Source organism: Nuphar pumila, chromosome 11 (assembly GCF_984573655.1).
Source record: "Nuphar pumila chromosome 11, dmNupPumi1.hap1.1, whole genome shotgun sequence".
NCBI lineage: Eukaryota > Viridiplantae > Streptophyta > Magnoliopsida > Nymphaeales > Nymphaeaceae > Nuphar > Nuphar pumila.
Window position 1 is genome coordinate 874,626 of NC_143259.1, and position 72,089 is coordinate 946,714.

Consider the following 72,089-nt stretch of genomic DNA (forward strand, 5'->3'; position numbering starts at 1 on the left):
GATCCAGGTTCAAGTGCAACTATTGCAAGAAGCTTGGACATACCCGCGATAGGTGTTGGGAGCTCACGGGAAGACCCGCACGTGATAATATGCAAAGCACAAAGCGTGAGATAGCCCAAACCGTTACTATGGAAGAACTTGCAAAAGTTTTCCAACAAATGAGCAAAGCTCACTTAGCCACTACGCAACTGCCAACCGTTGATAAGGATGCACCTAAAGGTAACTATCTTGCCTTTCTCACTGGAAAAGAACACCAGGGATGGATAGTTGACACAGAAGCCACCAATCACATGACGGGCAAACTTGAACATGCTACTAATATCCAATTATCCCTTAATAGACCTGTGTTTATAGTCGATGGCACGTCAGTTCCTGTTCAAGGAATCAGAACTTCACATTTTTTGGATCATGACAAACCATTCGGCGTTTTATATGTGCCACGTTTTCCTTCAAGTTTAATGTCTGTCAGCAAGATTACTAAAGAGCTAAATTGTATTGCTATTTTCTCTTCTAAAGGTGTTATTTTCCAGGACACCCTGACGAAGAAGGAGATTGGTAGAGGATATGAATGTAATGGACTATACATTCTTGACTCACATGACAGAGGAATGACTGCTTGCCAAGAAAACATGGTTGATTTATGGCACTTTAGACTTGGGCACCCATCTAACTGTGTGGTGCATAGTTTATTTCCTGATTTACCTTTGATGATGCATGCTTGTGATGCTTGTGAGTTTGCTAAATCTACTAGATTGCCTTTTCAATTATCAGAAAATAGAAGTGACATATTTTTTGATTTGGTTCATACCGACGTTTGGGGCCCAGCACCCGTTGACTCTTACATGGGTTACAAATACTATATCACGTTTATTGATGATAAGTCTCGGGTGACATGGATCTATTTTTTAAAGGGGAAGGATGAAGTTCCTAAAGTTTTCAAAACCTTCTATCGTATGATCCAAGTACAGTATGGTGGCAAAATTAAAAGGGTGCGCTCAGATAATGGTGGTGAGTTCATCAACCTCACTATGAAAAATTTTATGGATGAGCATGGTATTGTTCCTCAAAATTCTTGTGCTGGGACGCCCCAGCAGAATGGAGTGGCAGAGCGAAAAAATAGGCACCTCCTTAACGTAGCCCGGTCATTGATGTTTCACATGAATATGCCCCCTATTTATTGGACAGAGGCCATTGCCACGGCTTGTTATATGATAAATCGCCTACCCAGCAGCAATATTCAGGATGAGATTCCCATGAAAATGCTTCTTAACAAGCCTATATCCTTATCTCATACTCGCGTCTTTGGATGTAAGTGTTGTGTACACGTTCAAGCAGGACTGAGAAACAAATTTAAAAAGTGGGCCCTTAAGTGCATATTTTTAGGATATTCCAACATCAAAAAGGGCTACAAGTGTCTTGAACCTGAAAGTTCCAAAATATACATATCTAGAGATGTGAAATTCTTTGAAAGAGAAGCCTTCTTTGAACCCGATCGTGGTAAGATAGTGTAGATTAGATTGGAATCAATACAGTCTAACACTACCCAACATTCAGTCGGTTGATAACACCCTCAACTTCCTTAAGTCGCCTAATACCAGTGGTCATCCTAAACTTGATCCCCACAATGTCGACACTCATAGTGCTACTGGCGTCATTCCCAATAGTGAGACCCCCTAATACCGATACCTCATACTCCACTTCACAATCAGACCAAATCGAGCCCAGACGAAGTACTCGTGTATCCATACCTTCCACTCGACTCAAGGATTTTTACACCTATAGTGCTTCAACATCCACTCCTTATCCAATTGAAAAATACCTCAACCTTGATCATTTATCACCAAGCTATGTCGCCACTCTTGCCAAAATATATTCTCTTCATGAACCCAACTCCTACCAAGAAGCCAAAACCGACACCCGTTGGAGAAAAGTCATGACAGAGGAGCTCGAAGCCCTTAAAAAGAATAAGACTTGGGAAGTTGTGCCATTGCCAGAAGGAAAAAAACCTGTTGGATGTCATTGGGTCTATAAAATTAAACACCATAGTGATGGGACAGTTGAGAGATATAAAGCCAGACTCGTTGCTAAGGGTTATACCCAAACTGAGGGAATCGATTATAACGAAACTTTTGCCCCAGTTGCCAAGATGAATTCTATACGAATTCTTCTTTCTGTTGCTGCCAACAAAAATTGGCAAATTCATCAACTTGATGTCAAAAAGCGCCTTCTTACATGGTGAGTTAGAAGAAGAAGTTTTCATGGAGTTGCCTCCTGGCTATAGACGGGAATAAGGTATGGTCTGTAAATTAAAAAAAGCCATTTATGGTCTCAAACAATCCTCGCATGCTTGGTTCTTCAAGCTTAGACAAGCTCTCAGAGAAATTGGTTTTAAAAAAAGCACTGCCAATTACTCAATCTTTATTGCTCATAAGGATACCGGTACTACCATTTTGCTGGCTTATGTTGATGATATTATTCTCACAGAAGATGATGAATTGTTCATTAGACAGGTTAAAGAGTTTCTTCATCGAAGGTTCGAGATAAAGGACTTAGGTAAGCTTCGTTACTTCTTAGGAATTGAAGTTGCGCACTCTAAGGAAGGGATATTTATTTGTCAGAGAAAGTACGCTCTTGACCTCCTCAAAGAAACCAATATGCTTGATTCTAAGCCTGCCGACACTCCTATGGATCAAAACCACAAGATTCGAAAAGAAGAAGGGCAACCTCTTAAGGATAAGACGAGTTTTCAAAGACTGATTGGGCGCCTCATCTATCTGACTGTGACCAGACCTGATATTACTTTCGCAGTCGGTACCATTAGCTAATTCATGCACCAGCCTTACACTGTTCACCTTGAAGTTGCTCATAGAATCTAGGGACTCCTGGAAAGGGTATTCTGTTAAAAAGGAATCAATCATTCGTCGTGGTTGGAAACGCTGATGCAGACTGGGCAGGAGATCCGAATGATCGAAGATCCACTTCAGGTTTTTGTATCATGGTCGGCGGCAACCTTGTCATATGGAAAAGTAAAAAACAGCATGTTGTTGCATGATCCAGTGCGGAGGCCGAATATAGAGCAATGACATTATGTGCCTGTGAACTTATCTGGGTAAAAGCATTATTAATGGATATGGGATTTGAAGTCAACTCGCCCATGGAGCTGCGATGTGATAATCAAGCAGCCATATATATAGGTGCCAATCCCGTTTTTCATGAAAGAACAAAACATATAGAAGTTGATTGCCACTTCATTCGTGAAAAGATTCAAAAGAAGAAAATCTGGACTCCTCATGTTCGAAGTGAAGACCAAGTTGCTGACATCTTCACTAAAGCTCTTGCTCGGGAAAAACATTGGTTGAACGTTAGCAAGTTGGGGCAAATAGATATCTGTCGCCCAACTTGAGAGGGAGTATTAGAAAACCGCACGTATTTATCCATCAACCGTTTCATATCCACTGTTTCCCTCATCCATGAACCATTTTTTCCTTTTATTTATTATCCTTTTTCTACAATTACCTTTTGTTGAATCGTTTCCACTTCTCCATCCGTTTTTTCCTGAGCACAAGTATTTATACTTGTTACATGGGTTCTGTAAAAGATATAAAAGAAAGAAGACCTTTGTTTTGCCCTGTGGACGTAGGCCAATTGGCCGAACCACGTACCTCTTGTTTCATTGTTTGGCATCTTTCTTTTTTTCCTTGTTCGCTGATTTCTTAACAAGGTTGTATTAAGTTGGTATCAGATAGTGGTTTCTCTTTCATCGTTGATTGAGGTGTCAGACAATCTTGAGAGAGAGCTGCATGGATCATCTCGAGAGCAAGGTAGACTTGGAATTTGCCAGAATAGATCGAGCGACTGAAAAGATGGACTTGATTGATGTATTCATCGAATCAAAGGAAAGGAAAGGAAAAGAAAGATGGGTAACAGGGGTCGAATTGTTGAGTCGTGCGGCACACAATTCTGATATGACTCCTGAAACCCTAAACATGGTGGATTAGACTCAAACTTATCACAACCAGACATCAACGGAGTTGGAGCTTTCAACGACCAACATTGTCACTTTTTCGGCTAACCAAATCAATCAAGGTCTGGTGCCCCTGCACATCATGTGCCGCTCCTCATGAGGCGCAGTCTCACCGGTAGCCAACACAACCTGGTCATTGGACGCTGGCTGGCTACGTACCGGACGGGGGGTGACCTTTGCTCTTCTGGGCGTTTCCTGCAACCATGGGACCCTTTCCAAACCGTAGGGTGTCCTAGTTTGTTCCTCTTAATTATACCCAACAGGTCCACAAACAATACATCCAGCTTCGTCAAGGGGTAAAGCTAGTCAGAGAATATACAACAAAATTCCATCGACTTGTATATAGGAGTGACCGAGACCAAAAGCGCATAAGGTAGCAAGTTATATTTCTGAACTCAAGGGCTTATATTTCAGAGAGATTTGATTGTGTTACCATACATACCTATCACCACACTGTTAATGTGGAACAAACACACAAAAAAGAGCGTGTTCGTCGACGTAGCACATTGGATTCACAGTCTTGGTCTAAAGACGCTCCTCCAACCCGGGGAGAAACTTCTGGTGATGAGAAGATTACGGGTCAAATGAATCAAAAGCCACCATGAGTTGACGACTTGGGTCATGCATGCTTTCAACACCCTAGGCCGAGCGAAGGCAGGGCAACGTTGTTTCTGTTGCGATGGGATGAGATGGGACACCTTGCTGCACAGTGCCCAACTATAACCAAGTGTATCCATTTCCATCGAGCAGGACGGAAACGTGGACGCAGACGGGGAGTAGGAGAAGGCTGAACAAGAAGATGTTATTTGCATTGGTCCAGAAGATATATGAAACCTCATGCATTGCTGGATTATCCCTTAGTTTATTGGAACCGAACTCTTCCTAACTCAAGGAGAATGATGCAGTAGGACCAATCCCCAAAGAATAAGAAGGCAAGAAGAAGGTGGAGGGCTATTAAGGATCTGTGGTCCATTCGGTTCCAAGTTATCAAGTTATTATATTTTAGTTTATTATTTATTTATTTATTTTTTGTTTGGGACTATCATTGAACTTTGGATCTATCTAAGGTCCGTCTTAGTTTAGGGTTTGTTGGTGGTTTCTTATATAAATAGGTCTTGTAGGGATCTTGTACCGTTGTACGTTTGGTTGCTGAAGAATTATTATTATTTTATTTAATTGAATTTATTTTCCTTAGTTTTCATGGTAGCTTAGAATTAGCGAGTAGTAGTAGTAGTCGTCGTAACTTAGTTTGATCCTCGTCGAGAGGTTACATCACTACGGTAGGGAGAGAAAGAGTAGCTAGTAAGTAAGACTAACTCACTCGTTTGACGAGGTCGAAGCAGAGGTGGCGCTTGATGTCGCGACGCAGGTCGACGGGGAGGCCCTTGAGGATGGCCTCCTCGTCCACCCCTCGCGTGGCCACCCACTTGTACTGGTCGTATTTGCGCACGCTCTGCTTCAGCTCCGGTGGCAGCTGCCTGTGCTGCATCCACTCCTCCGTGTCCGTCCTCTTGATCCTCCACTCCTCCAGCCTCACCGTCGTCGACTGCAGGTACGTCTGCACACATTTCCGTAGATCCCAATGTACATAAACAGAGGAATGAAACGAGTAAGATTACTTACTAACAAGATGGTCTCTTAATTTCATCTTTCCCTCAAAAAAAAAGACATGGACTTACTTGCATGTCCCCGATCAACAAAGCAAAGAGCACAAGGCCGAGAACCGCAATCAGAATTGCGAAGCTTATCTCTCCCACGTAAGTGCTTGTCTGAAGGTTCTGTCCCAAACAGCTGCATGGTTTATGAACCCTTTCCTCTTGTCAGAAGAATTGCATGAGGAATATTATACAGAGTGAAATACATGAAAATTTGTCTGTGTCCAATGGTTGGAATTTGACCTGAGGTTCTGGAGGCCCCACCAGAGGCAGTAGAAGTACTTGTTGAAGAACTTGGAAGATGTTGCTCCCGAGTCCAACGCATTTCCGTAGATCCCATACTCGTAAAAACCATTGCTTGGATTGCATAACTGTGTGACGTTACTGGATTGAACCCAGAACTGTCTGGAAGCTTCCATGCTTTTGCCCATCCTTCGGCAGTCCAAGAATCTGTATTGGCATGGACCTTGAGTATTGCATACCCTTTCCCAGCATGACACGTCGCGCTCGATTGCGAGGAGGTACCAAGAGGCTCCTAGCACCTGTGAGATTCAGCATTCATATGTAAAACCAAACATGAATCCACATAACAATCCAATGACTAATTTACTAATGTTGAAGATGCATTATATCTGGAAACAGTGTATCCAAAGATATCCAATTCAGGGAAGATCTGAAAACTGCCCTATGAAAATTACCAGTATTGAAGTTCACAATGTAATAGCATGGATTTTTTCTGTAATCTAACGTAATATAGAACAGATATTGCCTATTCTCAAATCATGGTGAATGCCCTAGTGTCAAGCACTGACCAAATAAAGCACCATATATTTACATTTAGTGGTTCAAGAGTGACCATCAAAACTGCTTCGGTATTCCGATCTGAAGTGTTATCAAGTTATTAATCAACATAAATTACGGTAAGCATTTCTAGCTTAACTACTTTAAGAAAAAGGTTTTATGCACTCATGGAAGCTATGATATGAGATGCAGGTTAACAATTGCTTTCGCAAGTGGCTTAGCAGGAAAGAAATTGTAAAAGAAAAAGGAGAAAATTCATTGATGTTTATGTAAAGACTTCGGAAGCTATAAGAAATTGTAGTTGAATTTCTTACATGGCTTGCCAGCATGTACAGCATCAAATTATAAGCGGCACCAGCCCATGCTGTCTCCGTTACAACACCAGTTGCCTTCACGATTTGAGATGACAGTGGGACAATCAAAAATAGCCTAGGGAGATATTGAAATAAGACAATGAAGCGAAGTGCATTTTTTGTATTAATCAGCGTGGAGCCATCCGAGTTGGTTATTACAACCCATATCAAAACCTGAAAGATAAGACAAAGATTTGAAGGGTTGGTATAAGTGACCACGCAAACAATTATTTAAATGGTTGATGCAAGAGATTAAGGCATATGGCAATTGGTTTACTCACAAAAATAGCCAAGTAGGAGCAACTAATGTTATCAACATTTGAGGTGCAATGTGATCTCTCTATGATCATATTAACTAGGAATTCATTTATATGACTATGATAGAGTGCACCTCTTATGGCAAGCTATGAGTTACCAGAAACCTTTCTTAGGTGGAACCAGGGTCTGTGGTGTCTAGCTTGAAAACATGTGATTTAAAAGTTAACCACCACTAGGTGCTGCAACCAAGATCTTTTGCACGGGTTTATGTAATCATTTTATTGAGGATTCATATTTATCTAACAATGCCCTCATGATCACCAGGGCTATGGGTCAAGGGCAGCGATTCCAGGTTATTAGCCACGGTCTCTGATATGCAGGATCAGTGCTGCATTCTCTGCTTGATTTCTAATCATTCTAACCAGCTGATGATGACAGACACAGGGGCGTAGCTAGGGGGGGGGGGGGGCAGGACTGGGCTGTAGCCCAGTCCTGCCTCCCCAAACAGTTAAAAAATAAATAAATTTAAAAGCCCAGTCCTAGCCCTGCCCTGATTCCATATGAAATAGATTTTTATCCATTTTCTAGCCCAGCCCAGTCCTAGCGCAGCCCTGACTGCAGCAAATAGTTTGATTTGTCCATATGAAATAGATTTTTATTAATAATTGTAGCCATTTTTTATTTTATCTCAAAAAAAAAATTTTTTGGGGGCGCTGCCCCCCAACCCCCGACTATCACACAAATAAATTTTTTTTTCCTACACCCCTGTTTGCCCCCCCCCCCCCCCCCCTCACATGAATCCTAGCTACGCCCCTGGACAGACACTTCACTCAATGCTCTGATTCCTCGACCATTTTCATGAACTTTCAATTGCTTAGTAATTTGTAGGTCTGTAGTTGTTTCTCAACGAATGAAAGTTTGTATTTCATATTTTCTCATATTGCAAACCTACGCAAACCCTATTAGACTAGGATGAAAATCAAATATTTCAACAGCTGCATTCTGTGCCAGCTAAATTACCTCTGAGTTTGTAAATTCAGTTAACTTCTTTAGTTTTTTGTGTCCAACCATTTTTACTCCAAATTTTGTACTGAGTGATCCTTACAGATCATGCCTATCATCTACTGTCAAACAATGCCAGTGAAATCTGCTACTGTGATAATATAGCAAGCATTAGCATCACCTATGAAAGACTTCCTTTGAAATTAACATCAAAAACTTTTTTGCATATGATGACGCAAAACAGAGGATGGCTGTGACATGCTGGAGATGCTTCATGTTTTTAACAAACTTTCTGTCAAGCAGATAACTTCCAAGGGGAAAAAAATCTTGCACTTTTCATAAAAGAGAAAATGTAATTGTCCTATTGCCTACCTGCGGGAGTGGTAATGCAGCAATAAGGTCAATCCAGAATTCCCTTTGTAGATACCTTGAGGAAATTTTGGAAGGTTCGATGACAAGTTCACCTCTGCCAAATACACGAGATGAAGGGGCAACATATGCTGTTCGGAAGCGAATAAAAATTTGAATCACATAAAAGACATCTGCTATTGTGCGCACCACTGTGAGGGCAACCTCAAGGGGGTAATCTATTTCTACACATACTCCAGCAGCACCTGGCAAGTAGAAGAACAGGGGATCCACAAACAGAGAAACTAAACAGGCTACTAGAAAAACCTTGTTCCAACGTTGCACTAGAGTGCCTCTAGGATCCAATATCTTTCTTCTCACCCTTTCATAATCCTCAGAAAACACCCTGGACAGTACTTTAGATTTCAATGACTTTCCTGTGCTTTTGAGACCTTGCTGATCAACCTTCTTAGAACTCGATGCTGGTATTTGTGTCCCATCTATTCTGAATGTGAGCTTAACCATGCTATCTGACTTGCATCTTGTCAAATCTGCAGCTTCAGGATCATCTTGAAATCTGGAAAGAGTGTAATTCTTCAAAAGTATGATAATGCAATTTGAAAACTATGATCGCATATGAAACTTGCAATTATCAGTTATGTGCATTGCCAAAAGAATTTGCATATAGTTCCTAGGCTTGCTAAGTCACATATGCCATGTATTTCATTGACTTAAATGCTTTCTAATTCATGATGGTCCAAGGAAATACCACTGAACTTTGCTCCTTATTTGGAATAGAAGGCTTATGGACTATTCTTTAGAAATTTTTAATTGTCAGACAAGCAGAGGTAGCTTTTTCTTTTTCCTTTTAATACAGATAAAGCATGTATTTTTCTTCAGATGCAGGTAAATTTTCTACAAGAGAAACAGCACAACTATTCTGAAATTGAAAATGACTGATAAATAGAGACCAGTAAACAGCATAAACTGAATTATATCGCCAGGTTAATTAATCCACAAACATCATAACTTTCTTCTGAGAATATTTTATAGTTGCAATATTTTGAACTTATATATGATAATCAGTGTTACTAGGAAATGAAAAACCAACTTCCTAGAAAGCCAACAACAGATCCAGAATTCCAATTTCCACTGGAATACATTGTTAATGTACCTAAGATGCAAGTTTCTTTTCCTTGTGCAATGCCCTTCTTTGTCGTACAAAGGTTTAATAGAAATTTTTATCTATTTAACACGCATTGGTTTTATTTCCTTTTTGAAAGTTTTCTTGTCAGATACATCCCTGCTACCTTGATATGAAATATTACAACTATGAGCAGCAAACAACTGGAAACGTATCCCATCACACGACACTGCTTTCCTCAGGATCATGATCACAATGCTTACAAATTTCTCACGCAAGTTATCAATTATGAACTAAAGGTGAATCGAGCCAGAGGCTAATTTGCAGCCCATAATAACCAACTGCACATCGTAAAACTAAAAGGAATGTCACAGCCATGAATACTATCCTAACTCGTGTTGGATTAGAAGTCTGATACAGGGGAGAGGAAGAAAACCAACCTCACAGATTTGGAATTGGCCAGGGTCATGTTGTTCTACCCAGGATTAATTTCTGCAATTACAGAACCCCAAATCGGCAGCTCCCCAACGCAAAACCAGCAGCTTGGTGTGAACCGACTAGTTCCTCTGCTTCATGAACAAATTCATGGAGTGGCTAGGAATCCTTCTCCAAGATGAATGGGTGATGTTCGACGTTGCCAACCTGTGTTTGATGTCCGAACTACTTTCAGCGTGTATCCTGTGGAAGAAAAAATATTCGATGGCACTCATTGGTCAAAAAGGTTTGCATCTTCATTAACTTCAAAAAGAAAACGGTGGGGAGCACGGGATTCATTACCTTAGTCGCTTCCCTGCTTTTTGGCATCAATGCAGCCGAGAGAGAGAGAGAGAGAGAGAGAGAGAGAAAGAGAGAGAGAGAGAGAGAGAGCTCACGCCCAAGTAAAAAATGACCCGTTCCCTGTGAACTCCTTCTTTATGCATCTGCAGGCACTTCGGTCCACCATCACTGAAAACCTTCCATTGGAGACCATGAATCTATCCGTCATATTCTCAGACGCTTTCTCATTTAATTTTCCTTTCTTAAAGAAAGGTGGTCATGGGGAATCGAACCCCGAGATCCTTTTGGTGAAGATTAACCAACTCACTCACTCTCCAACTGTCAGCTGGGGTCTAAAAGCAGAATCACGGCACTCCTACCGAAGAAAATCACGCTCTCCCTCCGCTTTCCCTGCGAAATTGACAACTTAGATGCTCTCTCTGATGCTTAAACACCCCGAACCCACCTTGGGAGCACGGACTCTGTTTGGGTTTTCCACCCACCAAACAGAAGAAAAGATTTTTCATGGATTTGGATCCATTTCAAACGGCTGAGACAGCACTTTCTGTTTGCTCTTCATACAGAAGGATGTGACACTCTTTAGAGCCATTCACGAGATCACCATGAGAATGAATTTGAATTTGCTTTCTGGTTCTTTGTTGTATCCAGGGAAAATGATGTGAGGAGATGGAATGCAGCGGTTGGGATTTTTGCACTCTTTGGAAACTGTTATCACATCACAGAGAAGATGTGGGTTTGGTTGGGCACTGACCCTGCTGTGATCGTCCTAATCACTTTGTTTCCTTGGTTGGTCATGTTTGGTGAAAGGGAGGGTGACGTTTCTTTGCTTGGGAAAACCAAAAAGGGAAGGTTGGGAAAATGACTGTGAGAAAAGTGATCATCAATATAAGGAGAGAGTTGGGGAGATGATTGAAGCTGTACTACAGCTACAAGCCCGCCCAAAGGAACATGGTTGCTGGACAGAGCAGTGTGGAGGTGTGGGAGGGTGAGGACACAGGGGATAGGATGGGGTTCATAGTTGACTCTCTTTCACTTGATTTTAGGTATGACCATGCTTTTGGAAAAACGAGGTGCAGCAGAACCACCGACCTCCTTAAATCTTTGTAAGCGTAGAATTACCAAATTGGGACCAATCTTTGATGACCCAAATGGGTCTTATGTCCTCTGCTTCTTTGTGGTTAAATACCATAAATAAAAACAAAGGGACTTTGTGTTGTTCTGAATTTGGTTCTTAGTAGAAAACAGAAAGAATTTTACTGCTATTATTGTCTTCACTCTTCATCTATTCTTAGCTATTGGTTGTTTCCATATGGAACCTTGCCAATGTAGTGGATCCATATGCAGCTATTTAAAGCTTGGAGTTGGTTTCTGCATACTTGACCCCGATCTATATGGACCCTGGGTGGTAGGACCAGGCAACAGGTCGGACACCCGGCCTGGAAGAGACTGGATATCGGACTGGCCTACCATCCCGACAACAGGCCGCAGTCCGGTAAAATAGATCCGGGCGGGTGGGTAAAGTGATTAGAAGGACTTATTAGACCAAGGTGGACATGTAGACGTAATCCAGCAAAGTCCATTCTGGCTGGACTGGACTGGACTTCGGATGTGTAGTTTGATCCCCCCCCAAAAAAAAAAAGAAAAGAAAAGTAAATTTGAGAATTCTTGGGGAAGTTTTGGTAAAAGCGTAATGTCAAAACGAGTCCATCCCGGCGAAATAAAAGCCGGGAGCAGGCAGCCAACTGCGAGAACCGTGGGTCCCGCCATTCTTACCAATTAAATCTCGACGCTTTCTCAGATCTCGTCCCTATCCCTTTTTTCTACTTTTTTTTTTTCTTTATTTTTTTTGTTTCCATTGCTTTCTTTATGTGGTTTTTGTCCCTGCTCCCTTGTGAGATGGAACCTTTGGCTGATGGCTTACCACGTGTTGTGGCCCCCACGGATGTCCAACTAGGATCTCAGCTGGCCTTTTGTTTCCAAGATTCCAGGGTTACTGGCAAGGACACAGCAAAGACGCCTCTGAACGAAAATGCCCTCCATCTTTACCCAATTTTTTTTTGCTGCCCTTCTTCTTTATTTTGCTTTTTTTTTTTTTGTGAGAGCAATGAAACTCTTAGCTGGTGGTTTGACAGCGCTTGCTTATCCAAAAACTTTATTGCATTTTGGAACACAGTGATATATCCGAGTTTATCCCGTTTATCATGATAAGCAGGTGCACAATTTTGAGTGTCTCAATTCTCATATTTGTGCATTAAATCTGGTGTGGAGGCAGCTCCAAACACCTGGCTAGGCGGGTCAGCTTAAGGCATTTAAGTTGAAGGGGATGTGGGTGTGTGCCATTTGCCGTAAGGCCAAAGCAATGCGGAAACCTTTCTGCTGGGCAAAATAAGAGTGCCTGGAGGTGGGTGGCCTCTTTCATAAATAAAAAAATGGCATCGAGGCCACGTCAAGAAATAAATGTAAACAAACACTGAAACACGCATCTTTCTTTTTTCTCTTCTTTTTTATAGGCAAGCTGGGGTTAGGCAGACTCTTACCAGTTTTTTTTAACAAAATAGCAATTTACAGTGATGTTAAAAGTAAGCTAATCCAAAGAGTTTCAACTATTCAAACCTTTTGCCGTAAGGTTAACCTGACTAGTGACTATGCCCATTAGGTCGAGCTAAAGGCTAGGCGAATGAGGTGACCAGATAAGATGGACTTGATGACCACTGGTTGATCAGGTTCATGGACTACCACCACGATGCTACAACATATACCCTTTGTTTAAAAAACACCATGTTGTGACCAAGAAGACCATATGGTGAATACTAGATTTTTTGTGAAGGAAGTCTAGCATTTTGGTTGTAGGTGCTAGACAGACCAAGTAAGTGCACCATCAAAAGGGCATTTTAGGCATTCAACAAAATGGTGGTCTGAGTGTGTGATTTGGGAGCTTATGTCACCCCCCCCCCCCCACGTAGCAGGAGGAAGAAGAAGAGGTCTTGGAGACGTACAAATAAATAAATAAAGGGAGACAAAAGCAAAAGAGAAGAGGACAAAGAGATGGGGGAAGAGAGGAGAATGGGATCCAGAAATTGAGTGATTGTCTTCTCTGGCATTTGTCATTCAAGAAAAACATGGATGAGGTCAGGATTGACAGAGGTGTGAGCTGTATTGAACCAGATTCACATCCATTTTTGCTCCTTTTTCTTAATGTAAGGCGTCGAATTCTGTCATTATCAATAGGATGCTAGATATTACAAACACAACCTAATCGCAATAGTGGTCACTAAAACAGCAAACTTACATCTGCAATTACCCATTAAACTTAGATGGGCTGACATAGATACGCAAGACTTCTTCCAACTCCTTGCTAAGACGTGCATGCCCACGTGCTCTTAGTTATATGGGTAGGTGTCTAATGCTTTTTGTGTCAACTGGGCTTGGATAAGAGTTTTCAGGTTGTTTTTCAAAAATCTCACCTTATAGAGGTGTTCTGCATGATCGATTTGCTAGAAAATCACACTTGAAAAAAATTATTTTTAAGCATTAAATATTTTTAAAATTGTAGACTGTTGATTTTTTTAATCTTATAAAAACCTAAATTGGTGTTGGAATTGGATGATCCAAAAATCGATTCCCACAAAAATCAAGCACGTAGATCACATATGTATGATCAGATTTTAGAAAAAATAAAAACAATCTTTCCAAAGTTTGGTAGACACCCCATAGACACAAAAAAGCGTCAAGCACCTACCCATCAAAATATATATATATATATATATATAAAAGGCCATTATTGTTCAACATGGCTGGAAATCATGGATGCAAGCTGTATTCACTCAATCGAACCTCATTGATGCGTTCTGGTCTGATTATAATGGGCCACACATTTCTTTGATGCAAAACTGTTAGAGAACTCAACACATTATCAATAGATCGCAGTATTGATAGATCAAAGAAAACAAAAATGAGAAGAAGAGAAACAAATCGATCACACAACCAATAAAGATTTTATATGGTTTGGCAAAAGTTGCCTAAGTTCACGGCTACACTGAGATCCTTTATTAAGATTGAGATACACACCCTCACACTTAAAAAGATAGATTGCCCTCTTCAAATATAAAAAGTCTAGGGCAACCTAGAATCCTCCACACTAACAAAAAACATGGTTTTTTTCTGTAAAAAGCTGTAAAATTTTGTAACTTTGCAGGCTGTTTATTTTATAAGCCATCAAAAATCCCCGCTTATATGTCATAAGTGCATGCTCCAAAGCCAGTTTAGATCACATTTGTAGGGTTTGATGTAGCCAAAGGCGTAGCTAGGGGGAGGCAGGACTGGGCTGTAGCCCAGTCCTGCCTCCCGAAACAGTTAAAAAAAATTTATTTATTTTTTTAAAAGCCCAGCCCTGATTCCATATGAAATAGATTTTTATCCATTTTTGTAGCCCAGCCCAGACTGCAGCAAATAGTTTGATTTGTCCATATGAAATAGATTTTTATTGATAATTGTAGCCATTTTTTATTTTATCTCAAAAAAAAAAATTCAGGGGCGCTGCCCCAGAACCCCCGACTATCGCACAAATAAAATTTTTTTTTGCTACACCTGTTTGCCCCCCCTCCCCCCCCTCACATGAATCCTAGCTACGCCCAGCAAAGCACTAAAAATGCTGTTTTCCCCTCTCTCTCTCTCTCTCTCTCTCTCTCTCTATATATATATATATATATATATATATAGAGAGAGAGAGAGAGAGAGAGAGACCTTGTTTGAGTATTTACTACGGGTACGAACTTTCAAAAGACGCCATACTCATATTCTGCATTTGTATATACTGGCAAACCAGTTTGTTATTAAAGCAGGATTGTCTGGATGCTAGCTTTCAACTGACAACCTTTGGTGGGACAATAAGCACAGTCCAAATATTCTGAAAGGGGAGAATCACCCGATGTGTTAGTTCTGGTTTCAAAATGGGAGATCCTTTGAGGCAGAAATTTTGTCCAAGTTCAAAATATTGATTCCTGTAGGGAACGTTATAGGGGTGTCAAGGGGTAGGGTTTGGTTTGGACCCAGGTGGAACCAGACTTGAACACATCTTCGGGGTATGGTATCAGGTTTGGATCCAGTTTTAATCGGGTCCATTATAAGAAAAACCATACCCAAATCTGATAAGAACTACATGAACCAGACCCCAACCATACCGGGTAAAAGCATATTTTTTTATCATTTTTACATTGAAAATTTGCGGGTCTTAATCGGAACTCGGGTCAGGTCTGGGTCTGATATAAAATTTCACAAACTATACCTGGGTTCATGTATTAATTGAACCTTTGGGTTCAAACCCGGGTCTTAACCATGCCTTATTATTTATCACCATACCCGGACCCTATAGCCTATAGGGTTTGGTTCGGGTCGGGTCCGGGTAAACCAGGCCCGTTGACACCCCTAGAACGTTGCAGAAGTTCAAGACTTGAAAGCAAAGATGCGGAAGACAACTCATTGTAAAAGGATGAATAAACCTGAGAATATAGGTGCAGCTTTGCAGCTACAGTTCACAAAGTTGATCATGATCCACAGGCAGCCCAAAGACGCCAAGCCTAAAATTTCCTGCACACACACACACACACACACACACACACATATATATATATATATATATATATATATATATATATATATATATAGAGAGAGAGAGAGAGAGAGAGAGAGAGAGAAATGGGTAAGTGCAAAATTGATACGTTCTAAATGGGTTTTTCTGCCCTTCCCGGTGTTTTTTTTTGCAGTTCCCACCCTAATGTGACGGAGGGTCAATTTAGCAACTGCCCATTACTCTTATATATATATATATATATATATATATATATATATATATATATATATATATATATATATATATATATATATATATATATATATATATATATATATATATATATATATATATATATATAATTTTAAAAATGTCACCAGAAACAGGAATACTATATCTCATCAATCCTGTCATATCGCATGGCGTTTCTCCATGCCCAAACGCACCATTATATCTCGAATCCGACATGATGTGATCGCACCTCGGCCTAATTGACCCCAAACAATATAATCAGAGACTCATGGTCTGTTTTTGGAAGCACAATGTTGAGGGCCGTGCTTTTGCATTTTTAATAGGCAAAAACTGGGGATAACCCCATGGGATTAGATCATGACACACCTCTCTTGATGGTGCAACCTAACCATCCATCTATTTAATTCGACCCCATGTTGGAGCCTGTCTTGACACCAACCGGCACTGAAGTTAAGAATACTTTTTGTAAGACCCTCTGAAGCCTTCTTAAATAACCATTTTTTGAACAATGCAAAATGGTTGGTGGTATAGAACGTAACAATCACATGCATGGGTTGTCGGTGCATGTATGATGAACTGTAATGCATACCCGTCCAACCCGTGAGAAGAAAGCATCAAAATTATAAAAATCTCCCGTCTTCTGAGGTCATAAAATATCGGGAAGGCCTAACGGTCCTTTTTTTATGTGCCTTAGGAGGGCCTTGTGATTACCATCGATGCACAAAACACATGTAACAGAAAAACTAAATTTTTCTTAGTTGAGTGGGTAAGTAGTGCAACTTGAGCATGTACATTTCAGCACGAGCCATGCCATAAGAGGAACGAATAAGAACCACCAACTAAGAACTAAAACGACTAGTCACAACCCTCTGCAGGCTGCAATGCAACTTAACCAAAAGCTGTTGAAACACAAAGAATCCGCCAGTGTGGCAGACCGTCCTGACCATTTCAGTTTCTCCAGTCAACTGACTTGTCAAAAGTCCTTCAAGGCACCCGAAAAGCCAAGATCCACTCCAATTTGCGGGAGAGTTTTGACAAGAAAACTAATCATCCAATCTGTTAGAGAAACTTTGAATTTTCCTTTCTTTCCTAGCATTTTGACCTCGTTCCAAGAAAACCAAGTGACTCAACAGAATAAACACACACACAGAGAGATTTAATTTAGTAATACTAAGCTCAACTTCAAAATTACAGTACTATTACCTTACCCTCCAGGTAAAAGGCAAAAAAAACATTGAATCCACATGGCTTTCACATCTAGGCCAAAGTACACGCAGAGATTGCCATAGTCATCTTTTCTTTCTTTTTCTCCCCCCCCCCCCCCCCCGCTGAGGTGTACAAGACCTAACTGCAAACTTTGCTGATTAAAATTGACGCTTTGGCCGAGCTTCAGCCAAACTCACTCGGATTGGTCTTCCATCCAATTCCTGCATCAGAGACATTCTGTCATCACAGTGTGAAATGCAGGAAGCAATATTAAGGGAGCAGAAACCATTCCTTGTGCAGTAATCCACTTGAACTTTACAAAGCTTGAAAATGATAGGCTAGGACCTGGTCAGGTTTCACTTACCATAATCTTTGATCAACACAAGAACTCAAGTAACCGGACAAACACCAGCAGAAAAAGTGACCTAGCTTAACCTTAGGTTTCACATCATGGGCAAACTCCAAATACAGATAAGAGTGTCTAATTGGATATAATATCAAATAGTGGAGGTGGACCCCAGTCAGATAAATCAAGGGCTCAATAGACCAAATAACACCCAAGCCCCAAAATGAATCACCAGATGACACCCGTTCTACACCTGATCATGACCCAAAACTCAAACCAACTTTAAGGCATGACATGACATGGATATTCACTCTTGACATGGATATGAGACTTCTGGTCTCTGTCCTACATCGCGCCAACATTTGCAGCCAAGCTTTGAAATCAATCGTAAATCTGGATTAAGGCCATTTCAGTACAGGTTCATCATCAGATCGGACAATGCAACCTACCCAACCAAAATAGAACCATCAATCAGGAATCCACCAATTTGGCGCAACTGATGCTTTTTGGATCTCATTCCGCACAATCACAAGGATGAGTTAACCAAAACAGAAGTGTATGTTCATTGCCACCAGACCAGCTTGGCAATTCATAAAGCCTAAAACATCCCCCTATTCATAAGAGCGTTTAGATTTCAGCTGAAACTCTCATTTGGCCTCTTTTAACTCCAGCCCTTAAAGATCTGAGGCAGGTAGTTGGGTCTTCTTCAAACAAAAAAAAATAAAGAGGAAGGTGTAGCCACTTAAACACTTGCAGAAGTTTGTCATAAAAGATTATGCAACAAGACAAAAATCATTTACAAATTTAAATTTCCTACTATTTGACATAATGTCAGCAGAAAAGATGCAACGGATTTTGGTTACAGCTCAAATTTGATAGAAAGCTGCAGGCAAAATCATATCATGCATACACAAACAATCCAAGATACGTGAGAAATTTGGAAAAGATTTCTTATACTTACAGCACCATCAAGCGAGTCGATAGCATCATTGGCCTCCTCTGCAGAGCTGTACGTTACAAACCCAAAGCCTCTAGAACGCCCACTTTCCCTATCATATACAACTTTGGCTTCCATAACTTTTCCATGATCACTGAAGAGGGTCTCTAAAGCTAAATCATCAACTCCCCATGATAGATTCCCCACATGCACTCGGTTTGGAGAGTCACGGTTTGGAGAGTCAATCAAACTTCCCCCACCTCGAGAACCTCTAGGGGAGGCATCAAGCTTTCGTGGTGGAGGTCCAGAGTTTACCTTCAATGTTCGACCCTCAAGTTCCTGCATCACCAACATGACTTTTCTCATGAAGATATCAAAAGAATCAATTTTAACTTATTTCTGAATCAGGCGACCATTGACTTAAGCTCATATCCATTTGCCGAACCTATGACTTTAAGTTTAAGGTAACCAGTGGAAAAATGGAATCATCTTATATTCAACAAAAATACCATATAAAACTATGGTCCGATCAAGACTTTGCAGCTGCTTTCATAGTTATGCACAAACATAATTACTCACCATGACCAAACAGGCTTAGGGGTGACATGCTTAGTTATAGCCAAGCCCAGAATTGCATAACTGGCAGTGCACCTCCATGCGCGATAAGAGGTGTAGGTTGTGATCTCAAATAGAAAGTGTGAGTATAGCTTTTATATAAAGAAAAAAGTAAGAAAACATTGTTTAAGCTTTTCAAAGTTCACAGGCATGCGCACATGCATGCACACAAAGGACAAATATTTTAACTTGAAGACATCATGGTCTCACATGACCCTGTATTTGTGTGCAAGTCTGTTGTTAGAAATTCATGTCTTGTATATATATATATATATATATATATATATTGTATATAGATGGATTCTCTATTGTAATTTTTTTTTATTTCTTTTATTTTTTATTTTTTATTTTTTTGTTTGACTAGCCGTTGGGAATCTGCCTCCTCTTGTGTATAAATATAGGGGAAATGCCACATTGTAGTTCATGTTTTTAGTAAGGATTCCACTTCATAAAAGGCTGATATTTTGTATGTGTGCTTTATTGCATTTTGTGATATTTATGTGCCTTATTGCATTTTGTGAGTGAATAAAGTCCTTAGTAGACTTGATTATCACATCAGAGCCGGGTTGGCTATTTTGCTTATATTGATTCGTGGAGGCTGCCTCGTAAAGCATGCTGCTGATCTTTTTTTTATTGTGATTCCTTCCTCTTCAACATGGCTGAATTCTTGTCACATAACTCAAGCAACTCCAACTTTGTTCCACCATTCAAGCTTGACTAGCAACTACATCATTTGGGTGGGACACTTGGAGACATTCATAAAAGGTCAAGGATTATGAGGGTAAGTTAGAGGTACTATATTTGAACCTACTCCTACAGTTACTATACGTGAAAATGGTGTCAAGACAAATCTTGAAGGAAAAGAAAGTATAAAAAGTTAGATGAATGGGACATAAAAAATGCTAAAATTCTATCTTTGATGCTAAGTGGGGTTGAAACCAAGATTGCCTCAAATCTTTTATGTTACAAAAAGGCAAGTGAGACATGGGAATATCTTAAATGTATGTTCACCGAGAAGGATATGGCTCATAATTAAGTATTACCTTCAAGAAAAGGCTAGAAACATCAAACAAGGATATAAGAATGTTAGAGATTATTTTATGTAGTTGTCTTCCGTTTGGACTCAACTCACTCAATTTGAACCAAAATGGGAAGGAAAGTTTATTGAGACGCGGAGGGCTCAAGTTGAAGAAGATAGACTTTTTACCATTCTTTATGGTTTGAGACCCGAGTTTGAACAAACTAGGGTCTCTTTGCTATCTTCCTCGTCACTTCCTTCTATTCATGAAATTCCCACTAAACTTAGTGAAAAAGAAACTAGACTTAATACGAGCAAAAGTGATAGCGTTCTTGCTACACCTAGTAACAATCAAGGAGATGATTGTGCTCTTGCCGCTTTCAAACCGAAAAATTATATCAAGCCTTGTAGGCCTCCTCACTTCAATAAAAATCAAAATATAGGAGAATACAAAATAATTTGTCACAATTATCATGAGCCTGGTCACATTAAACCTCAATGTCCTAAATTCAAAAAGGACTATAGACCTCGTGAAAAGGAAGTTGTTGCAGCTCCATCAAAGCAAAAAGAAGACATCATAAGCCTCAAAGATCTCTCCAAATCTTTGTCTCAATTGAGAGAGGCATTAGAACTATTTCTTAAAGGATCTACATCGGGGGTCGACATTGCATATCCTTCAACTCCTGGTATGTGTTCTTGGTTTCTTGATTCTGCAACTTCATTTCATATGACCCCACATAAGTCTATTCTATCCAAATGTCAACCTAACTCAAATGCATCTTTTGTTTATACTGTGATAGAACCTCTTTAAAAATAAAGGGTATTGAAAATTCTAAAGACAATTTGACAAAACACAAGTTTTACATTCCAAAAGTTAGACTTATACCAAAATTACATCTTAACTTACTTTCCATCTCTCAAATCTCGAATCACGGATGTGATATTGTATTATCATGAAACAAATGTTGAGTGCAGGATCGTTAGTCTGGGAAATTGATTGGGGAAGGTTCTAGGCAAGGAGATCTTTACTACATGAATTCTCTTTGTATTTCAAAAAAGTCTTTTTTATAATATTGCACAAACAAAAAATATCAAAGTTTGGCATCATAGACTTGGTCATCCAAATGTAAGGAAATTAAATTTTGTGCCTATTACTAAGGACCTTTGCAAAGACAATTTTGAATGCAAGAAATGCATACTTGAAAAAATGATATCTTTGCCTTTTGGACAAAGGACTTTTTACTCCTCCATGCCTTTTGAGTTGGTCCATTCGGATGTGTGGGGTCCTGCTCTGATACTTTTCAAAGGAGGATTCTCCTACTATGTTATGTTTATTGATGATTATACTAGATACTGTTGGATTTATTTTCTTAAATTTAAATCTAATGTGTTTGCATCCTTTAAAAACTTTCATAACATGATCAAAACTCAATTTTAAAGCAAGATTAAAATCCTAAGAATGGACTCTTGGGGAGAGTATTTATCAAATGATTTCAAACAATTCTTAGAAAATAAAGGAATTTTGCACCAAAGATCGTGTCTTAAAACACCACAACAAAACAAAATTTCATAAAGGAAACATAGACATATTATAGAGACTACAAGGACGCTATTTATTTCTAGGAATGTTTTCAAAAACTTTTGGGCCGAAGGTGCCCTAACCTCAATATATCTTATAAATAAGATGCCTTCAAAACCTCTATCAAATGAAATTCTCTTTGAAAAACTGTTTAAGTATGAACCTGATTATCAAAGACTTAGAATTTTTGGTTGTAAGTGTTATGTTTTAAATGATAAAGGAGACAAACTATCTTCCAAGGTTGTTCCTTGTGCCTTCATTGGTTATTCTGAATCACAAAAAGGGTTTAATTGTTATGATGTCAAAAATGATAAACTCATTGTTTTAAGGAATGTTAACTTTGTTTGAAAATGAAAGTGGATTTGAAGGATGTATGTCACAAGATGTAAATGTTGATTACTCTTTCTTATTTAAATTACTTTATAATTATGGGTGTGATGATAATCAAGAAACTTCTATGGAATCTTCTATTGAGAGTAGAACAACAGTTGAACCAATAGTATACACTAGAAGAAATAGGAACATATCCACTGAAAATCTAAATCAAAATGGTTATGAATCATTAGAAGCTCCCTCTGAACAAATTATCATTCGTAGATCTGAGCGAACTCCAAGGATTCCCAATAGATTTGTTTCTTACAACTCTTTCTCTCCTAAACATAGAGCATGTCTTTTAGTCATTCATTCATACTTTGAACCTTCCTTGCTCTTGAAGGTGTCAACACTTGGAAAATCCGAAATTTACCACCCAAGAAGAAAACCATAGGTTGTAGATGGATCTTCAAAGTCAAGACAAAGAGTGATGTATCCTAGGAAAGACATAAAGTCAGGTTAGTTGCCAAAGGATATTCTCAAGAGTATAAAGTAGATTATGAAGAGACCTTTGCCCTTGTTGCTAGGATGGCCACTGTTAAAATCCTTGTAGCTATTGCAGTTGTTAAAAATTGAAATATATTTCAAATGGATGTTAAGAATATATTTTTAAATGACACCCTTAATGAGGAAGTATATATAGATGTTCTACCCGAGTTAGTAGTTTCTAAAGGCAAGGTGCTTGGATTAAGAAAAACCTTGTATGGGCTCAAACAAGCACCTAAAGCCTGGTTTGACACATTTAACGATGTTATTACCAAATATGGTTTCAAACCATGTTATACTGACATGACTTTGTTTGTCAAGAATTCTTCTGCATGTATTGTAATTCTTCTTCTATATGTTGATTATAGGGAGTAACAAAGAAGGAATTAAAAAAGTAAAACAGTTTTTGAAAAACACTTTTGAAATGACTGATCTTGGTTTTCTAACATACTTTCATGGAATAGAAATGTCATATTCTAACATAGGATATGTATTGTCACAAACAAAGTTTGCTTTAGACATCATTGACAGGTCAGGATTGTCAGATGACAAAGTTGTTGATACTCCAGGGATTGTTGAAACGAAAACGCGAGTTGATGATGGGGTTCCTTTGGACAATCCAACTCCCTTCAAACAACTGGTTGGATCTCTTATGTATCTAAGTATTACAAGAGCTGATATAACTCATGTTGTCCACGTGGTCAATCACTTTCAACATTCTCCCACGTCAGCTCATATGGGTGCAGTCATGAGAATCATCAAATACATTAAAGGCATCATCAATAAGGGAGTCTTTCTATCTTCTTCTTCCTCATTAGATCTCATTGCTTACTCAGATGTTGATTGGAGAGGAGATCCGAATAACAGGCGTTCAACAATTGGTTTTTGTGTATTTCTAGGGAAATCCTTGATTTCGTGAAAGTACAAAAAGCAACAAAAAATGTTGTCATCAACAAAAACTGAGTATAGAGCAATGATCACCATTACCATGGAGATCGTGTGGCTCAAACAACTGATTTTAGATATGGGAGTTCATCTTCAGAATCCTACAAGATTATGCTGTGACAACAAGAGTTCCATATACATTGCTCGGAATCACACATTTCATGAACGGACTAAGCATATAGAAATGGATTGCCACTTTGTTCGTGAAGAATACTTAAAGAAGACTATTGATCTTCCCTATGTGACATCATAATATCAACTTGCTGATTTCTTCACCAAGGCTCTCTACTCGCCAAGATTCAACTTTCTTTTTGACAAACTTTCGGTGATTGCACCATAAGTTTGAGGGAGAGTGTTAAAAATTCATGTGTTGTACATATGTATATGCTTGACTGTATGTATATATATATATATATATATATATATATATATATATATATATATATATCAGTGTTATTAAAAGTGCGCCTCAAGGCGCAAAAAGCGTGCCTCGCCTCAAGGCGAGGGCCTTTGTGCCTTGAGGCGCAGGTGTAAAGCGCAAATACCCCAAGGCGTGCGCCTCATACGCCTTGAGGCGCACGCCTCGGGGTGAGGCGTATATGCCTCAGATTTTTGGTCAAATGAGGGTCAAAAAATAGGTTTTAAATAACAGCCCCCCCCCCGACCCTAATGTTATATTTTCTGAGAATCACGCAGTTGGGGGCCTGTTGTTTTCTAAAAAACAAAGAACCGAGGAGACGAGTTAGGAGGAGATGAGTTCGGGGGGCAAAAATTTGTTTGGGTGTATTAGGGTTTGTTGTCGGAGAGAAAGGAGGAAACGAGTTCGTTCATTTGAAACACACAGTTTGTACATTTTGGGTAAGTTTCACTTTTTCCCCATTCTTGTTCTCGGTTTGTATTTTCTATTTTTTCTTTGACTTATCTTTCCATCTTTTGATTTGCAAAGGATGAATGGACTGCAGCCCTCTGTCTGAAATCTCCTATATAGATTGTGATCTGCTGGTCATCTTTTTAGGTTTCTTTAAGGTGTAGGATAAATGCCCTACTTCTTTTGAGTGTTGATTATGAGACTTTGTTACTGCAGCTCCAAGAATCCTCTTAGGTTTTTAACATTAATTATTTTTTGTTTGATTTATTCTAGTTTATTAGCTTAAATTACTTAAATTAGGATTTTCTTTTGATTTACTATGGCGGACCTTTGGTCCAGACCGTTTTGTCAAGGGTGCTAACATGCTAAATCAATTCTTAATGGTTTTATCTCTTTTAGTAGTCAGTTGAGCACGTTATTGTGGTGTCATAAAAAAAGATTTAAAAGTTGCCAGTCATTGAATTGATTTGGCAAGCCGTGCACAACATGCTACATTCGGTTGAGGAAGAAAAAAAATCAAAAGATATGTTGAATCCATTGAATTGATTAGTTGTTAATGCTAACATGCATTTTTTAATTATGTCCATATGATGTTGTTAATGCTAATATGCATTTCGTTGTTAATTTTTTATTGAATGAATGCGCATATTTTATTTCTTAGATACTTAAGTAGATCAAGTTGTTGCATTAATGTTACTTTTACATCTTAATCTCATATTTTTTTCGTATTTATTTGAGATTTTTTATTTCGTGTTGGTTGGCGCTTCATCAATAAAGCATTTCTTATTTATTTATAATTTTAGATAATTTTTTTAATTTTTTTAAGTTTAAAAAAAAATTTTTTTGAGGCTTACGCTTTACGCCTCGCCTCAGATTTTGGTGGAGCGCCTCGCTATGCCTCAACGCTTTTAACAACACTGATATATATATATATATATTCAAGTATACGTCGTATATAGATAGATTCTCTATTGTAATTTGTATTTTTCTTTCTTTCTTTTTTTTATTTCTTTTCTTTTTTCTTTTTTTATTTGTTTAACTTGTTGACTAAGCATTGGGCAGCTCCCAATGGCTCTAGGCTAGCCCAACGGCTAATTTGCCTCCCCTTGTGTATAAATATAGGGGAAATGCCCCATTGTAGTTCATGTTTTTAGTGAGGATTCCTCTTAATAAAAGGCTGATATTTTGTATGTGTGCCTTAGTGCATTTTGTGATATTTATGTGCCTTAGTGCATTTTGTGAGTGAATATTCTTATCAAGTCCTTAGTAGACTTGATTATCACCAATATTTATGTGCTTCTTTAGAGTGTGTGCATGCACCATACATTAACATGTTACAAAAAATTAAAAAAAGAACTCTTCAACAAAAAAAAAATATTGTGAGTTAATTTTAATTAATTATTAAAAAATATGAAAGAAAAAAAAAACAATCATCTCTAACTTTTCGTTTGGAAGACAAATATTACAACCAGGAATCCACTACCTATGAGCAGATAACAACACATTTTCTTCCCACCTAAACGAATTGGTAACTGGTCAACATATCTAAGCTTCCACGGTTCTGAAGATAGTAATTTGAGAACTGTGTGAGCTCAGTTCAAAACATCTGGATCACATAATATAGTTTCTGCTCTTTGGATTACAAACTCGTCAAATAGAAAAAGTTTTTGAAAATTAATCATCACTGATCAAAAAATTGGTGATACAAGGATAAGACAAAAGGAACAAACAGCTAAAATTGATTCATATTAAAGGTTCCCATGATGATGAGGGAGCAATCAATCACTACATCCATCACCTATGCATAGAACTAAAAACCAAGTGATGCTAGCATATAGAAATCCTGATGATTTAAAGTGAATCGATTTATTCCGGCTTTTTCATATGCTTCAATTGATAATTGAGATATTTGAAAACTTACATAACCATTAAGCTGCTGTTCAGCACGTTCCACTTCTTCCACAGTTGACATTGTCACAAACCCAAAACCTCGGCTCCTTCCAGTCAATTTGTCATAAATGACCTGTCATACCAATTTTCCATAGTCTTAAAAATCAAACAGATGACGAATATGCTGGGAATTAATTTAAATATCCAACCACTTAACAAAAAGTATCAATCATCATTTCCTAAAATGGGGTGTATAGTATCTAAATGATGGCCCAAAACATAAACTGACGCAGCATGAGAGACTACTATCGCAGCCAAACTGATAAAAATTCGACAAGGGATGAGGTGATAGCATCATTCACCTCTCTCAAGTCTTAGATAAGTCATAGTCCATAATTCATAGCACCATCCCCCTACTAGCAGGAACCAACTTGCATTTGGTGGTTTTCTTAGAAGCAGCGGCCTCCCACTGGCAGGAATCACATTCACGTGTTTGGCGGTTTTCTTGGAACCACCCAATCAAGGTTCTGAAATCTAAGCCAGAACATGCGCATCCATCCTACTATAGTCCATGGCGAAAGGACAGAAACAATTTAACCAAGAGCATAAGATAAGATAAGAATTTATTTCACTGTGCGTGATACTTGGCCCGGTCTAGTGCCATATTCCCCAAATGCAAGTTTAAATTTTTCGACCCAAGTTAGGACCAACATTATGAATCCAAAACACTAAGTGATAGGAAATCCCTCTAGCTCGTTCACGCGTGCACAAAGGGAAAATTACATAGTTTCGTACGAAATGCAAACACCAAGAAGGCAGGAGGAGATAGCAACCTCTTGAACAACCGAAAAGCCCCATCGCACAAGGCAAGAAAAGAAAATCCAAGTTAAGAAAAGCAGATAAATAAGACCCAACAAACGGGAAATCCCAAATTTCTCAGGACCAGAAGCTAAGAAATCACCTCGACCATCTCGACGTTCCCCGCTTGCTCGAACAACCCTGCGAGTCTCGAGCTGTCGACGTTGAACGGCAGGTTGCCCACAAAGAGCTTCAGGTCGGGAGAGAAGGAACGCTTTCCGGAGGAAAACCCCCCGTCCTCCTCCTCCTCTTCTTGGTCCTGATAGTAGTCTGCGGAAAGAGAGACATTTCTGAGGAAGGAAAGAGAGGGAGCCCTCTTCTTACTGCTGGTAAGGGAGAGGGGTTTGGCTGCGGAAGGGATTAGAGAGACGAGAGAAGCGCAGGGAACTCTGGTTTGGATGGAAACGAGAGTTTCCGGAGCGGCCCTAGAGAGAGAAACTGAAGGAAAGAGGATAGAGGCAGCCATGGCTAGAGACGATAAGGTTTGTTTTGAGAGAGAGAGAGAGAGAGACGATATTTATAGAAGTGGGAGGGGTTTTCAGGAATCTTAGGGTCGGAAACAAATATCCCGTCTTCTTAAAAAATATCGCCGTTTTTATTTTAAATATTTTAACATTTTTTTCTGTATTTTTTCCTATTTTTATCTTAATAATGTATAAGAAACTGCTTTATTTATCACCTATTTACATAAAGCCGCTTAACATCTCTGTCATTACATTTAGCTGCTAATTTCATACTTTATGTTTCGAATTCTTCGTGTGTGTTTTTCATCAAATTAAGTGTCCAAACTCCAAAGGGATCTCATTATTGAATTTGTTCAACAAAGGAACATATCATCACAACATGACCAGACCAGTTGCTCTTATAAAAAAGATAAAATGCTATTTTATGTTTGAAGCGGATATTTTGAAATGCATTCAAATAAAGAGTACGGTTCCCCCTAACCATTACTATTTTCAAATTACTGGTGCTCTGCACCAAACTAAGGAGTGCATCATACGTCGTCCACACAGCCACCCATCTATCGAGATGGAAGTGGTCTCCCTCTCGAGAAATGTTAAGATGGGTGGCTGTCAGTAGCAGGCGCTGCATCATGCAGCATAAAATATGCCCTCAAAATGAAAATGGAAGAATGATGCAGATGGCACTCACTTTTCTCACAATACTCAAACTAGAAAATATGGCAAATCTAGCCAATTAACTTTTTTTCTCGACACTTTCGCTCTTTTATTGCCTGAAAATCATGGGCCTTGTTCATGTGTAGGTACTTTCGGGAGACTTACCAGATTTTTTCGAAACAGCGTCATATGCATCATCACTGAGATCTTGCCAAAGAAGGGCATTTGTGACACTTGCAAAATCAAGTTGAATCTTGGTCGTTTGGATCTGAATCTGACTGAACAGACCTATAGTTCAGTCTGAATCTGAAGCTACATCCAATCGGTATCCACCCAAAAGGATCCAATCCGTTGACATAGGATGGGTCGATCCTAGCCATCCAGCTGAAGCAGCTGGGTAGCTAGGATCAATCCACATCCAGGTGAAAATATGGACTGACCACCCGTTAATTGGACAGCTAGTATAGAATGGAGGATGAAACCCATCTTATGTCAAATGATGGATTCCGCGCTCGTATGCATCATATTTGCTCAAGACAAACACACAATTTACTGATGTAGACATGAAATTATATCAGTAGAAAACACTAATTCTTTTATATTATATTTTCATTTTGAGTAGATTCATAGTCCACTTATTTATATGGTTCATTTTTTATAGAATGGTTGTAACGCTCCAAAATTCAGGACTTATAACTTTTTATGAAAAGTTTGAAAGCTTTGTAATCATTCGTTTATCACAGTTTTAAATAGTAATTAAGCGAAAAATAATATTTTTGAAACAAGTCAACGAACATTGGGTGCATTACAACATAAACTTTCTTTTAAAAATAGATTTGAAACTCTGTACATTTCAAGAAACCAAAGAGATTATGAAAATACAATTTTTAATAATTTAAGACTTATACAAATAAGAGAATTTCAAGAAAACCTTTATGCAAATTATTGAAATATCCTCAAGAGCGAAACATCAAGAAAAATATTTTATTTTGATCTCATCACGTCATCGTGTCATCGCAGTCCGAAACATCACATGCCCATAAAATGGGTCAATTTCACGAAAAACTGGCAGGTGCACATACATGACAATATAAAACAGAATTAAGCAAAATGATTTAATATGACAAGCATATAAGCAAATAAATAATTGAATTTAAGATAAACAGTTTAATATTAAAAGTGTCATATTGCAAACTATCATGAACATAGCTATAATTATTTCAAGCATTTAACTAGCACGAGTAGACTAGTTGCCACAAGCAAAGAACTGCATAAACAATTAAACTATCAAGAGCAATGTTACAACAGACACACATCGTTCAACAAGTAGTAGAGCATGTCACATGCTAAAATTATCACATGTGCATAACTCAACAAATTTTGTGATCAGATTTAACTTATGTTTCGATATTAGCTGGCCAAACGGGTACGTACAATGCATGACTCTAGAAACAACCGAAACTGATCTGAGGGTTTATCATACTATGTATTTTATGATACCCTGGATAGCTGACTCAGTCCACTCCTAAAGAGACAGTTGGTGATCAAGAGTATTCTCTAAAGCATACGTAAACTATGGATGCATCCTGCTCATCGGGAGCTACCACCTAGGATAATTACGGTAGTTTATTTCTTCTAACTTCGATGACTGGAAAATCTGAGTCATTTGCTCATGAGATGGTTGTTAACAACCTGTTCATCAAAGTTTTTGTACCTTCCCATCCTCTATCTTGACAGGAGTCAGCGGGTTGAATGGGTGCATCAGAGTTAGTTAATTGAAGACCCACTCTATATACTCTGATCATTTCGACCCAATTCGAGCATCTTGTCTATGAAGGTGAATCATCACCATTTTAGGTGATCTCGGCATCGTATCATTTATATGTTTCAAAGGTGCCACAACCTCATCATCGGATCATCGTAACACCCACATGACGTACCTATCCAAAGGTATGATCGTAACTGTCCAAAGGTACGACTATGATGAAAGAGTAATGGTTTCTCAAAATAAACCCCAACACAAAACGTCACAAAGATTCAAATAAATAGAGAAGTGCTCATTTGACTCATTTTAGTCTTTTAAAACCACAATACAATATTGTGTCATTAGCACATATGAGATCGCTATGGATCTTGCGTCCATTTTACTGCAGTATCAACATGTTGCACATGTCTTGTGATACTAGGTTCGATAAGCGAAGTATGGGTTACTCAAGAGAACCCCACTCAAACACATGCTCATGCCCCTGGTCAGGGTTATCCGAATTGGATCGTAAACTCAAATCGAGGTCGTACAACGTTTCTTGTAAATGCATCGACTTGGGAAGACTTAGTTGCGATTTCGCAACTTGCAATACTTTCAATCTTTGTTTTTGCAAAATTGAGCATTTGAAAACTGGATTCACATAAGGAATCCATCTTAAAAAGAACTATTGCGCACAAGTGCAACTCGCAACCTTTAAAAATGAGTGAAAATGTGATATATGCAAGGATGTATTTACTTGCATACCATAACTGCGAGCATGTGCATATTATAGCGTGACAACAAAGTACAAGCAATACTCGATGTGCGAAATCACACACTGAGTGTAAAATGTATAAGCAAAATGCATGAGGTACGAAACCGTACCTCGACCAAAAGATGGGCAAACAAGTGTAAGTAATACACGAAGTACGAATCTGTACCTCTGCCAAATATCTGTACATGCAAGTAAATATGCAAATAATGCACGAGGTACGAAACCGTACCTCAACCGACAAACATGAAGGAAAGTAAATAGACAAGACAATTAAGTACAAAAAAAATAAAGTAAATCTCGACATATCTAGCATGGCCATTTTAATTATTTCAACTTAATTCGGTTCATCTACTGCTCTTTTTGCGCAACTTTCTCCTACCTTGGAAAGTTACGAGGTTGTGATTGTCTCTGAGCGTAAGTGATGATGGCTCGGATTGCAGGGTATGAGCGGGCTCTGTTGCGCAAGCTGAAAAAAGGTAAATGTGTGAATACACAAATATTCAAAAGAAAACATACAAAGCACGTGGCAAGCCCGGTTGCCTCGATCGGGGGCAAAGGTGGGACTCGACTGTCAGGCCGAGCCCGACCCCCTGGCCCAATAAGCCTAAAGCGGGAGTAGGGGGAGCCTCACTTCTTGTTTGGAGAAGCCGTAGAGTCTGGGGAAGGGTGGGCTCAGCTATCAGGTCAAGCCCAAACCTTGCTCACAATAGAAGAGGGGTGAGAGGTGGGCTTGCAGTCAAGCCGAGCCTGCCCCCGGCCTGACAAGGGGAGGCGTGGTGGGTGGCAAAGGCTCTGCCCCGGCCTGCCTAAAAACAGGAGGAAGCAGGGCGACGCTCCTGCCTACCAGAAAAGCAAGGGCAGACAGGGGCAGGCTCGTGTCTGTCGGATGGCTAAAGCGACAGGGGCTTCGCCCCTGCCTGACAAAGACCAAAGAGGAAGCAGGCAGGGGTGCCCCTGCCTGCAGGATGAAACAGGGAGACAAGCAAGGTCGAAGCCCCTGCTTGCTGGTTGGAAAAAGAGGAGAGATAGGCTCTGCCTACCAACCGAAAAACAAAAGAAGACGAAGAAGTCAAAGAAGAAGAAGATGGTGAGGTGAAGACAATGCAGGAAGTGAGAGAGAGGTTACTTGAGAAGGGGTTGTCAGACGAGGGTCTACCGGAACACGGCGTGCACGAGAGAGAGGAGTGTCGACGTCGGGCTCCCCTGAGAGGCGTTGAACGCGGGGTTGTCGGCGTCAGGGTTCGGTCGCACGCCAGGAGCGAGAGAGAGCACACTCGAGAGGGAGGAGGAGGGAGGTGAAAGCCGTGAGAACCCGCCCTCCCCTTTGCATTATTTAAAGAGGGGTTTGGGGGGGGGGGAGTTTCAAAAGAGGGGGAAAAAGGGGGTGTCAAGCGGTGCGGGGGAGGGGAAAGGGTTTTAAAAGAAAAACCATCGCCCCCTTTGTTTATAACCCTAGCGGCGGGTTAACAGGTCCGGGTCCGACCCGGATCCGAAATACTATTTTTTTAAGCTTGGGTTTTTACAATGGTTTTGAATCATGTAATTATGATGTGTAAGGCTTTTTTTAAGAGGAAAATGTGAACACGAACGCAAAGATGATCCACTGATGTGTAAGCTCTTCGAGAGCTTTACAAATCACAAGAGCCCATCGTATACAAGATCTTACAAAAATGCCCTTTGTTTCACAAGAGCACGATTCGAGTGATCCACAGTTCGTGCTCAATGACTCCATGGAATCAAAAAATGCAGTCAGTGCATCCTTTTTCATTTTTTCTCACCGACAACCAAGTCACTTAATGAGCCCGTCCCTCCCTTGCATAACCCACCAGTTAATTAAAGTCACCCACACATCTTTCATTCATGAGACAGGATTGTCATGACAAAATATTCTTCCCTAGTTGTTTGCTTGATAATCATATATATTACGTGTGCCTGATCCAAAGGATGGGGGTGCGTGCAATCACATTGCCACTTTTGTGTGCCGCTGCACCTGATCTGCCCTCTATTTTCTGTAGGGGGCCCCACAGCTGACAAGCCGGGCAGTGCACTCAAAGTGTGCAATGAAATTGCACCTGATCTGAGTAGTGGGCAGGAAATGGACCTGTTTTTAATTTTAGCATGGTTCTTGTTCAATTCTTACTTAAGCTGATATTGATAATGGATCCTTGAAAGGTGGGCTCCCCTTTACCTCAGACGTGATCTTAGATTGGGAACCGTGAGGTACGTAATAATACTCATGTTTGCAGCTGAAAATTTTGGTCGCAGCCAGAGAGCCAAATAACCCTTGAAAAACCAATATCCATACTGAATTACTGAACCAAGCCGAACCACGAGCAACTTGATTCACGCTGCCAAGTGTGGTTTCAAGCTTCCTCTTTCATGCTGAAAATGAAAGGCTTGTTTTCCTCCATATTAGATCAAACTTATTCATGATGTTGAAAATGCACTAATCGTTTTATAAAACAAAACTATATGACGAATAATTTTGATAGATAAAAATCAAAAAGTGCATTTGAACCATTATAGTTTAATCCAGTATAGTGGGATGGACCTAGGCCACTAGGCAGGTGGTCTAGGTTCAAATCCCATGGGCATCACCCTTTGCGCAAGCCGAAACATCAAGACTCCATGGGGGCAAAGAGTAAGCCCACAGAGTTTTATGCTGTCAGGACAGCGACCCTAAGTATGTCAGTCAAAGACAGTGTGGCTAGGTCTATGATCCTGGGGATGGTTTCTCTATGTAAATATCCAAAAAAAATGCTATAGCTTATTTATGAACTTTCTTTCACTGTCAAAATTCTTCGCATCACTTGTGCTCCCTGAAACGGTCCGGTCCCGTCCGGGCCGAGCTGGTCCGAGGCCCACCCTTAGCTGTGTCTCATGTGATTTGGAGTCATGCAATTCCAAATCACAAGGTGGAACATGTGATTTGAATCAGATGAGATATGAGTATTTGCCCCAAATGTAATTTCAAATCTTTTAACCACAATCCATTTGTCATGGCTCATTTTTTGATTAGCTATGCAAATGAGATTCATTCTCTTGTTTGCACAAGAGTCCGAACCTCTTGAGACGCTACCCTAAGTCTATGTGTAGTGAATGCAAATGAGTCCGAACATGTAAATCCAGACGTGCACTCAGATCGTATTTTAAGAACCATACCCTAGAAAATGTATCGGATTCGGCTCGAAGATCCGAAAGAAACCGATCCATTTGTAGTTTATCCAAAAAAAAAAAAGGCAGACCCTGCCTAACTGCCTTATTTTGTGAGCGAGGAGAGGAGCGGAGGACGACGGGAACGCAGCTGCAACCATGAACACACAAACGCATCCCTTCTCGCTCCTACCGCACGACGACGATTCCTAATCCCCCTCTTTCTCTCTTCCTATTATGAACCATCTCTCTCGCTCTACATGGATTCTTCGTTGGAGACCTCTCTTGCTCAAGCCTTCTCTCTTCTCCGTTTCTGGACTCTCCTCGGAGGTAGCAGCAGCCCATGAAGAAGACGAGCCGGAAGAACACTCCCGCCCCATCGCATCGATATTCAGAGACCTGATTCTGGAGACTTTAGAGGGTTTCAGAAAGGTGGGTGGGGAGAGATTCCTCCGCACCGGCCGATTTTCCGGCCTGGTTTCGTCGTTGGCGCCGTTTCATGTTGAAGGAATGCTTCTCTATCTCAAGAGCGACGCGGATTCCGCCTTCCTCATCTTCAAATGGCTTCGGGAGGAACATGGGTTTCGCCACTCCAGGTTTTCTTGCTTGGTGGTCGCTCATGCTTTGGCTCGAGAGAGGCGTTTCCTGGACGTTCTTCATGTTCTCCGGCCGTTGGTTGCAGAAGAAGGTTCCCCCTTGTAATTTTTAATCTTACCTGTTTTCCCCTTTTTTTCTTTCTTTTTTGCAGCTAAGCTTTGGATTTTTTTTTGTTCTCTTTGTGCCTTTTTGAGGAGTTTTGTAATTGAAAAGACGTCTTCTTTTTTCTCTCTCTTGAATTTTTTTTCACTTCCGTACTTTAAGAAATCGTTCTTCAAGAAACTATTGGGTTTATGGGGAAAAGAAGCTATATTTCTGTGATTCTGAAATTTTTTATGGGTTTTTCCGTATCGTAGATGACTGCTTTTATTCTTGAATCGCATGATAGTTTTTTTTTTCGCTTTTTGTTGGGTTTACAGTTTGAGTTTGTCTACGTGTCCATTCGATTCGGGACATTTCTTGTGATTTGAGGATAATTGTATCTAATGATGGCTAAAATAATTTCTTTATCATTGATGGATAGTGTTTGCCAATTTTCCATGGTCCTTTTTAGTTTGACTGACTTTTTTTGTTTGCTGTTGGTGAACATGGCAGGAGTTGGTTCGGCTACTCTGCTTTGTGAGTTATTGTGGGATGAATTCAGAGGGTGGGAGGGCAATAGCCTTATATTTGATATGTTGGCAAATGTATACTCGAAAGCTCAAATGATTGATGATGCATTTTGTGTGTTCTTTAAGATGAAGGCTCTTAATTTTCAGGTTTCGATATTAACGTATAATTCACTTCTCTATAATTTAAGAAACACATACATGATATGCAAAATGTATGAAGAGATAGGTTCTAGTGGGGTTCTTCCGAATGACCACACCTATGCAATCCTTATTGATGGTCTATGCAAGCAGCAAAAATTGCACGCAGCACTAAAATTCTTTCAAGAACTGAGAGGTAAAGGATATAAACCTTGTGACATTGTCGCTTTGAATAGTCTTATGTCTGGCTTCTGCAAGATGGGGTTTGTAGATACTGCAAAATCATTTATCTGTATGATGCTTTACTATGGATTTTTTCCTGATAGATGCAGTTATAATACTCTTATCCATGGCCTCTGTTTAGTAGGTTCTATGGGTGAAGCCATGGAGTTATTGGAGGACATGGTACAGGGTGGAATGCAGCCGGATTTGGTCACTTACAATTCTCTCGTTAATGGTTTTGGTATGCTTGGGATGATTAAAGAGGCAGAGAAAATTATTGGCATAATGTCTGAAAAAGGTGTCGTTCCAAATCATGTAACTTATACAACTCTAATTGATGGATATTGTCGAAGAGGTGATGTCAAGAGGGGATTGAGGATAAGAGAGGAAATGATCCGTCTAGGTTTTCAATTAAATCATGTTACTTATGGTGCTCTTTTGAATGGACTGTGCCAGCAGGGTTTGGTGCATGATGCAGACTGTTTGCTCAAGGAGATGGCATCTTTCGGCTTGGAACCAGATTGTATCACATATTGTATCCTTATGAATGGTTACAGCAAGCAAGGAAATATGCAGAAGGTGAATCAACTGTATCGTGATATGTGCTCAAAAGGAATCACACCCAATGCTTTCTCATATGGGGCGACTCTTTCTGGATTATGTAAGAACGGCGAGCTACTTGAGGCCAGGAGTTATTTCGAGAGTCTGATCAAGAGTGGAGTAGTTACTGATGTTTTTCTGTATAATATCATGATAGATGGTTACGTAAAATCTGGTTATGTTTTTGAGGCTGTCAAAATATATGGGCAGTTGATTAAAGATGGATTGACTCCTACTATAGTCACTATGAATTCTCTCATCTTTGGGTTTTGCAAAATTGGTAGGTTGTCCGAAGCTAGGGAGCTTTTGAAAACAAGTGAATCTCTTGGTTTAGTTATGAATGAGATAAGCTACACTACACTATTGGATGGTTATTGTGCTTTTGGGGACATATGCATGATGATTGAATTGTTTAAACAGATGGAGGAAAAATCCATCCAGCCTAATGTTATTACTTATACTATAATAGTAAAAAAGCTTTGTAAAGAAGGGAATCTTCAAGGATCTATCCAGTTTCTAAGAGAAATGTGCAGAAAGGGTGTAGCCGTAGATCCAGTTGTGTATAATGTTCTCATTAAACGGATATGTGAACAGCAGAATGTAGGAATGGCCATCCAATTGCATGATGAGATGCTGAATCATGGCATTATGCCCAGCCCTGCTACATATAATGCTGTCATTAAGGGCCTTTGCTTGAAGGGTGAACTGGAAGTTGCAGAAAGAATGTTGGATTCTCTACTCGAGCAAGGCATTAGATTGAATAAGAGTCCCCTTCGTTTGATAATGAGTGCATACTGTATCAGAGGCAACATGGACAAAACTATCTTTCTCTTCAATAAAATGAAAAATATTGGATTTAGAATTTCAATTGTTGATTATAGTGTTGTCATAAATAGACTTTGCAAACGACATTTAGCATATTCAGCGAAGGTTTTCTTCAAGATGATGTTACGTGATGGAATTTGTCCAGATAAAGAGATTTGTAATGTTTTAGTTGATGGTTTTGAGCGGGAAGGTGATATTGATTCAGTAGCTGAACTCCATGCAAAGATGATTCAAAGTGGCTTGGACTGATTTTGGCATCATGGTGGAAAAAACAAAGCAGTACTCGTGTGTGGCATGCTGTTGAGGGGTGTTGTCTAAAACCTCATCTCTCACCTTATACTATTTTGCAGATTGAGGATCTAAATGGCAGCATGGGTATTTAAAAACAGGCTCTATTCCAGAAAGTCCAAACTGCTCATTGGTGCTGTCAAGGTAAGCAAAATAAGACTTAGTTAGCTTGCGTTGTGATAACTTGTTACATGTGTCCTCCAACCAAAACCAAAGTTTGGTCAGTTGCAAATACGATTCATGGAGAACATGTTATTAACTTCTTGTTTTTATTCTTGATGTAGCTTTAGCTTCATTTGAGAAGCAAGGACACTTATTACATTATTTTGTAGTCCTTTGCCCTTTTTCCTGTTTCTATATCACAATTTGGCTGATTGAATTGCATGATTCAAAATTCAAGCTTGTCTTGCATATGTGAGACTGTGTTAAACCTTGAAAGACAGCATGTCTAAAATGGGGTATGTCTTCTCTTGTTCTTTTTCCCTACCAGTAGATTCATATGTACATTTTTTGTTGGAAAACCTGATCTCAAAAATGTGAGTACATACTGTTGAATATTAGTTTGAATGTGTGGCTCAAGGATTAGCATGGTGTATGATCATTGTATCTACTAATGGATATCACCCATGCTAACCATGCCTGTATATATTCAACAGCTTATTTTATTGTTTCGTCATGAAATGTTTGTCATTGTGTCTGAATTTTTTATAATGTAGTCTTAAATGCCTATGTCCAATTTCTGTTCATGGTGCCAAAAACCCTTTTTTATACATAGAAGTTCATTTTTAAAGGCTAACTCAAGAGTTGGAAGCCAAGTGCTTTCAAAGCTCACTTCTTATGTCCCGGGAAAGCACACTCCCAAGGATGTAAGAATGGTGTCCACTTGTCATGAAAATTTCACTTCTATTAAAAGAAAACAAGTCTATGATTCCTATAGGAAGGGAATGATAGTTGCCCTTTCATGATATGGTTGAGGAGTAAATGACACCTTGGTCCTAACAATCTGTTTGAAACACGCATTGATATTATATAGAGCATAAAAGTCCTCTGGATAGTTCATTTAAATGAATAAGAAAGAAAGTGTTCAGGATTTTCTTCTCGTTATAAGAGCATGTTATCAGGTAATGTTGTGCATATGTCATTAGATGTTATAAAAAAAATATATGTTAACAGTCTGTCATGCTAAAGTTCATTTGTTATTTTCTAGTTATTAGGTTATTATAATATTATTCGATAATGATTTCTTTCTTGATTTAATACATTCATATTGATTATCGTCTTTATATTTTATAAAAGTGTGCTAGACCAATTCTATAGTGAAATAAAAAATAATCAATTATTTTAAATTCCATGGGATTTTAAACTTACTTTGTTTTTAAAGATGAAAATTTAGTTAATCTTGATAAGTGGTCATGGTGTCATATATTTGATAACTTCTAGTTCTTTTTACTTATAAATTCTAAAAATCTTTCTAATGTGCCCGTTGAATGTGTATCAATTGCTTCTCATTTTTCACTTCGTACAGTGCTGAAAATCTGCCTTTCTTCCATCGCCTCTTGATTAAACTTCTTTCTTGGCAAGCTTGCTCTTGTTTGGGGGATATACTTCTTGTGATGTTGCTGGGTGAAGTTTGCTGCGCGATTCACTGATTTTTTTTTCCATTTTGACCACCAATTTTCAGGTCTGTATTATTCCAAAGAGCATGCCTGGCGGAAACCACATTAGTGTTTGTGGATATATTTGTTTCTTAAAGAAAGGTTCAGATCTCTGTCATGCCTTTTTTATTTCAGTCTTCAACTTCCTGGTCTAGACCCAGGTGACCTTTTAAAAGCACTCTGTTTTTTCCTATTTGTTTCTTGTAGAAAATTTACATGATCGACTTGTTAATTTTGCTTGCTAGCAGTTTCCACCGTATTAGCTGCAATCAGCGATGAACCATGAACATCTCTAAAACTATGTGGTAGGAAGAAACCTAGGAACCGACTGCACTTACTCCCAGAATTCGATTCCCAGTGAGTCCTGGTAATTGCAAACATCTAGGGGATTTCATGTGGGATCAGATTCTTCATCAAAAATCCATTTTAAAGGGATTTTCAGCATTGTAAACTTTTTGGAGATATGTCCTAATTTTCATGAAAAAGCCTAACACTCTTCCAGTTTCATAGATAATTTTATTTTTTGAATAAAATTTTCTTTCTTTTATTTTTCAATGTCTGAAGATGCAATTTATAACAGTGGACGAAATGAACATGGATGCTCCCTTTGCAAGGTAACGTCGATGTATTCTTCCCTTCCAGTGAATCTTTTCTACAAAAAGTGAAAGACAGGTGGCACTATGATCCATTCACGATGCTCAAATAACGGGTATTCTCTGAGCTTTTTGCTTATTGAATTTATAGTTTTTTCACAGGACAACCTATTATTTGTGTTTTCTTTGATAGACGATGAAGTGCATGTTCCAACGCTTTGTTATTCTGTTATTTGGTAACATAGATCCTCTCAGTTGTGCCCTCTGCCACCACTAGCAAGAAAAATAACTTTTGCATTGCCATCAGTTCAGCCACCGGCCATCGCTTTGCCTCCTAGTTCACCTGGTGAGTTTGCACTTCTTGTTTCAGATAGCTCTCTTGCAGTGAAGACCAAGATGGAAGGTGGCAGTAATGTTGCGTGACACAAGGCACACCATCTATTTCACAGATGGATCTACCTTTCTTGTCTAGCCAGCCATGAAGCTCCATGATGGATGGTTTTGGTTAGATAGCCCATGGCTGATGGCTTGAAAAAGAAGAGTTGTGCTTGCAACTGCAGCATCTACAACAGCATGGGAGATCACCATGAGCACTAACTGAGCTGCTCTTGGACGCCCAGTCCCTCCTAGTTCATTGGACACGTGCTGCAACAAGAAGGAACTTTTCAGTGTGTAACAGATGCCGAAATGACCGATGGTGGCTCCATACGAAGGGGCTTCTGTAATAACTCTAAATTATAAATGTTAAATAAATTTATTATATGAAAATTATGGATCCTTTATCGAATTTTGATACTGATCCAAACTTATATCTTAAAATAAAATGATCTTTTAATGGATCTGGATATTTATTCGAATGAATATTATTAGTAGATCCAGATTCATATTTTAAAGGTATATTTATAAATATTTAAAATGTATAGGGGTAAAGTGATAAATTATCATATCAAGAGTATATTCTGGTAAATATTTAAAAATATTGAACAAAAATGTAATTTGGTACTCAAGTGGCAACTTGGTTATTTGAAATTAGATCAAGATTAAAATAGCAAAACTAAGGGTATTTTGGTAAAAATAAATAAAATTTATAAATTTAATAAAATAAATAAATAAATAAAATTTAAAAAAATCACATTTTTTTTTTACAAAAACAACCAAACTTTAATGGTTTTTGTTGATTGTTTTAGAAAACTAAGTCTCATTTTCCTTTTTTTTTGGATTTAGTTTTGTAAAATAATCAATAAAAACCATTAAAGTTTGGTTGTTTTATAAAAAATGTAAGACATTTTAAATTTTTTATTTATTTATTTATTTTATTAATTTCATAAATTTTATTTATTTTTATCAAAATACTTTTAGTTTTACTATTTTAACTTTAGTCTAATTTCAAATAACTAAGTTGTCACTTGTAGGAAATTATTTTTTTGTCTTTCAATATTTTAAATAATGTACATTTTAAATATTTACAAGTATACCATTGAAATAAAAATTCAATTAATTATTCAGATCTGCTAATAATACTTATTTGGATAATATTCAAATCTATTAAATAATTTATTTTATTTTTGAATATTGGTTTAGATAAGTATTCATATCCCATAAAAGATTCATAAATTTCATATAATGAATTTATTTAATATTTAGAATTTAGAATTATTATATTATAATTCAATGCATCATATTATGATTTTTCAATCAAGAAATTCTTTGGACTCGTACTATTTCAACCGAATTTGACATGCTCTAGTCTTAGTGTTTTTAGCTTTTGTAAACTATGATATTCAATCAATGAAATTAAATGATTATTTTTGTTTTCAACTTGTGACGGATCTGAAGATGAGAGCAGATTTTCCATTTAAAAAATAAACTTCGATGTGTTAAAAAGAAATTATGAAAATTTTAAGTTTTTAAATTTTTGGGGGGGCGTTACAACTTCACTCGGTGGTTTTACACATCACGCGGAGTCCACATGTCATGCGAGCTAGGTTCGGTGATATTAAACATGTGATTGAATTGTGTTAGCCCTTGGACAAGGAAGGAACTCTTCGAAGGCTCAAACATTCACTCACTGTCCAGAGGAGGTTTCATAAAGCTAAAAAATGATGGCGTGAATAAGAATAGAGAAAAGAGAGTCCAAGTTACAGTAGAGCAAACAGGCTGGTAGGCTGCACTGGAAAATAAAAAAGAAAAAATAGATTAGAAAATCTCAATAACAGATCGTTGGCAGATGCTGCAGCACAATTACCAGATCATTACTGCAGAAAAACAAGTTTTTGAGGAAATCACACAATCCACCAAATGCCTCCTTTGATATTTGAACCAATGTATGCTTACAGGCAGGTGAGAGTTTCAAATGAAGTGCCAAGATGGCTACACTGAAGATAAAGAACCAACAGGCATAGACATGAAAGTCTCAGCAAAAGTGCTATAGAGCATCAGAAGAATTAAGCTATGTGATTCAAGAAATTTCAAAAGTAGCTGAAGAAGAGCACTAGCAAACAGTCCTGGGATTTAAGTACATAACATACCTCCCGGCTTCATGTGATGTCAAGGGGTCTTGTCAATGAACCGATGTAAACCAAGAAAAGAACCGATGGGATGCAAGGAATTAGCATGCCCCATTAGTTTGACCCCATAATGTTTCTAAAGCAATTCCCTGGCCATTGCAAACTGTTTCAGATATGTAGTATCTCTCTCCTTAAAACCAGTGCAACGAGTTACATGCAAAACTAGCTGAAGATGGAGAAGAAAGTTTTTCTATTTTCTCGTGTCTCCGTGCGCCACTGTTGTTTCAAGTTGGTCATCGCAGCAGAGCAGATTCAATTTCGAAACATATGGGATGACTGAGGTTTCCTTTTTAACAGACGTGGAAAATCTGAAAACCACGCTGACCATGACTTTTCTTCCGACGTAGAAAGCTGGGGTTAGGCAGACCCTACCTGTTTATTGAAGGAAACAAGATTACATATTTACAGAGGGGGTGTTCCAGTCCGGATCCATATCTGACCATTGATTGACTCCGTCTGTGGATGCTAATTTATCAAGAAGATGCGCACGCCCATTAAAATTCCTGGACACGGGTTTAAGGAGCATCAATCTACAGTAGCACAGGAAAATAATTTTGAGGAGTATTTAGAAGTTTCTTTGAAAATTTTCTCCCTACCAACCACACTAGACCCATCTTCTCTCTGAAGTCAAAAAATCTGCTTTTTTTTTTTGCATGTTTCTATTGGCCAAGAGATAGAATTAACGGGTATTCTGGTACCCCGCTTCCAACTATCTACATAGAGATATTTGCCTCCAATTGGCTTCTTCCAATTTTTAGGATTTCTGAAAGTTCTTCTTCTTGGAGACGAATTTCCTTTCCAATCGCTAGAGGACAGCCTTGATCGACCTGAGGTTGCAATTTAGCAATGTCTGCATTAATCAATTTGCATCTTTCGAATCCGTAGATCCCCCAAAAAGTGTTTTTTTCACTCTCGAAGATGACGAGGAACTGTCACTAGTTTGGATGCCACTCTATGCATAGGGCAGCCAATAAACCTTGTAGACTATGCTCTTTTGACAATTTCCTGACAATCAAGCAATTGGGACCAAGATGGGGAGAACTTGAAAGGCCTTTCCGTATCAATGGGTCAAGTGGGAGAATGTTGAACATTTCTGATCGGGTTCAACCCTATGTGTGATCCGATTTGACACTAATGAAGGTATTAGTGAGGCATTAATAAAAATTAGTGGGGAAGGGGTTACTTAAATGTGAAAGGGTTCGCATTCAATATGGCATGTGAATGATTTATATACATGAATGCCATGTATGTAACCCTCCGCTTTCCTCTTCTTATAAATTGAGGGATGTCTGCTTAATGAGTGCAACCAAGGTGTCTTCATTTTCTCATTGGGTCCAGGGTCTTGCTCACCATCGACTTGATAGGCTAAGAAGGACCCTGAACCCAATGAGAAAATGAGGACACCTTGGTTGGACTCATAAAGTAGCCATGCCTCAATTTATAAGGGCAAGAAAGTGGGGGGTTACATACATGGCATTCACGTATGTGAACCCTTCACATGTCATATTAAATGTAAACCCTTTCACATTTACGTAACTCCTTCCCTACTAATTTTTACTAATGTCCCACTAATACCTTTATTAGTGGCAAACCGGGTCACACATAGGGTTGGACCCGATCTGAAATGTTCAACATTCTCTCACTTGATCTATTGACACGAAAAAACATAAAATCGAGATTCATACCATTATCTCGACTTAATTCTTCATGTGGGTTCACATGCTATTTGGTATCACAAGAATGAATCATATGAGTTATGAAGATGAACATTTCTTTATGAAATGTTATATTTTCATGTACTATAGTATAACTCATTTTCAATGCTTTAGCATGTTAAGATTACCTTTATGAATAGGTTGGTCTCTAAATCATTCTATTGGTCCTTTAATATTGTTATTCTGTTATTCTCTCTACCTAAATGAGAGATCCTTTATACAAAATAAATAATGCACAAAACCATAGAGAATCAATTTAGTTTTACAAATGTGATCACATATAATCATAATGTATTGTCATACATAAGAAGAAATCAAACAAACCCATCTCCTTTACATGTTGAGAATATAATCCCGATGCTAACCCTTTAGTAAGATGATCCACAATCATTTCCTTCGTACTGATTGTATCAATATATATCAGATTATTCTTAAACCATTCTTTAACAACAAAGTACTTCAACTTCATGCGTCGACACAAGATTGAGTTCTTGTTGTTATTTAAGAAGGAAACAACTGCTTCATTATCACAAAAAAATTTTAGTGGTCTCTCAATAGAGTCCACAATCTCAAGACCCATAATGAAGTTTCTTATCCAAATGACCTGAGATGAAGTCCCGTATAGAGCAATGAATTATGCCTTCATGTTATGAGCAACAGTTGTAGACTGCTTTCTGCTTCTCATTAAGATGACACCACCTTCTAGTACGAAGATGTATCTAATAGTGGACTTTCTACTGTCGAGACATCCTCCCAAGTCCGTATCAGAGAATCCGATGACCTCTAGGTGGTCAACCTTTTTGTAGGTCAACATATAGTCCTTCATTTCTTTCAAATAGCGCACGACCTTCTTCGTTGCCTTCCAATGCGCAATGCCTAGATTTGACTGATATCTACCAAACATTCCCACGACAAGTGTGATATCTGGTCGTGTGCAGGTCAACACGTACTGCAAACTTCCAGTCGCCGAAGCATATGAGACAATTGACATCTGAGCCTTTTTATTATCATCTTGAGGATAGTCCTTTAGGCTCAATTTATTCTCCTTCACTATGGGTGCCAAACCAAGAGAACAATTCTCCATCTCATATCTTTTAAGAACCTTAAAGATATAGGATTTTTGAGAGAGACCAAGGACACCCTTAGTTCTATCACAACAGATCTCAATTCTAAGGAAATATGTCATCTCACCCATGTCCTTCATGTTAAAATGAGAGGAAAAAAAATCTTTTGTCTTATGTAGTATACTCAAATAATTAGTTGCAAGAAGAATGTCATCAATATATAAAACCAAAATTTTGAACTTACTCCCACTAGCCTTAAGGTATATGCACTGATCAACAATGTTTTCAGTGAATCCAAAGTTCAGAATTACCTGATTGAACTTTTTATACCACTGGCGGGAGGCTTGTTTAAGTACATAAATTAACTTCTTCAATTTGTAAACTAAATGATTTGAGTCATCTACACTGAAACCAGGAGGTTGTTGTATGTATACTTTCTCTTTCATATTCCCATAAAGGAAAGTAGTTTTCGCATCTATTTGATGTAGCTTTAAATCAAAATGAGTTACGAGGGCCATGGTTATCCTCAATGAATCCTTAGTTGAGACAAGAGAAAAAGTCTCATTATAATCAATGCTCTCCATCTGTATGAAACCCTTTGCAACGACCTTAGCCTTGTACCTCTCCACATGACCTTTAGAGTCTGTCTTGGTCTTAAAGACCTACTTATAACCAACAGGTCTTCATCAGGTTGAGGTACTAGATCTCACACTTGTTTTTTTGTCATAGAGTCAAGCTCTTCTTTCATAGCATTGATCCAATGTGTTGATCTTTAACTTTTAATGGCTTCTGCAAAAGTGAAGAGATTATCATCAATGTCTATAAAATCATTGGGCTCTTGCAAATACACCACATAGTCTAGATGGATAGCAGATTTTCTGGTCCTCATAGACCTCCATACAGGTGTTACAGGTAGTTCAAAATGAACCTCTATATCCTGTTGTTGTTGTATATCCTTATCAACAACTTGTTTTATTTGAGATTGATGTTCATTAACCAGATTTTTCTTGATATTGTCCAAAGGAACAATGATAGAAAAAAATTGGGTCTTTATCCTTCGCAGGTATGGAACCTGAACCCTGTAATTTCTTAAATTCAATACTTTGAAATGCATCTTTCCCAATAGAATTATTTTTAAAAAACTTTGCTTTATCTATTTCCACTATTTGTGGTGTATGAGATGGACAATAAAACCTAAAGCCTTTTGATCTTTCTGGATAACCAATGAAAAATCCACTAATCATTCTAGGATAAAAAACTTTTATATGTGGGTTATACGATTTAGCTTCAGCTGAACATCCTCATATATGCATATATAATAAAGAAGGTTTTCTACCAGTTCATAATTTATAAGAAGTTTTTTGGACAACCTTCGTAGAAACCTTATTCAAAATATGCACTCTTGTCCTAAGAACTTTACCCCACAAGGTCAAGGGAAGGTTAGTGATTCAACATTGCTCGAATCATTTCTTTAAGCGTATGATTTTTTCTTTCATCTACATTATTCTGATAAGTACTACCAGGTATGGTATATTGAGGTACAATACCTTTCTCTTTTATAAACCGCACTAATGACCATTCCTTTTGTCTCATCTCATTAAAACAACCATAATATTTGCCACCTCTATTAGATCTAACCACTTTAATAACTTCACCAGTTTGTTTCTTTACTTCTTTCTTGAAATCCTTAAAAACCTGAAAGACTTCTAATTTTTCAAATAATAAGTAAAGATATATATACTGTTAGTAATCGTCTATAAATATGACAAAATATTTTTCACCTGTATAACATGAGGAAAAATGTTCGCAAACATCCGTATGCATAATTTTCAAATTTTCATTATTGTATTTGACATCTTTCTTATATGTATTAGACTGCTTAGCCTTTATGCAGTCAACATATGGTTTTGTATATGTGAAATCAAGGGATCCAAGAATTCCTTCTTTCACAAGTCTTTGAACTTTCTCTTTCAAGATGTGTCTTAATCTTTGATTTCAAAGCAAATAGGATTAATCTTCCTTTAGGCACATTTATTGTCAATCTTTGTGTTCTCAACGGAGTAAGATTCTCAAATTTAAAATTTGGTTTTCAAATGATATAAACCATCACACACATATGTAAAACCCATATGAATAAATTTTTTAACAATAATAAGTTTAGAGTTTTCAAATTTAAAAACAAAACCAAACTTATCATGTTTTGAAATTGAAATAAGGTTTCGACTATAGGATGAAACATAAAATGTATCAACTAAATCCAATATGAATCTTGACTCTAACACAATTCTGCAAGTTCCAACGTTCTTGACATGCAAACACATCTTATTTCTTGAGAAGATGTTTCTTTCATGCTATGTTGGTTCCCTTTTGTTTAGAAATATCTGCAAAGAGTTGTCAATGTGCACCGTGACACCAGAATCAATCCACTAATTATGAAATGGAACATGGATCAAATTGCACTCATAAAAAATAAATGACTTGTTATCTTTATTCTCGAGCTATTTCTTATGCTTCAGGCAGTCCATCTTCTTATATTCTTTCTTCTTGTAGAAGAAACACTTTATAGAAGAACATCCTGTCTGGGATTTGACTTTCGCCTTAGAGTTTGAATTCTCTCCAAAGGTTTTCTTCATATTCTTTGCCTTAAAGATTTTTTTTTTGCCCCAGACCTATGTTTTTTCTTATGAGAGATCATATGTGCGCTCGACACCTTCTCACCCTTCAATCTTTCTTCCACTTCAATACACTTGGTCAAGAGGTCATTAAAAGATCACTTATCGTTATGTGTGTTGTAGGAGATCTTGTAGGGTCTATATTCACTAGGCAACGAGGTCAAAAAATTAGATGAACCGAAAATGTGTCAGAAATGACGAACTTCAAGTCATTCAGCTGAGATGCAATGTTTCTCATCTCCAATATGTGTCGTCGGATGTCTCTCAACATAATATTTCATAGACACCAACTTGGACATTCGTGTACTGGCTCTTGCCTTATTAGAACAGATGAACTAAGCCTCATTGGCTCTCAGAAATTTATTCATTGTCCTGTAGTGAGAGATGACACCTCGAATGTTCTTAGTCACTCGAGATTGTAAAAGAAACAAGCTAAATCTATTTGAGCGCTCCCACTTCTTAGAGGTATTCTATTCGACTGTACTCTACTTTATAAGAGCGACATGTTCGTCAATCCTAAGGGTCAAATCTAAGTCCATATAATCGAGAGTAAATAACAATATTTCTTTCTAATTTGATAAACTGAATCCGTCTAATAAGGGGATACTACTAGATTCGTCAATGATGAAAGAACATGATACAATAAGGAACGAAAGAAAAGACCTTATTATTTCTTAAACGAGACTCATGTTGAAAAGGTAGAATCTGAGACCCTTTATTAGTTACCTTTTCTGAGATAAGCATAATTGGGTCATTATCATTTCACTTTGGTGGAAACTACAATACTCATAGTTGCCGACGACTCCTTAGCAACCTGATGGAACGCCAGACAGTTGAAAAAAGAAGGGTTTTCAGGCCCCAGATGCCGGCCATCCGGCGTTCAACCTCGACAACTTCTCCGGCAATGAACCCGGCGACAACAAATCCTCCCTGCAGCCCAACGACCACAGGTATAAAACGATTAAAATATTTTTTTATGAGGTTTGCCTGAATCGGGAATTGATGTCGCCCTTTTCGGTGACAATAGCCGGTGAAGACTGTCGCCCCACGGTGACAATCTGCAGTTTACCGGTGGTTGTCGCCCCACGGTGACTCCACCGATGTCAAATCGCCGAAATGGCCTACACAGCCACACGCAGCGGAAATGCGTGGCAGCGTGGGCCCATAACCCAATGTTGGCGATACCCTGTAAAACAACATAGACAGGGAGCGTACCTGAATTCACCATAGTTCGTGTAGGAAGTTTCGGCGTTCTCCTCAGCCGATCGACGCCCACAATGAGCCCAAGCCTTAGGTCGACGGTGAGCAGGACCCTTTCCGCAGCGTCCGAATGCGGAGCAGAATTTTGGCAGGATAATGCTACGAACCCTCATCATTTTCGTAGCCCCTAACCCCTTATTTGTAATGGGAGATTAGGCAGTTACGTGAATGTGGTCTCTCCACATTCACGTAACTCACACCCACTATCTCCATTACTTGGCCACTTACGTGACCTACTAAGAAAGTGTCAAACCGGGTCACACTGTGGGTTGGACCCAAAACCCATAATGTCCAACAATTGACCCCCTCCCACCTAAAACCAAAACCGCGGCAACCGTTTGGCCTGCTCAGGTGACGGAGGATTCCGGTGAGTGTCGCTCAAATGCCACAGTAGAGTGCAAGGTGTGGGCCCATAACCCAATGTTGGCGACCAGAATGTAAAAGCAACAATGCAGGTGCACGACTCAACCTATCAACGCCATGATGAGTCCAGGTCATCAAGTCAACGGTGAGTAGGACCCTAAACCCAATGAAAAAAATAAGAACACCTTGGTTGAAGTCATCAAGCAACCATGCTTCAAATTTATAGCTGAAGGAAAGTGAAAGCTTACATACATTGACGTTTATGTAAGTGAACCCCTCTCGTGCCATTCACATTCATGTAACTCCTTCACTGAGACCTCACTAATACCTTCATTAGTGTTAAAGCCAGTCACACGTAGGATTGAACCGATCCAAAATGTCCAATACTTTGCACTTTGGTACGATAATTGTTTGCTAAGAGCAAAGCATTGTGATCTGACACCGACTTTGTAAGATGAGATATAGTGAGGATGTGGGAAATGACATCATCCCCCAGTCATTTACAAAACTGCGATCCAATTTGCTTGCCAAAGTTTTTTCCCGCTTGTTTATTGTACCATGTGAAATGTGCAAGTGCGTTATCAATTTTCCTAAAGCCAGTGGAGTGAGGAATTGGTTAAAATTCATCAGCTCTCACATGATAAGAGTTAGACTCCCAAAGCTCTGACAGGCTATGAGTGATGTTTAAATCCGGACAATCCACCTGGTGGTTCTGGAGATCATCCCACGTAGATCGACGATCCAAGTAGGAATTTTGACCATATATCCCCGATACGAGGAGGGTATCTTACTCATCCTCCACCATAATCACTAGAATCTGGTCGGTAATCCACATCACTTCAACTCTAACCCTGAGAGATTGTCATAAATATAGTATGCGACTAGCAAGCGAGCTTTTGAAATTCCCTACTATTTCATATATGGGAAAGTTGGCCTTAATTGAACTCATGTCATGACATCTTTGGAAACCTCAGTCTCTAGCAAAAACACAATATTTGGGTGATGTTGATGAATAGTTTCAGCAATATGCGGGTCCATTTCCGGCTGAGCCCACACACATTCCAACTAAGTACTCTCATTAGAAAGACTGGTTTGGAGCTGATTACAGGTTGATGGACTGATCTCTGTCAACGGAGAGAAGGCCGTTGCCATATCTGCCTTTGCATGGAGTTTACTGTTGCTGTTGGGACTTCCCTTTGGAAGCTGTTCTGCTAAATCGGAACGACGATTCCGGATTGAGGCTCGTTGACCTGCCGTTGGTACCTGCATCTCGAGTAGTGATCACCATTCTTGAGGGAGGCTTGTACCTCCGTTGTGACCGGCCAGCGTCCATCACCATCACTTTCACCGAACCACCATCACCGTTTGGGTGTGCATTATCTTTCTCTGCCGACTCCCTAGCAGAAAAACAGAAACCCTGCGAGATGCAGGCGGATGGCTGAAGTGACGTAGGCGTAGCGAGTAGCTACATTCTCGGCAGGAGGGCCATCAGGTCTACCGTGGCTGTTGGGTCCATCTGACATGGCGAGGTTCCCAGATATTGACCATGACTTCCTTAGCTATGACCGTGTACTTTGGCTATCACACTGCACCTGAATTTGTAATTTGCCCTTTTAAAACTGTAAACAGTCTATGGTCAAGCATTTGAACATGCCTTCCATTCATAAGTAAAATGAAGTGGCGTCCACCAGCTGAGTTGTAACAAAATGCCCATTCCAGACTAACATAAATGGTTTGAATGACTCAAAGCTTACCTAAATAGCATCTTAATCACGTTACCCTATATTTTACACCCATGGGCAATTGAGTAATTTTCTCTAAACCCATGTTGACTTCTTAAAGCTAGGTTTCACACTGGATACGTTGAAGTAGCCAGCTTTGATTTTCCACCCATTGACCAAATGCAACAGTAAATCGCTATCGTCATGGTGGTAGTTGATCAGAGAAAGCCTTCCGCGTAGCAGTATCCTCCTCGCCCTCCCTCCCTATAAATCTTGGTTCCTGCTTGATTCTCCGGCTGTCATCAAGCTGGCACATATTCGCAAGTGATCATTTGCACCCTGAACTTGGCCGACGTGTGGCCGGTCCCGGATTGGGGTGAGAGAGAGAGAGAGATCTCGGTGGAGAATTAAATCCTCACTCACTGATTAAGCCATCGAAAAAGACCAACCCATCCAACCAGCAGTGAGTTTCCAACACCAAGACCAGGAGAATGGCTGCAGCCTCGCCCAGTTTGGTGCAACGGAATCAGCAGACCATCCCATCGTTGCGTCAATCTCGAAGAACAAAGATTCTCATCTCCCGCAGCAGTCTTGTTGTTGAGGTGGCACCCAACAAAAAAGGACACTCAAAGACTGACAATAATAATGGTACTCTTCACATGCCGCTAAGACTAATAGGCAAACGCTGCAATCCTGCTGCTGCTGATGATTATACCGTCGCAGCTAGTGGTTGTGTTTCTTCCTTGTTGCTCTCATCAGACGAGGACATGAACATGAGGCCGGCCTCATCTCCCAAAGATGAGATCAAAGAGAAATGGAGAGAAATCCAAGGTTCTGATGATTGGAGGGGGCTTCTGGACCCTCTTCATCCTTGGGTCCGGCGTGAGATCGTCAAATACGGCGAGTTCGCGCAAGCCACGTATGATGCGTTCGATTTCGATCCATCCTCCGAGTATTGTGGCACCTGTAGGTATGGGAAGCACCACCTCTTTGACAAGGTCGGGCTCTCAGGTTGCGGTTATGAAGTAAGCAAGTACCTCTACGCGTTGTCGCATGTAGACATACCTCAATGGCTAAATGCGAACAATTGGTGGAGGGGGAGCAGCAAAGAATCCAATTGGATGGGTTACGTGGGTGTGAGTGATGAGAAAGAGTCGAGGAGGGTGGGGCGCCGGGACATAGTGGTTGCTTGGCGAGGCACCGTGACGCCATCGGAGTGGATTGAGGACGTGCAAGGAAAGCTAGAGCCACTGGTGGGGGATGGAGCCGTCAAGGTCGAACATGGCTTTCTTAGCATTTACAAGTCCAAGAGTGATTCCACGGTTCACAACAAAACCAGCGCCAGCGATCAAGCCATAGAGGAAGTGAGAAGGCTGGTTAGTCTTTACAGACAAAAAGGTGAAGAGGTAAGCCTCACAGTGACGGGCCACAGCCTTGGGGGAGCTCTAGCCCTTCTCCATGCTTATGAAGCGGCATCCAGCTTCGCCAACCTCCCAGTCACCGTGTTAACCTACGGTGCACCCAGAGTAGGCAACGCTGCCTTCAGGGACAGACTCGATGAGCTGCAAGTCAAGACCTTGCGCGTCGCGACGAAGCAAGATATGGTGCCCAAGATGCCTGGTGTAGGGCTGGCCAAGACCATCACAGGCAGCTCGGCTTGGTCCTACGCTCATGTTGGCCAACACTTGGAGCTTGACGTCAACGCGTCGCCCTACCTGAAGCACGGCGGATTCAACCTGGTGGGCTTCCACAGCCTGGAAACCTACCTCCACTTGGTGGATGGCTTCCTAAGCACCACCATCCCATTTCGCTCAGATACTCGAAGAGACATAGCACTGGTTAACAAGTCATGCGGGATGCTGCGCGATGAGCTCAGGGTCCCCGTTTCTTGGTCCCAGTTAGCCAACAAGGGGCTCGTTCGCAATTCTTATGGAAGGTGGGTTCAGCCAACTAGGGACCCGGATGACATCCCTTCACCTGCCACAAACGTGGCCTTGGCTTGATAATTATATATGCATTTGACCCGCACACAAAGAAGGAAAATAAAATGCATTGTACCTAATACATTATATATATATATATATTCATTATAATCGTACCAAATTCTTTAGAATGAACGTGGCTTGTTTATGTTGATGCCTACCCCTACCATACCCATACCTACCGTGTGAGATAAATAAAGTCCATCCCGAAAGATGCATTCGATTGATTCATACGTATGGCAATATATACCACTGGGAAATTTCTAAAACATCTTAAATACTCTCAATCGAACTAGATGCGTATGAATATGATGACTGCTGCGACTCATTAAGGCTATTTCTTGTGGGAACCTAAGATTTGCTTTAGCCGACTCAACTTTCTTATATTGAAAGTAAACAACTACCCTTTTACAAGACGTCTCAAATGACTTTTTGCATCACTTAATTCTAGTTAGCACTTTAGGCTTTTTAGACTTTTTTTTCTTTCTTTCAATGGTTGAATGTCACTTTCATAACTTTACGTATTTGTAGCTACAGTTGAGCACAAACAACTTATCTGAATGTGTAAAAGTAACTCATATAGTCATTTGAGTAATTTCTTAAAATGGTGACTCCTTTATCTTAAATATCAGAAAACTGAGGCAGCTAAAAGTAAACTGGTAATACCTTAGGTGCCCCATGTGTAAATGACCCAACCAACGGCTCCGCGTAGTTGGTAGGAACGGACAGTGGGAACGTTGCAGGTTAAAAACACTGTGGTAGGTTTGAATAATAACTTTCTGTTTTCCTTCGTTAATCTCACTAAGGTGGCCTATGTGTAAATTACCCAACTTCACTACAAGAAAACGTAGTTCTAGCGACAGCATTGTACTGGTGCCTTATGTAGAAAGCGCGACTCAAGCATAGTGGTGGGACCCTAAAATTGGGATCGTATTTGAAGACACTTGACCTTTGACAGGTCACTTGAAGACTAGGGTGCAGAATGAATGCAAATACCTTAAAGAGGTGTAGTGTGTGCTTTGGCTATGTTCTACACTGTTACAGACTTAGGGAGGTTTCGTCTAGCAGTAGGCTAGGTTACAAGTTCATGAACGTAACAACATTCAAGCCTTAAGCTTCTTTCACACACTGATTGCAAGAGCGACTGCTGCCTATTCAGCTACGCTCAACCTTAACAGAATACACTACCTCACATAAGCAAGTAACAAAGCTTGCAGGCTAAAAGAGGTTCACAGTTGCTGTCACCGGCCTATTTCCTTCAATGGGCTAGCGCGACGCGACGGTCCTTCCTCACCGCCGCAAGCCTACTCGTCAGCTCGCTTGCCGATCGTGGAAGCTTGTAATCAGAGTGCAAGAGAGAATAGAGGGAGAGAAATTGCAATCACAAGAAGCAATCACAACGAGGATAAACAAAAGAAAGCTCAACGCATTTACTTCATTCACAATTTTGCCCGCAGGCTATTACAGTTCAAGTATACGGGCTGCCCCTTCAGGGTATTGATTCACCTAAATCAGACAACTTACATCAGACTCAACAAAAGCAAAACAGACTCTAAGCGCAACTGTACACTGTAAGTCGCAAGGGAACATGCTCCTCCCTTCAAATCATGCGCCGTCCTCGATGCCATCTGTTTCGTAGTAAGCCCTGACTTCAGCCAGGTAACGGCTGTTCATTCGAAATGCAGGCTCTCACGTTGGTTTCGTTGTTTCCTCCCACTACACCAAGTATTTCTTCGCTTGTCCCAAGTAGTTGACCTTGTGGCGAAGGATCTGACTGAGGTGCTTCTTGGCCCGTTGTGCTGCCGGGGCCCTCTGCATGATGGGAGAACGTTGTGGCACACTGCGTTCCGGGTCTCTATCATCTGGATGGAACTGCTTGAGGTTGCACACGTGGAACACCGGGTTCACCTTGAAGTCTGGGGGCAACTCCGGCTTGTATGCCAGCTTGCCCACCTTCTTTGTGATGGTGAAGGGTCCCTCATACTTTCTGAGTAGTCCGCGGTGTCGCCCGCGGAAGATGCCTGTGCGACCAGAATATAACTTCACCAACACTTGGTCCCCAACTTGGAACCCTGCAGGCCGACGGTGTTTGTCCGCCCACTTCTTCATTCTCTTTGCCGCTTTGTGTAAGAATGCCTTCGCCAACTCATTTTGCTCATGCCAGTCACGAACAAACTGATAGGCGAAGGATGACCTTCCATTTTCTTGTGTGGCAAGAGTGTGCGGGGTCAGTGGCTGCTGCTCCATGGCTATCTCAAATGGACTGTGGCCTGAAGACTCGCTCTTCTGCAGATTATAACAAAACTGTGCCACATCAAGGAGCTTCACCCAATTTTTCTGATTGGCACTAACAAAGTGCCTAAGGTACTGCTCCAGTATCCCGTTGATGCACTCTGTCTGCCCATCTGTCTGCGGATGGAAGATTGTTGAAAACAACAACTCAGAGCCAAGTAGCCGAAATACTTCACGCCAGAACTTGCCCGTGAAGTGAGCATCACGATCACTCACAATGCTCTTTGGTATGCCCCAGTGCTTCACCACATGCTTTACGAACAACTCTGCAGTCTTCTCTGCAGGACACTCCTTGGAAGTTGGGATGAAGGTGACATACTTTGAGAAACGATCCACCATAACCAAAATAGAATTGAGGCCCTCTACCTTCGACAGACTAACAATAAAGTCAATGTAGATGCTATCCCAAGAACGTTCTGGAATTGGTAGAGGCTCAAGGAGACCGACAACCTTCTGGTTTGTCCCCTTATCTTGCTGGCAGATGAGTCATGCTCGCACATACCCCTCAACGTCGTCTCTCATCTGCGGCCAATATAGCCGTGCTCAAAGAGTACTAAGGTCCGCTTCTGACCAGGATGGCCGACCCATAGTGTATCATGGCACTCCTTGAGTAGCTCTCGGCGACGGTGGCACAAAGATGCGTCCTTCTTTTGTTTCGAGGAGGCCATTCTGTAGCCAAAATCACCGAGTCTTCCCTGCCTGCGCCAGAAAAACAAGGTGTTGTGTGGTCGGATCCTGCTGCGTACCCTCGCGGATATGGCTCAACAATGCACCCTCCAAATGCACTTCAGAAGGCTCCGCGCGCGCAACTGCCAGTTCAGCCCTACGGCTCAGAGCATCTGCCACAACATTGGTCTTTCCAACCTTGTACTTCAAGGCAAAGTCGAACTCAGCCAAAAACATCTGCCATCGAGCTTGTTTAGGCGTCAACTTCTTCTGCGTCTGAAAATACTCGTGGCCACATTGTTCGTCTTGACGACGAACTCGACACCCAAAAGGTAGTGTCGCCAGGTCCTGAGGCAATACACAATGACAGTCATCTCACGTTCATGCACTGTGTAACGCCTCTCTGCATCTTTCAGCTTGCGACCCTCATATGCGATCGGATGACCATCTTGCATAATAACTCCCCAATGGCAAAGTCTGAGGCATCAATGTGGACTTCAAAGGGTCTCGAATGATCAGACAGTCGCAGCACGGACTCCCTCACTAAGGCTTTCTTCAAGCCATCGAAGGCATCTTGGCACGCTTCTGTCCAGAGCCATATCTGTTTCTTCTTTAACAAATCTGTGAGGGGCGCATCAATGAGAGAATAACCTTTAATGAAACACCGATAATAGTTTCCCAAACCGAGGAATGACCGCAATTCTGGCACTTTGCTTGGCGGAACCCATTCCTGGGTGACCTTTATCTTCTGCTCATCCATACGCAGCACACCACGCTCCACAACGTGGCCAAGGAAGCTGATCTCCTGCCCGAAGAGACACTTCTCTTGTTTGACACAGAGGTCATTCTCCTTCAGCACCTAAAACACTGTTCGCAAGTGCCCGACATGTTCCTCCATGTTACTGCTGTAGATCACGATATCATCCAGGTAGACTACCACAAACTTGTCTAAGTAAGGATAGAAGATCTGGTTCATTAAAGTCGTGAATTCGGCTGAAGCATTTGTCAACCCGAATGACATTACTAGAAATTCGTAAGCACCATAGTGGGTGACGCAAGTTGTTTTTGGCTCATCACCTTCGGCAATCCTCACCTGCCAGTAACCCGATCGCAGATCTAGCTTGGAAAAGATACGTGCACTGCCTAGCTGATCGAACAAGTCCGCTATCAATGACAATGTGTACTTGTTCTTCACCGTGACCTTATTCAGAGCACGATAATCGACACATAACCGTTTAGAGCCATCATGTTTCATCTGAAAAAGGACTGGGGCACCAAATGGGGCTTTTGATGGACGAACAATGCCTGCGTCCAACATCTCGTCTAGCTGTCTGCGCAGCTCCTTCAGTTCAGCTGGCCCCATACGATATGAAACCATTGCGGGAGGATTCGCTCCCGGGGTCAACTCAATCTTGTGGTCGACCTCACATCTTGGCGAAAGACGCTTTGGTAATTCCGGAGGCATCACTCCCCGAAACTCCTCCAATAGTGGGGCCAGGGTCGGCGACATTGTTGCTTCTACCTTCCCTTTATCTGCACGCACTGCAACTAAGAATGTCTGCTCTCCATGCTTGACACCCTTCTTCAGTTGCATTGTCGATAACACTAAAGACTTGCCTTTCTACATAAGGCACTGCACTGTGTGGGACAGGTCTGACCCCATGATTGTCAACGTGTTAAACTTTGGCAACATCATAACATTCTGGCTTCACAGAAACTCCATACCCAGAATCACCTTGAAATCGTCCAGAGGCACATGAAGTAGTTGCGCAACTCCATTTTGAAGTCATCAAAGATGTCTATCACACATTGACCCCTCTCCATGTCATTGCGCTTCCGCCTCCAACAAGCGATAGCATTTCCATCAAGTAAGGCCGTTGCAGCCTTAATTCGCAGATCTTCGAGGGTCACACTCTGGATATGCAAGTAGTCTTCTACTTGGAACAAGAAGTTCTCAATGGCCTTGCTGTCGCGAGAACCATTGAATTTTGCGGGTCTTGGTACATCAATCCTTGATGGTCTCTCACCATTTCCGCCATTTAGGGTAACCGTCTGCTGCAACGTACGGTTCTTCAACTGAAGCTCCCCTACTTCAGTCTACAAGTCGGCCACTGTAGTCGTCAACGAAGTGACCTGCCCCATTAATAAGGTTACCTGCTCTTGCAAGCTCGCCACCACATTATTCAGTGCATTGAATGATTCACATGCGTGTGAAATCGCTTCCTCATGCGAAGTCACCTCTTTCACCAGCTTGTTAACAGTTGCAACCAACTCTTCTTGGCCCCGAGGTGAACTCATCTCCTCAGCTTCAGCAACTACCTTGCCTTTGGTGTTGCACAAGTTTTGATAAGACGCCACAATGTCTTGCTCACAAATCGCAGCCTGTCGGCGTGTCTGTCGACATCGTCTCCGGAGTCCCTCCCCCAGCACGAGAATGGGCTCTGGTACCACTTGTCACCGACCTATTTCCTTCAATGGGCCAGCGCGACGCGACGGTCCTTCCTCACCGCCGCAAGCCTACTCGTCAGCTCGCTTGCCGATCACGGAAGCTTGTAATCAGAGTGCAAGAGAGCAAGAGAGAATATAGGGAGAGAAATTGCAATCACAAGAAGCAATCACAACGAGGGTGAACAAGAGAAAGCTCAACGCATTTACTTCATTCACAATTTTGCCCGCAGGCTATTACTGTAATATCCGAAAATTTCTAAGTTCGTTTCTATAGCATTGTGAAATGTCTTGAATTTCGTGCCAATATAAAACCCTAATTTCTTTAAAAAAATTAATGTTTGAGTATATTCTTAAGGATTAAGGGGTTTAATTATATTGAATTGTAGTAAATATAAACCCTACATGGTTTGGATATCTGAGAAAATTCTAAGTGATGTCTAATTGAAAACGTCTTACTTAAAAAGAAAATGTTGATTTTTCTTTTAAGTAAAATTATTTAAATAAAGTAAATTAACAAAAGTAGATTTTAAAAATATACATATTAATATGCTTAATAAGATGAAATTAGCTTATATTTAATTCCTTTACATTTTCACATGAGTTGTGGTTATATAAAACAAAAACGGTTTTTAATTGGAATTTTATGATTTATCAATAATAGTTTAATATAATAGTTTTCTTTTGTATACATTAAAATCCATTTTTTTATTAGTTTAGTAGGAGCCCATAGGTGGGCCATCCCATCCTATGTGACATCTTACTTCAAATTCAAATTGAAAATAAAGGTATAGTGATTTTCAAGGTTATTTAAAGTTTGAAAAGTCAAAGTGGAGATCAAGGGCTCCAAATGAATTTCATTAATGAGATCAAGGGCTGGAATTAATTCCAGCACATAACCTAATTTAAGAAGGGTTATAAAACCCTCCCATAGCCCTTGCCCTCCTCATTTGTGCTGGAAAAAAAAAAGGAGAGCTTCTCTCTCCCCCAAAAACCCTCTTTTCTCTCTCCTCTCTTTCCCTTCCCTATTCTCTTCTTTTAGGATTTTTTTTGGTTCTTGAGTGCAAGATCCAGACCTCAAGGGGTGTGGTGAGGAGATCTAAGGTCCTCATCTTGCTGGAAGAAAGGGCTGATTGGTGGATCGATCAAAAAGAGCTATTCATCCATCAAGAAATACATTTTTTTCAACAAAAGGTAGGGTTTCTATGCTTTTCTTGCAAGAACAAAGTTCTTGGCATGGATTTTGATGCTTTTTCATGAGTTTAGATCATAATCAAACCCTCCTAACCGTGGGTTTGACTCAGATTTAATGATCCATGGCAAAAACATATTTTCCCCTAAAGAAAACCATTTTTGAAATCGGGTTTATTATAAAAATCGGTTTCTTAGAAATAGATTCGTAAAATATATTTGTATTTGATTTATTCCATGATTTTTATGCAAATATTAGTTTGGATTGATAGATTATGAAGTGTTTCATCTACTGTGAATATTTTAGAATTTTCGGAATTTTATTTCATGCGTATTCCCTATTTCTTTTAATTTTTCTTGGGATTCGGGTGACTCGGTTTGATTCACCCAAATGCAAATCTCGGAATTCCAGGTTTTCCACTTGACCTCCGTTCAGTAAAATGGTCGTTTCTCCCTCGTCCGGAGGAGTTTTGATGAACGGATTGTTGCGTTGGAAAGCTAACTCCATTGTGCATCTACTGTAGGAATTTGGGCTCTGTACATGGACCGAGCACGTCTCTGTGACAGTCGAAACAAAAACTGATAGGTCTGTAGTAAAACATGTATAACTCCCTCATACGAAAGAGTTTTTACAAACGGTTTGCGGCTACGGATAGCTGACAACAATTCCTATATACTGTAAAAATTTCAGCTCTGTTCATGGAGCCAAAAATTTTCTGTGAGCTCTGTACCAGTCGGACAGAGTTATGAAATTGGAAAAATTAGGGCAAATTCATAAATCAAGGCTCAAAGGGTGCATAGTATATATGTTTTTATTTAATTTTTTTATAGAATTAGTATGCATTATGTGAATGATTATGCAGGTCTGATTTTATGCAATCTTATATGATTATGGCATGAATTATAAATGGAAGGTTACACATGAAAGATTTAGGATCAAAAGGTCCAATGAACACAAGTTTATGTTTTAAATTCTAAAAATGTGTTGACTATATGTATGTCCATGATATCGTGATGATATGATTGTTTCATTGATATGGATGTTCATATATATTCTCCTTGTTGCATTGGCCATGTACATGCATATGCATTATGATGTGTGAAAATGAATAAGATGTTTATGCTACGCATGTGCTCAAATGTCTGTTACAAGTTTAATTATATGTCCTTGTCCAATGCTTTATAAGAATGCATTCATGACCATAAAGTGGTTTAAGTTTGATGTTGCATCAAAAGTATGACTGAAATCAAGTAATCATGTGACATTAAACTCAAGATACTTGCTTGGAGAGTAGCAGGTGATACAAAACTTCGTGGGACAAGTTCTGTTACGGGCACGGAAGGTTGCTCCTCCCCTCCCACGATTTTAGGGGAAAAACCTCTGCATTAGACTGCAGCGTAGAGGTTATTGTACTCATGAGGAAAAACTGATGCATCGGGTTGAAAGGTGTTGGGAATCTCTCTCGTATTAACGTCCCTCACCCCGTCTTAGTGAATGGACCTGGCCAGGCTAAAGCCACCCCTGTATGTAAAACACGTCCTGTGTCATGGTCTTGATCTGAGAATGTCTGCCTGTGTCGTATCAGCAGGGCTAAGAAGTGATAACTTAAATGGTGTGTGCATTAATTTGGCATCACATGCATCATCTAATTAAGAAAATATAACTAAAGATAAGAAAATATGCATGCATTGAAAGAGCTTCTGCATATGGTAAGTCATGCATTTTAATGATTCATGCATTTTGTATCTTGAATGTATGAATTTATGTCTTTCTGTTAAATATGAAAATTCTAAACATGCATGATTTGTTGTATGATTGTTTAAGTTAAATTAAATGTTAAACCATGAAATTTCTATTGAAATCCTTGTCTTGTTATTCTGTCTTACAAGTTTAGCATAATTACTCTACTTAGACATGTTGTCTGACCCTATATGGTTTAAAAATTTTCAGGTAATGAGTAGGTACTTACGTGCGAAGGCGGAAGGTTGCGACGGGGACTGAGCCTACCTTTCCTCTACTTCATGAATTCTGAACTCTGATTTTAATTTAATTCAATTCAAGGACAAATGTGATTAATTTTGGATATTGTGAAACTTGAATTTTATTTCATGCATAGTTAATTAGTTGTTAAAGTTTAAATTCCATAAGTATATGTTTGCAAGCATTCATCTGAAGTAGCACGCCAAGTTTTATGCCCAATGTGTTTTTCCGCTGTTAACTGCTAAAAGATTTAAATGTATTTCAAAAAATAAAAATAAAAAAAAATTTCCACCAAATTCGGGATATAAAAATTGGGGTGTTACAATTACAGTTCAAGTATACGGGCTGCCCCTTTGAGGTATTGATTCACCTGAACCGGGCAGCTTACATCAGACTCAACAAAAGCAAAACAGTCTCTAAGCGCAACTGTACACTATAAGTCGCAAGGGAACAATTGCAATGCATTGTGTTACTATTGCAAGAGTGCTTGCTGCGGCTGCGGCAGTGGCAGAGTTGCTCTCCTTCTTGCGTCTGGCTCACTCAATTGAGGTGCAGCTAGGGAACAAGTTGCAGAGACATCGTAGTTGAGCTGTGATGCTGCAGGAGACAGTGAGCGCATGGTCAGGCGCGATGCAGCGTGTTGCTGATGGCATGCAGATGAGGATGCACGTTGTAGGATCAGTGCAGAGGCTGTGGCGCATGATCCAAGGCACAACACAGGTAGTTTGCGCAAGAGCAGTGACACACGGCTGTAGTGCAATGAGCGTGCATGTCGTAGGAGGTGGTGCATGCGCTGATTGATGTTGCACGGAGATTCACGACCATGCGGTGGCAGACGTGTGTGAGCATTAAGCTGCACAAGGACTTACGTACTAGTAGTTTACGCAAGTTCTTGAGGACGATCCTGGGCCTGTGTTAGCCCGAAGTGAAAGCGTGCGATCGGCTAAACATAGGCAACAAATTTGGCTTCATTGTTCTGTAAATGCACTGAATGAGCTAAAGGCGTCAATTACTCACCTTTGCGTGAAGGTTAGCACTACAATCTTGACATCTTCGTTGCAATGAAAGCTTTGAAGTAATTCTCAAATCATCGGATCTGCGATAAACCCGATCTAGGCTTGAAGCACTTGATCAAGGCTTAATCCAACTCAATCGACATGATACCAATTGAAATTGGTGAGCATCAACCTTGAATTTTTCTGATTAAGGGAACTGAATGCCCTTAAGGCACCTAAGAGATTTCTCTCTTCCCAAAAGACCGAAGTCCAGTTCTATTCAAAAGTTACAATCGGATGAACATGAGACTTAATTATAGGCTGAACGAAACCATTAACTAGACAAATAAACCACAACAGTTTTCTAACTGCCACAAGTGGTCTCAACAAACCCAGGCGCACATCCATTGAATTCGTTCAGCTGAGTCAGCGCAAAGGCTCTCATAAACTGAATGGCAATTCTGTTTTGCACACTGCCCAGGCGGTTAACCGCTGCTGACTAAGGTGCTGAAGTGGCCGAGTGCTGACGTGCAAGTGTGATGGCCACTTTCGCAGGTGGTCCCCAAGCTGATGCTCCCCTCCCGTGCATTGGAGCTGGTCATCCCGCCTGACGCACTCCGTTGGGCGAACCCCGCATGTTGCTCTGTTACTTGGCAAACCCATTTCACCTTGGGTCGCAACAATAGTCATCTCACACTCAAGCCTCGCTTCCTCAGTTGATACACGTTTTTCTTTTAATCACTTCATTAATCTCACGAAGGTGCTGACACCCAAAACCCAGGTATAGATTGGGTTTTGGGTGTAATCTGAGTTTTGCGCCAAAAACTCATGTTTTGATGACACACCAAAACCTGGTTTCAAATCAGGATTTGGAAAAATCTGGCTAAGTGAAAAAAGCCCCGGACCCCTGGGTTTACTTCCTAGGATTTCATGGAGTTAGGGTACCATTGAATTTTGCCTAGAAATACGAAATTAACAGAGAGTCACTATCGATCTCCAAGAAACTGCCGGTATAATGTCACTATGGATCTTCCCCCAGCAATTACGCCTTCTACCGATCTACTAGCATAAGAAAAGAAGAATAGAGGGAGGAGATGCAGGGGGTGCAGCAATTATGAGAGAGAAGAAGAGTGCGTGAAAATGGAGAGAGTAGCGGTAGATTAGGTTAAATAAAAAAAAATTAAACTCTCATGATTACATAAGATTAAAATAGCAAAAGAGTGTTAATCGGTGGGGGGCTGAACTGTTCATTTGTAGCCTGATTATTAAAATATCCATATAACTGCAACATATCCTTTATTTACCGAAATTGCTTTTAGTTACAAACCTATTTACATTCACTAAAAAGTCATTTAATTTTTTAACATAAATACCGGGAAGTCTTTTGCCCAAAATGCCCTAAGATTTTTTAAAAATGATGATTACGTCCTTAAATCCTAATGGATGCTATCTGAACCCAAAATCTCAACCAGCACCAATCCCAATGAAAGCTTGTGTATATATATAATAAATACCATAATAAAGTGTTCTAAAATTTAAAGGGTTACACGATGGCAAACAAAAAATATTTTGAAGATCTCATCACCATTAATGTCACACCTTTCAAACCTTTTCACGTCTAATCAAGAAACCGTTATGCTCCCCAAAGTTTCTACAGAAGTCATAAGCAATTATTTGTCCCTCATGTGGCATATTATATCACCACCACAAGGTGATGAAGACAGCAGGATCTCTTCTGTCAGCAACCCTGTAGAAATGGTGGCACCTTTAGACTTTGTCAGCTTGGAAAATGTACTGACCAGGTTTCCTTCAACTGCACTCTCATCTCAATGCACCTGTAAAGTGCTATGTGAACAATGGCAAGAAGAAGAAATGACATAAGTTCACTGGAAAAGTAGAAAAAGGAAAAAAACAAGACAAGTTTTATATCATAAGAATTTCATCATATGACATATGAAATGTGTGTGAGAGAGAGATGAGTTAAATGACCAATGAAAATATATGCACATTATCAGAAACAGAGAAAATAAGAGGAGAATGACATATGAAAAGAATCTTCACCAGAAAAAGAAAATCAAAATTGCCTATCATAAAAAAAAAAAAGAAATCAAAATGATTATTGAACTATTAGAGAATGTACAATAGATATTTACACCAATCTCACTACCCACCATCTCATCATCATCATCATCATCATCACCACAACCACCCACCACCCTCCTCCTCCTCTCTCTTATTTTTTCACTTTGTTTTTCTCATGCTACACAAACAGGCCAAAAACTTTCTTTCGGAAAACTTCTCATAGCAAAGCAAAACTTTCTTTTCCTATGAGAGTTTTTCTCTTCCAAACGTGCCCTTAGTGGAGCATATTAGGTTTTTCAGTAAAATTTTGATTTTTTGAGCTAAAATTTATTGCAATTACAAAAACATGGATTCAGTAAAAAATTATTCTACAATTAAAACAAAAGTCACGACACGAAAAGTACACTCATCTGATCTCATTTTAGATTCCAAGAAACACCACAAATCTTTTGGATTTTCTTGGATCCCTTTTGCATTTCTTTAAATATGGATTTGGTTTTAAAGCACTAGATCCAACTCCAAATTTGACTAACACCCCAATCTGATCTAGATTCAGTGACAACTTCATCCAAATTCGAGTAAAACTATGAATCCGGTTAGGCCAGACTCGGACCAAATTATACGCGAACCTAATCTTCCCGATTTCCTTTTCCATAAGCAACTAACACTCGAAGTGGGGCATTTTTTTTTATATTTTATGAAATAGTGTTAAACAATGCCACTGATCAGTCAATTGAGACGACTTCTCGCAGGTGTGCTGGTGCCTTTAACTGGTGGGATACATGAGGAAAGGGGGTCTGGGTGACCCCATGCTGGGTTTACCTCACATGGGGCCAGGCCCATTTAGTGACCTGGTTCTCAGTGAGGGTTCCTCCTCACCAAAAAAATATGGGCATTGTTTTGTAAAATACCAGGTATAACAATCTTATGTAACTGACAGTTTCTTGGTCATTCTAGAATGGATAATGTGCTTAATCGAGTAACCTAGCTACCATAACGAACCGAGCAGCCCATGACTTGACTCGGCTTGGTTCTGTTTGGCTCATCATGAACTCGTTCGTGTTCGTATAGCTGGCGAGCTGAGCCATGAGCAGCTCCTGTAGCTTCAATGAGTCTATATATATATATATATGTGTGTGTGTTTTAAGTATAATATATAAAGAAAAAGACACATAAAATATATATACAAATAAAAGCAAATATATACAAAAAATCTGAACTATTAAGTATAATATATAAAAAATATATATACTTTAGTGTAATATATAAAAACATATATTTCATATATAAATAATATGAAAATTTCTTAAACGAGCCAGCTCGGCTAGTCTCGTTCAGGAAGCAGCCGAGCTCAAACTCGGCTCGCCTAAACACGAGAACGAGCTCCATTAATTGGTATATGAGCCAAGCTCAAACATGGCCTTTTCCACCAGCCCTACATATGGGAATGATGGTGTATATAAGTACTATGATATGAGCATTGGATCCTTTGGCCCCAAGTATGTAACTAACAAATAATTTCTAAAACTGCCTACGGACACCAGTAAAGTAATTAAGTTTTCTCCCTGAAATCTCTATTACCTTTTCTGTTAACTCCAAGTATACCTTGTTCTATACAATATAAAAAGAACTTAATTAGACTTTTGGGTTCTATCTCGAGTTATCACTACTCTCAGACGGCCCGTTTCTGCCTCACCTTGAGGAATGAGGATGAGTGACACTGAGGGTTGATAAGGGGTTGGGTCTTACTCGACTAAAGCCGATATCAACCCAATATATCAGCTTTTGGACCTGGTTTTGTTAGCCAATGGGGTTGTAGACCCATAAGATCCTAGTAGTAGATGGACCCGATTCCAGTTTGAAAGTTTATAAAGATCAGACTTAAATCTGACCCCAGATCCAATTAAGGTTCTGATTATTTACATGTAAAAACTATAAAAGCAGCATGTTTTAAGGGTTTGGTTCGTATTCTCTGGATTTAGACCTAGATATGGTCCTGCCCAAAGCTAGGTCTAAACAGACCCAGACCTTTACCAACAACATATGGTCCTGCACGGTTCCAAATCCATCTGGGTCAAGCATATGAACTGTTGACAGCCCTAATGTTCCACGAACGAGTATTGGACCTGATCCGACCCAACAAGTAACTGACTGTTAGTTTGGTGCATAGGTAGGTTTGAAAGTTGGATGCCAAGAATGGAAGGTGCGCTAACTCGTGAGCACGTGAAGGAGCTAAGCAATGGGGGATGAAGGAGCTAAGCAATGGGGGCATGGTAAAACCTGATTCTTCGTAAGGATAGATTGGCTTCTAATTCTTTCTTTGAATTTCCCAAGACATTATATTAATGGATCCCCCACTAGATGCACCATTTCTTCCACCACTGCCTGCTCCGCCACTAACACCACCACCACCGCAACCGTCACCACCAGGAGATTCACTTGGATGTTTGGCATCATGGTAAGTAAAAATCCATTGAATTATCTTCGGTATGGTCCTTAATTCCGTTCTTAGTACCAGACTTGAAATGGCTTGCAAGTTGTGACAAACATTGATGACCTTGACACTGCACTCTGTTATAAGCTGGGTCAAGTTGAGAATGATTAACCATATACCCAATAGGCCAATTTCAAGGGCATTATGATGTTAGGGTGTGTTATTGACCATTGAGGCTTTAGGAACTTCCTAGTCTTTGGATGTTCAGATTAGGCATATATAGATCGACAATGCAATGTGACTGCACACTTTTTGTGTGCTGATGCACCTGATCACCAACAGCAGTGCACAAAAAATGTGCAATCATATCTGATCGTTTTTTATATTTACACGATGAAATCACCTCCAGGATCAGAGACCTACTCCTGCCATACTTATGATCGCGGTCCTGACAGCATGAAACTCCGTGAGGCTTACCCCTTGCATCTGATCTGCTCTCCAATTATGGCAGCAAGTTAATTAGGTTGGATTGGGTACCTGGAGGATGGATGGCAGAGGCGCGATATGATACTGAAGGGTCTCGAGTTCCAATCTTGTGGGGGATATCATCCTATCCTCGAGAGATGAACGGTGATTTGGTGATCTGCCAAGTCATGCTCATCAGTATTGTGGCATAATCACCGTCGTATTCACCATATCAACATAATATGATGTCATCAACGCGCACCTTTTTACTGTTGATTTGCGTACTGGACAGCGAGCGGATCCTGTCAAAAGCTGGGTGAGATTAGCAATCTCACCCAGCTTTTACAACCACAAACCCCACCCCTCTGTGGGTCCTACTTCTACAGAGCTACAGTATACGGGTGGAGTTTGTGGTTGTAAACGCCTCACCTAGTGTTTGACAGAATCCGCTCTCAACCTCCAAGTCAGAGTGTTCTATGCCCACAGCAAGGCATTGTTAAGAAAACAGAAGAAAATAATCAAAACCAAATCACATTATAAAGTATATAAGATCACCGATGAGTGAGTTTTAACGTTCATCATTTGAACTATTATCCAGTCAATGAACTCATAGATTTTCCGAGGTTTAAGTGCAATTACTGCCTGACTCAGATAAGATTTTGGGATCCTGAAGTCAAGCTGGAACTATCATTTTAATAATATTAATGAATTAGCCTTCATAGGGCCAGCAAATGCATATAATCAGTATAATAATATTATACATACACAATTTTCAGTGGGGAAACCTGATGCACTTAATATTTTATAAAATTCGTATTGCAATTTGCACAACTCATCATCATCATCTAATCTTCGTTGATTTACTGGGTTTACTTGCAGTTTATGGTTTCTATGCTGCTGTGGTCTGTTCAGGAGCTGCTGTCCACCTTTGTTTGAACCTGGATGGCCAGTGCCACTATGATTCTCTTTCTATGCTTAAATTCGCTTGTGTTTTTGTTCTTGAAGCTTCGTGATTATTGTATTTTTCATTCTTAATAATAAAAAAGTGTTTGCTTGCTTTTGGTAGTTATATAAAATGGGGGTAATATTTGCTTCTTTCCTCGGTAAGGAATCCCCTAGTGAAAATATGTAATAATTATATTTTTTCAGTTTTTTAATACATCTGACATTCTAGATACGATCTATATATTAAATATTAAGTTTAGTAGAAACTGATCTTAGTTTTAAGACGAATATGTCAGATTTTAGAAGGTTGAAAAACCAATGGCTTACAATGTACCAAATGTTCAAACCTTAAAAATATATTTTATATTAAAAAACTATGATCCAAAGGTCTATTTCTGCTATTTTGACCATGCTTAACATATCCATGAAATCAGATTTGGTCAAAACAACTTCTCCCTATGAGTTCTAGCTAGGGGTTCCTTACCCACAAAAGGAACAAACGCTATCTCCATGTAATGTCAAAGTTATTTCTTGATTGTAAGGATAGAAATTAACAATACTTATTGATAAGGTTGCCATGTTGTCGTAAACCAAAATGTAAAAACCAAAATCACATACTGGTAGCTGCTATGGACTGAAGTGAGCGAAAGGAGCATTGATGCGGGTGTTCGGTGTTCAACTCTGCCTATCGACGCCCTTGATGAGCCTAGGCCTTGAAGTCGAGAGGAGAGCAGGACCCTTGAACCCCCAAATGGTGAAAAACAATATCACATGTAGTGTTGTTGTTGTGTATACACTACCAGGGGTATTTATAAACTTCAGAGAGAAGCCTATAGTGGAAGGTTACCACAATCAGTGGTTATCCTGCATTGCAACTGCTCTGTAACTCCCATGAGCCATGTTATCCCATGATTTACTCATGTCAAATTTGGTCACATCAGGTTGGATACTATCCATATTCCAACATTCTTCCACTTGACCCATTGACATGGAAACACTTTATCAAGGTTTTAATGTCATCTTAATTCAATTTTCATATGAGTTCATATTCAATCCTATATCACAAGAATGAATCATACGAGTCATAGAGATGAACATGTCTATATGAGATATCATATTTTTATGTACTACAGTATTATTCATTTTCAGTGTTTAACATGTTAAGAATACCTTTATGAATAAGTTAGTCTCTAACCCATTCTATTGGTCCTTTTGATATTGTTATTCTACTATTCTCTATTTTCAAAATGAGAGACCCTTTACACAAAATCAACAATACATAAAAACATAGAGAATCAATTTAGTTTCAGACATGTGATCACATAAAACCATAATGTATTGTCATACATAAAAAAGAACTAAATAAATTCATCCTCATTACATGTTGAGAATATAATCCTGATGCTAACCCTTTAGTAAGAGGATGCACAATTATTTTCTTTGTACCAATATTTTTAATACACAGTAAATGATTCTCAGTCATTTCTTTAACAATAAAGTACTTTAACTTCATGTGTCGACACAAGGTTGAGCTCTTGTTGTTATTCAAGGACATAATAACTTTATTATCATAAAAGATCTTTAGTGATATCTCAATAGAGTTTACAATCCTAAGCACTATAATGAAGTTTTCTATCCAAATGGCCTGAGATGAAGTCTTGTATAGAGCAATGAATTTCGCTTCCATAGTATGAGCAACAATTATAGATTGTTTTTCGCTTTTCTATAAGATGGCATCACCTGCCAGTAGAAAGATATATTCAGTAGTGGACTTTATACTATCGAGACATCCTCTCAAGTCTGCATTAGAGTATCCAATGACCTCTAGGTGGTCAACTTTTCTGTAGGTCAACATATAGTCATTTGTTTTTTGCAAATAGTGCATGACCTTCTTTATTGTCTTTCAGTACACAATGCCTGGATTAGACTGATATCTATCAAGCATTCTCATAGTAAATATGATATATGGTCGTATTTTGGTCTGTGCATACTGCAAACTTCCAACCACTGACGCATATGAGACAATTGCCATCTGAGCATTTTTATTTTCATCATGAGGATAGTCCTTTAAGCTCAATTTATCTCCTTTCACTATGGGTGCCTATCAAGGAGAACAATTCTCCATCCCATATATTTTAAGAACCTTAAGGACATAGGATTTCTGAGAGAGGCCAAGGACACCCTTAGTTCTATCATGACAGATCTCAATTTCAAGAACATATGCGGCCTCACCCATGTCCTTTATGTCAAAATTAGGAAAAAAAATCACTTGTTTCATGTAGCATACTTAAATCATTAGTTGCAAGAAGAATATCATCAATATTTAAAACCAGAATTATGAACTTACTTCTACTAGCCTTACGGTATATGCACTTATCAACAATGTTTTCAATGAATCTAAAGTTTAAGCTTTAAGGTATATGCATTGATCAACAATGTTTTCAGTGAATCTAAAGTTTAAAATTACCTGATTGAACTTTTTATACCACTGACGGAAGGCATGTTTAAGTCTATAGATTGATTTTTTTTAATTTTTAAACTAAATGATTCAAGTCATCTACACTGAAACTAGAAGGTTGTTACATATATGCCTCATCTTTTAGATCTTCATTGAGGAAAGCAGTTTTCACATCCATTTGATGTAGCTCTAAATCAAAATGAGTTGCGAGGAATATGATTATCCTCAATGATTTCTTAGTTGATACAAGAGAAAAAGTCTCATTATAATCAATGACCTCCATCTGTGTGAAACCCTTTGCAAGGAGTCGAGCTTTGTACCTCTTCATTTGCCCTTTAGAGTTCGTCTTGGTCTTAAAGATCCACTTACAATCACACCCCCACAAGGTCAAGAAAAGGTTTGAGTAATTCAACATCGTTCAAATCATTTATTTAAGTGTACGATTTTTTTCAGTTACACTATTCTAGTAAGCACTATTAGGCATGGTATATTGAGGTATAATACCTTCATCTTTTAGAAGTCATGTTAATGGCCATTTCTTTTATCCATCTTAGTAAAATGACTATAATATTCACCACCTTTATCAGACCTGACTATTTTAATAACTTCACTGGTCTGTTTCTCTACTTCTTTCTTAAAGTCCTTAAAAATATGAAAGACTTTAGATTTTTCAAATAATAAGTAGAGATACATATACCATGAGTAATCATCTATAAAGGTGATAAAATATTTTTTACCCGTGTAACACAGAGAAAAAGACCCCCAAACATCCGTATACACGATCTCCAAATTTTTATTACTGCATTTGGCATCTTTCCTATATGTGTTGGAGTGTTTAGCTTTTATGCAGTGATTACATGATTTTGTATTTGTGAAATCAAGGGATCTAAGAATCCCTTCTTTTACAAGTCTTTGGACTCGCTCTTTCGAGATGTATCCTAACCTCCGATGACAAAGCATATAGGATTGATCTTCCTTTAGGTTACATTTATTGTCAATTATTGTGTTATCAACAGAAACATAAATCAAATTGCACTCATGAGAAATGAATGACTTATTATTTTTATTTTTGAGTCATTTCTTATGCTTCAAGAAGTCCACCTTCTTATGTCCCTTCTTGCAAAAGAAACACTTTATAGAAAAGCCTCCTGCCTGGGATTTGGCTTTCG

At 39.5% G+C, this 72,089-nt stretch overlaps 3 protein-coding genes, 1 long non-coding RNA gene and 1 pseudogene across 7 annotated transcripts in view; 3 read left to right on the plus strand and 2 right to left on the minus strand.

Moving 5' to 3' along the window:
* The window catches only part of LOC149821551 (protein CNGC15b-like), a 13,469-nt gene extending 2,982 nt beyond the window's left edge, over positions 1-10,487 (minus strand). The window contains exons 1-7 of one of the 2 annotated variants that reach the window (XM_089980749.1): positions 10,363-10,487; positions 10,026-10,263; positions 8,466-9,018; positions 6,795-7,007; positions 5,923-6,221; positions 5,704-5,815; positions 5,346-5,582 (exon numbers count right to left, since the gene is read on the minus strand). In XM_089980749.1, coding sequence (XP_089836875.1) covers positions 5,346-5,582; positions 5,704-5,815; positions 5,923-6,221; positions 6,795-7,007; positions 8,466-9,018; positions 10,026-10,054 — 1,443 coding nt within the window. In that variant the 5' untranslated portion in view covers positions 10,055-10,263; positions 10,363-10,487. The remainder of the gene's footprint in view (positions 1-5,345; positions 5,583-5,703; positions 5,816-5,922; positions 6,222-6,794; positions 7,008-8,465; positions 9,019-10,025; positions 10,264-10,362) is intronic. The other variant, XM_089980750.1, reaches the window with a different exon arrangement.
* Positions 10,488-17,338: 6,851 nt separating this feature from the next.
* LOC149821552 (29 kDa ribonucleoprotein A, chloroplastic-like) lies at positions 17,339-27,809 on the minus strand. The gene is made up of 4 exons (XM_089981225.1): positions 27,407-27,809; positions 26,477-26,578; positions 18,697-19,011; positions 17,339-17,610 (listed from the first exon to the last, which is right to left on the minus strand). Exons 1-4 carry the CDS (start codon positions 27,767-27,769, stop codon positions 17,548-17,550), a joined length of 843 nt encoding a protein of 280 aa, XP_089837351.1. The 5' UTR covers positions 27,770-27,809; the 3' UTR covers positions 17,339-17,547.
* A 6,409-nt stretch (positions 27,810-34,218) lies between these two features.
* LOC149821553 (uncharacterized) lies at positions 34,219-40,384 on the plus strand. 2 transcript variants are annotated; one of them, XM_089980751.1, is made up of 5 exons: positions 34,219-34,791; positions 35,285-37,518; positions 39,056-39,190; positions 39,278-39,738; positions 39,868-40,384. In XM_089980751.1, exon 2 carries the CDS (start codon positions 35,365-35,367, stop codon positions 37,333-37,335), a length of 1,971 nt encoding a protein of 656 aa, XP_089836877.1. In that variant the 5' UTR covers positions 34,219-34,791; positions 35,285-35,364; the 3' UTR covers positions 37,336-37,518; positions 39,056-39,190; positions 39,278-39,738; positions 39,868-40,384. The 2 variants fall into 2 exon arrangements, with proteins under 2 accessions (XP_089836877.1, XP_089836878.1); XM_089980752.1 differs by having other exon boundaries at positions 39,056-39,131; positions 39,610-39,738.
* Positions 40,385-51,288: 10,904 nt separating this feature from the next.
* LOC149821554 (phospholipase A1-Igamma1, chloroplastic pseudogene) lies at positions 51,289-53,032 on the plus strand (annotated as a pseudogene). Its single transcript, XR_016426051.1, has one exon. The product of XR_016426051.1 is annotated as a phospholipase A1-Igamma1, chloroplastic pseudogene (transcript).
* A 13,828-nt stretch (positions 53,033-66,860) lies between these two features.
* Positions 66,861-68,593, plus strand: LOC149821555 (uncharacterized). Its single transcript, XR_016426189.1, has 2 exons — positions 66,861-67,076; positions 68,397-68,593. It is a non-coding gene; the product is annotated as an uncharacterized LOC149821555 (long non-coding RNA).
* Positions 68,594-72,089: the final 3,496 nt, after the last annotated feature.

What these genes read in the sequence shown, in the direction of transcription:
- LOC149821553 (XM_089980751.1), top strand. Translation starts at nt 35,365, where the DNA reads ATGTTGGCAAATGTATACTCGAAAGCTCAAATGATTGATGATGCATTT.
- LOC149821552 (XM_089981225.1), bottom strand. Translation starts at nt 27,769, where the DNA reads ATGGCTGCCTCTATCCTCTTTCCTTCAGTTTCTCTCTCTAGGGCCGCT. An exon ending in GGAACGTCGAGATGGTCGAG is followed by an intron (nt 26,579 to 27,406) that starts GTGATTTCTTAG and finishes TTGGTATGACAG; the next exon opens with GTCATTTATGACAAATTGAC. An exon ending in AACAGCAGCTTAATGGTTAT is followed by an intron (nt 19,012 to 26,476) that starts GTAAGTTTTCAA and finishes TTGGTGATGCAG; the next exon opens with GAACTTGAGGGTCGAACATT.